General features: G+C 45.2%; 3 protein-coding genes across 4 annotated transcripts; 1 reads left to right on the plus strand and 2 right to left on the minus strand.

Annotated features, from left to right (window-relative positions):
• Positions 1-3,790: 3,790 nt before the first annotated feature.
• On the minus strand, positions 3,791-9,360 carry LOC129712116 (uncharacterized). The gene is made up of 2 exons (XM_055660330.1): positions 9,057-9,360; positions 3,791-6,642 (listed from the first exon to the last, which is right to left on the minus strand). The coding sequence occupies exons 1-2, from the start codon at positions 9,358-9,360 to the stop codon at positions 5,774-5,776; spliced, it is 1,173 nt and encodes a 390-aa protein (XP_055516305.1). The 3' UTR covers positions 3,791-5,773.
• Positions 9,361-9,379: 19 nt separating this feature from the next.
• mrps2 (mitochondrial ribosomal protein S2) lies at positions 9,380-16,180 on the plus strand. Of its 2 annotated transcripts, none has more exons than XM_055660332.1 (4): positions 9,380-9,515; positions 13,312-13,431; positions 15,003-15,129; positions 15,543-16,180. In XM_055660332.1, exons 1-4 carry the CDS (start codon positions 9,497-9,499, stop codon positions 16,090-16,092), a joined length of 816 nt encoding a protein of 271 aa, XP_055516307.1. In that variant the 5' UTR covers positions 9,380-9,496; the 3' UTR covers positions 16,093-16,180. The 2 variants fall into 2 exon arrangements, with proteins under 2 accessions (XP_055516307.1, XP_055516306.1); XM_055660331.1 differs by lacking the exon at positions 9,380-9,515 and adding an exon at positions 11,842-11,932.
• Positions 16,181-19,094: 2,914 nt separating this feature from the next.
• On the minus strand, positions 19,095-32,088 carry dipk1b (divergent protein kinase domain 1B). Its single transcript, XM_055660333.1, has 5 exons — positions 31,775-32,088; positions 25,304-25,438; positions 24,117-24,224; positions 22,196-22,372; positions 19,095-20,335 (listed from the first exon to the last, which is right to left on the minus strand). The coding sequence occupies exons 1-5, from the start codon at positions 31,835-31,837 to the stop codon at positions 19,523-19,525; spliced, it is 1,296 nt and encodes a 431-aa protein (XP_055516308.1). The 5' UTR covers positions 31,838-32,088; the 3' UTR covers positions 19,095-19,522.
• Between the last annotated feature and the right edge of the window lie 39,686 nt (positions 32,089-71,774).

Consider the following 71,774-nt stretch of genomic DNA (forward strand, 5'->3'; position numbering starts at 1 on the left):
CTAATATATTTCATTTCAATCACCCGATAAAGCACCCGTGGAATTTCATTTGTCACAAATCTGAGATCAGATTTCTCGGAATAAATCATCTGGCGCACACACGCTGGTGTGGGTGAGGCAAGTCTCAGGGAGATGATTACCTTGGGAGGAAGTAAAAAGATTTGCATTTATAAATCTCCTTTTCCATCCATCATGGAAATCCCCACACACTTTTGCAGCTCTTTTGAAGTGTTATCAATGTTATAATTACTATCAATAAATAATTATAAATGAATTTGCTATAATTATAAATTGTTATAAATTATATTTTATTTTACATTATATAAATGATTCTAGTGTTATCAATGTTGTAATTTATTTTAAATAAATAATTATAAATAATCACATTTATTAATAATCATAAATTGTTATAAATTATATATTTTTCCATTATATAAACAATTATAAATTATATTGTTATATTATAAATAATGTAATAATAATAATAATAATAATAATAATGATGAACAAATAAATAAATGATTATAAATATAAATAAATCTTGATCTTGAAAAAAAAAAAAAAAATTTCACATCATTTCGTTTGGACCTCAAGGGGTCCAAATGACAAATAAATTGAATCTTGATCTTGATCTTGATCTTAATACACCGTCTATTTTTGCCCAGTCAGTCTTTCAAAATCATTAATGAATGGATAAGTTGTAGAAGAATGTTGATCAAGACATGCATTTGGACAGCACAAAGGCTGATTCCCCTACGCTGCTTCAAAATGGAGCCATGGGACCTTTCATGTGACCTGACCAGCCAGACGCTGTCTCATCTGAACGATGGCACTTTCAACGACGTGGGCTCTTTCAATGGGCCACATGAAGGTGCAACAGTTAGCACAGCAACCTGGCCGTTCTAGGCTCACTCCTAACCTCAGGTGATGTGGGAGTGAACTGTGGGTTTCTACCAGATGCTCTGGTTTCCTTCTGCATCCCAAAGGTTAATGTTGTAAATTATGCTCCAGTGTAAGTCAGTGGGACAGAGAACAAAGAGGACCTTGGGAGCATAAGTTGTAGGACGAGAGGGGAAGGGGGAATGAGGCTTTAAGGGATTGATCTTCCAAAATATGGCATGATCTCAATAGGTTGAATTATTTCCTTAAGTAATTCTGGAGCCTCTTGCCTTGGTTTTGGTGTTCAAATTTCTGGTGTTTGATCCCCCCACCTTCTGACCCAGTTGTTAACTGGATCATGGAGTCACAATCATGGAGAGATACAGCATGGGAACATGCCTTTTGGTCCACGCAGGGTGTTCTGACCATCGACCACCTTAATTACAATCGCCTTGCCTTAATCTCACATTCTTATCAACTCCCCAAAGAGTTCCACCACTCACCTACACCGAGGGGCAATTTACATTGGCCAATTATCCTACTAATCCCTGTGTGTCTTTTGGATGTGGAGGAAGCCTGGAGCTCCCAGAGGGAAACCACGTGGTTACAGGGAGACTATTTAAACTCCACACAGATAATACCCAAGGTCAGTATTGAACCTGCGTCTCTGCCACAGCAGCTCTACTCGGTGGGAGAATGCTTAAGGCCATGACTGTGAGCAGGGATTGTATTTCTACTGAGGTGTGCAGCGTTCTTGAACAGAAGCTACAGGCATAGCAGACAACAGGGTTACCTTGAGCTAGGGGTTGTTGAAACCTGGTGGTTGGATCTCCTCACAGCTTCAGCAACCGGGTTCTGATTCCAAATTTGGAGTGGCTGTGTGGAGTTTCCACGTTCGTTATGTTAACCATGTGGGTTTCCTCTAGGTACTCTAGTTCCGCCCAAATCTCCTGAAATGATGCACTGGTAGGTTAATTGGTTACTGTAAAATTGGCCAGAGTGTCACAGGGCAGGGGAAGAATTGGAGAAGTTACAAGCGTACAACAAAATAAGAGGCTACAGGGAGACAAATGACGGAAGTGGACATGGAGAACCTGTTGTATTGTCATCTTTTGAAGCCACATTGCTGTGACATGCCGGTTGAGTACATAATCTATTTAGTCAGAGGGTGGTGAATCTGCGGAATTCATTGCCACAGTCACAATGGAGGCCATCAGTGGATATTTTTAAGGCGGAGGTTGACAGATTCTTGATCAGTGCGGGTGTTAAGGGTTATAGGGAGATGGTAAGAGAATGGGGCTAGTAGGAAGGAGAGATAGATCAGCCATGATTGAATGGCAGAGTAGACAATGGGCCGAATGGCCTAATTCTACTCCTAGAATTTATGAACATAAACGGATGTACAGGACGTACTGACGTCATCTGACCAAGTCTGCAGAGCAGGTGCAAGATTAGAGGTCATTAGGAGCAGATGCCATGAAGTTGGAAGCTATTAAATGTGAACCATGGCACAAATAGCTGCCTTCAATTTTTTTTTTTTGCACGTCACAACTGCAAAACATAACATGATGGCAGCGGTTATGATTCTTACGATTACACACGTACTAGACATGCTTTCACCAGTTACTGAGGACTCAGTCAAAAGACGGACTAAAGTGGCAGAGATGTGAATGTGACCTACCGTGGGTGTCCTGGTGAGGTTTGGAGGATATGGCAATGTACATTGGCAACAGATGGGACCTGGACCCCACAATTCTTCATCAAACACTGTACTGAAGCCGCACACTGTGCTGAGTCCCAAAGAGCAGGAAGACAGAAGGGTGTTTAAACCCTACAGATTAACAGAGGCATTGAAGGAGATTTAAGGTGAGTGTAAACACCTTGAAGGTCTTGGAGAACAGAATGTACTGAGCAGGCGATAGACAAAAAATGCTGGAGTAACTCAGCGGGACATGCAGCATCTCTGGAGAGAATCAATTATCGCATCATAGATTCAGGTTGAGAACCTTTTTCAGACTGAGAGTCAGGGGAGAGGGAAACAGGAGCTCTAGATCTAGACAGTGTCACCATTCATCAAAGATTCATAAAGAAGGCATGTGCGTGGAAAGCAGGTGGGAAACAATGGGAGCTGGAGAGGAACAAAGAGATACAGGGTTCTGAGAGACATAGATATCAGGTCAGAGAAAATGGAAGCGATTCCTGGCTAGATTTGATTCCTACCCTGGAGTGTGAGATTGGATTCAAGATGAAGGGGTGTGTGTAGGGTGTGGGTGTGTGTGTGTGTGTGTGTGTGTGTAGGGGTGTAGGGTGTGTGTGTGCTCGTGTGTGTGTAGGGTGTGTGTGTGTGTGTGTGTAGTGTGTGTGTGTGTGTGTGTGTGTGTTAGGGTGTGTGTGTGTACTAAACTATTTTTTCTCGTTTATTATATTGTATACAGTGTACTATGTTCACATATTCTGTTGTGCTGCTGCAAGTAAGAATGCCATTGTTCTCTCTGGGACTTACGGCAATAAAACACTCTTGATCAGCCCGTGAACATTCTTGGGTATACCTCAGGGCAACGTTTGGAGAGTTAAAAGCAGTTAGAATATAGAATAGAATAGTTTCTTTATTGTCATTGTAACATGAACCATGTACAACAAAATTTAAAAATGTCGTGGAAAGCAGGTGGGAATGACATCGTGGGAATGACAGTTACATGACATCGAGCAGCAGAAAGGAAATTGTCATTGTTGGGGCAGCTTCAGCAATGGCAAGGTGGTGCCCATGTCTGGTTAGAACAATCAATTGAGGCTGAGACGATGGAGGGATTGTCCCCAAATGATCTGATGACACAAGGTAACTATCTGAGGAGCTTGAAATGTTGAAGATGTTTTGTTGAAGTCAGAACAAAAGCTTTGATGAGAAATGCTTTGTACAATTTAATTTTAATATTAATTTCAAAAAATACATTTATATATGTCCTAATATAAAATTTATATAAAAAAATTCACTGTTTACAGAAAATATACATCCATTTCCCTGGGACTGACAGCTATTTTATTTGATGATGCAAAGTTTTCGATTTATAATTGTCACATGTACCAAGACGCAGTGAAAATCTTTATTTTGCATGCTAATCAATCAGATCAGATAACACTATACTTAATACAATCAAATCAAACTCAAGTACATTAGGTGGAGCAAAATGGAAGATACAGAGTGCAGAATATAGTTCTCAGCATTGTACCACTTCAGTTCCATAGATGAAGTCTAATGATGGCAATGGAGTAGTGGTGAATCAGACAGCACCCTTGCTTATGGAAGGACCATTCGGAAGCCTGACAACAGAATGGAATAAGCTGTTTCTGAGCCTGATGGTGCGTGCTTTCAAGCTTCTGCACCTTTTAGCTAGATGGGAGCAGGGAGAAGAAGTTGGGAGAACAACTTCTTCAAGAAGTTGGGATGGGACAAGTCTTTGATCATTTGTTGGCTGCTTTCCTGAGGTGGCATGAAATGTAGATGGAGTCAATGGTGGGGCATCTGGTCTGTGTGATGGACTGGGCTACCTCTACAATTCTGCAATTTATTTTGGCCTCGGGCAGAGCTGTTCCCAAACCAAGCTGTGATGCAACCTCACGGTAAAAAGGGGGAGGGGGAGCAATCGGATGTCCTTGTACATTTTGGTACCAGCAACATAAGTAGAAAAAAGGATGAATTCCTGCACAGGGAATGCAGGAAGCTCGGCAACAAGTTAAAATGAATGCTGATGGATGTGTGGGTGGGCAGCCGGTGAAGGGTGCAGGGATTCTGGCTTTTAGATCAATGGGGCTGAGGTAACAGGAGCAGGAAGAAGGAACAACTGGGGTGGAACAAGTCTTTGATTCTTTGATTATGTTGGCTGTCTTTCCGAGGCAACATGAAATGTAGATGGGAGTCAATGGCTAGGAGGTCTGGGCTGTGTGATAGACTGGGCTACATCTCCTATTTGCAATTTCTCACCAGGAACTGTTACATATTTTGGCCTGACTGAATGCGGCAGCGAAAAATGGCCAGGGAGTGGGGAGGGGTGGAGGAGGTTGGCAATGTGGGACCATTGGATATCATCAACTTAACAATTTGTGCTGGAATTGACATTTACTGATAATGTTCTTTAGATTGAAATGTGTTTTTTTTTTTAAACTATCATTTGTACATTGACTGAGATTCATTTCAAATTGGTAACATACTACAATACAAATCTTAAAATGATTTCCAGGCAGCACAGACATCCTTCAGTTCAAGGTCAGTATGAATCACACACTCAGTTAACTTATCAAACTGCAGCAAATGTCAACATTACATCCAACATTAATCTAAGTGCTGCTCCCTCAGTTACTATTTGATGCATAGATCGGGTAGACATGCAGAAAATATTTTTCCCCAGGGTGCAAAAATCAAAAATCGTCAGGGCATAGCTTTAAGGTGAGAGGGGCAAAGCTGAAAGGAGATGGTTGGGACCAGTTTGTTTTACACATAGAGTGGTGGGTGCCTGGAACACGCTGCCAAGGGTTTTGTCGGAGGAAAACACGATAGTGCCGTTCAAGGGGCTTTTGGATAGGCACATGGGAATGCAGGGAGTGGGGGGGGATATGGATCATGTGTGGGCAGATGAGGTTAGTTTAGCTTGACGTCATGTTTGGCACAGACATTGTGGGCCGAAGGGCTTGTTCTGGTGCTGTACTTTTCTACGTGCCATGAGACCCGAGATCCTCTGTTCACAGTGCTGATCCTCAAACGTTATCTACACATTTGCCTGTCAACCACTAACAACGCTCACCTTTTGTTCTAGTCACAAACTGCTTATACTATACTTTTCTTTCCTGAGTTCTTTACCGAATAAAGTCAAGGCGAAACTAGCCATCAAAATGACCAGACTCAGCAGAGAAAGCCCCTCTCCAAGTGGTCCTCCGGATTCACTACTAGAACAGTAGTGTTTGGGATGTCTGCATTAATGGAGACTGTTTGGTTAAGATGGCGCAAAACCTTGGCCAAGATTCTCAGCGTGAAATTAGAAGGAAATATCTCCTGCTTGGGCTGCGCTTGAATAGACCCCACTGAGATGAGGGTTGTTGGTGCATCTGTTGGCTCAGTGACTGGATGTAGGCTCAGGGTTACAGTACAGGTGTGGTTTATCACAATTTCTGCAATTACAACGTTGGTGGTGCCTGGTCTGGGAGAGGAACCGCCTTGTGACCAGAGAACCTGGCTGTCATCCCACATTTTACTCACCCCATCTGGACCCAGATCACCGGCACCAACTAGCAATAAACTCGCAATAGTCCTGGAGAGGCAAACCATGGTGTTCCATGAATCTCCGTATCCAACTCCAACTAACCGAGCTTGGAGTCTCTGCCCAGGGTCAGCGGGAAGCTGATTGAAAATCTTCTCCAGTACTGCCCAGAAACTGTCTGACTGTCTTGGGAAAAACAACCTCAGTTTATGAAGCTTTTGATTCAGTGCGTGTTGCTGAGTGAACTTCGGTGAGGCGGGGTGGATGGGAAGTGGTTCGTTCTGCTTGGAGCAAACCAATAAGATGGTGACGGCGACAAAGATGAAAGCTAAAACGGTGGCAAGTTTCATCGATACAAAGAAGTCCGATTCGAGGGGCACCGGGCCAGTCGTCTGTTGCCTTGGTTCCATTTCATGCCCACAGGAATTGTCTTCAGCTCTGGGAAAGCGATGCTGTTGAGCTGTGTCAGCAATAACCGTCAGTTCATTGGACACGCTCCTGATCGTCCTCTCATCTGTGACAAACATCGAAAAAAGTGTTTCATTTAGCGATGTAGAAACAAGGAACTGCAGATGCTCATTTACAACAAAAGGATACAAGTAACTCAATGGGTCAGGCAGCACCTCTGGAGAAAAAGTATGGATGACGTTTCGGGTTGGAACCCTTCTTAAGACTGATGTTCCGAGTTACTACAGAATTTTGTGTCCTTTTTAATTTACTCCGCACTTTATTTTGATAAGATTTTTAGTTTAGATTAGTTCAGATATACAGCGTGGAAACAGGGACTTTGGCCCACCGAGTCCGCACCGACCAGCGATTCCCACACACTAACACTATCCTACACACGCACACTAGGGGCAATTTACATTGATCACAAGCCAATTAACCTACAAACCTGCACGTCTTTGGAGTGTGGGAAGAAACCGAAGATCTCAGAGAAAACCCACACAGGTCACGGGGAGAAAGTACAAACTCCGTACAGACAAGCACCCGAAGTCAGGATCGAACCCGGGTCTCTGGCGCTGTAAGGCAGTAGCTTTACCGCTGTACCACTGTGCCAGCGTCAAGGCACTTCACGTAAAATAAGTAGCAAAATTCAAAATGAAGTAACAGATACATAGGGAGGGTTTAGTTAGAGAGACATTGTGCAGATACTTTTAGTTTAGTTTAGAGATACAGCATGGAAAACAGGCCCTTTGGCCCACTGAGTCCACGCCGACCACATTCAAATTATTCAAACAAAACCAGCTGGCTGAGCCCATAATTGGCCAAGATCTTGATTTGGATCAGCCACTTGGATTTATCACTCTAAGCAAGACATTAAATGAATGCCTGGGATTATTCTCATGCACCAGAGGGCATACAGAAGAGGTTGGTGATTATTATTGAGATTTATGAAGGAGATACTGCAGGTTCCAGAAATCTGAACCAAAGATCGGAGGAAATTCTGGAAGTACTCAGATCAGCCAACACTTGGAGGCAGAAACTGAGTAGGTATTTCAGCATGTGTAGGAAGGAACAGCAGATGCTGGTTTATACTGAAGATAAACACAAAATGCTGGAGTAACTCAGAGGGTCAGGCAGCATCTCTGGAAAAAAAGAGTAGATGATGTTTCAGGTCGGAACCCTTCTTCAGGCTCTTCAGCATTTTCCATGATTATGATCAAGGCCCGAGAGTGGGAACACGGGAGAATAAATGAAGTGCTGGCAGCATCCGTGGAAGAAAATAGGCAGTTTGCTGACTAGGAAGGACACAAAGCCTTGAGACCAACATGGTTTGGTTTAGGTACACAAAAAAGCTGGAGAAACTCAGCGGGTGCAGCAACATCTATGGAGCGAAGGAAATAGGCAACGTTTCGGGCCGTTTGGTTTAGATTAGTTTATTGTCACGTGTACTGAGGTACAGTGAAAAGCTTTTGTTCCGTACTGTTTAGTGCAAGAGTGACAGGTCTCTATCCATATCTCTCCACCGATGCTGCCCGACCAGCACTTTGTGACCTTTTGTGTATTAACCAGCAATTGTAGTTCCTGGCTTCTCCTTGCCAACTGTAACCTAGTTTAGTGTTCAGGAGCTCCGCCACTGGGATCAACTAACAGGTGCACAGTATATAATACAGGGAGACACAAGGAACTTGATGCTAGAATCTTGAGCAAAACACAAAGTGCTGGTGTAACTCAGCAGGTCAGGCAGCATCTGTGCAAGGGATTGAAGGAGCGAGGTTTCGTTTCGGGGACCCTTCTTCAGACCGAGTAAAGAATACACGGTCACCTTTGCCAACACACCTGCTGAGTTCTTCCAGCAGGTTTTAGTTTGCTGCAGATTTTCAGCTGCAGCAGTCTCCCCATGTCTGCACGGTATAGAAACTTTGCCAAAAGGTGAAAAGCAAAACTGTGGCTGCGGATAGGCGCAAAATGCTGGAGTAACTCAGCGGGCCAGGCAGCACCTCTGGAGAAAAGAAATGGGTGACGTTTCGGGTAGAGACCCTTCTTCAGACTGAGAGTCGGGAGAGAGGGAAACGAGAGATAAAGTCGATGATGTAGAGATATAGAAAATATATGAAAGATATGCACACAAAAAGTAGCAGTCCATTGTGTGAAACGAGTGATACAGATAATGAAACTCGCCAGGAAGCCAGTGAAACTGGTACAACGACTAGGGTGGGGGAGGGACGGAGAGAGAGAGAGAGAGAGCGAAGCAAGGGTTACTTGAGGTTAAATAAATCAATATTCATCCCGCTGGGTTGTAAACTGCCCAAGCGAAATATGAGTTGCTGTTCTTGTGGAACCGTGTGGTTCCGGGAATGCAGCGGGCGAAACAAGCCTTAATTCCCAGCCAGCAGATACTGGTCAAGTTGTGCACCCATCTCAGCTTTTCCTGATCCAGCCCAGCAGCGGCACGCTTCCCCCTGCCAGCGTTGCCCCGCTCACCTGGGTTAGCTGCAGCCGGAGCCCCCGAGCTGTGGCCGGGCGGCTGGGTCAAGGCTCCGGGCTCGGCCACTCCCCCGCGGCCCCTGGAGTCCGTCACCCCCCGGGCTTGTAAGTCTCCCTCTGCGACCAAGCTCTCCCACTCGCCTTCGCTCTCCTCCATGGCTGGGAACGAACCGGTCGGTCCGGTTCCCGGGAGGGAGGGACCAAGAGGCAGCCCGTAAGCCAGCCCGGGTGATCCAGGCTGCGGACCAAAGATCTTACAGCAGGCTCTGCTATAAGATTTTTGCTGCGGACTGCAGCCCATGCCCTTTGCAGAGAATGGGCCAGGCCAGGGGAGATGGAGGGGCCGGGGAGAGTGAGAGAGATATAGGCACCTGGAGGGCCAACACCTGCAGTTGTTGATTAAATAATTCGGACTGGTGTGTAAGAAGGGTCTGCAAATGGTGGCTTACACCAAAGGTAACACGGGTGTTGGGTGTAACTCAGTTACTGAAACAATGGCCTAGTAAACTTCAGTCTGATGAAGGGTCTCGACCTGAAACGTCACTCATTCCTTCTCTCCAGAGATGCTGCCTGTCCCGCTGAGCTACTCCAGCACTTTGTGTCAATAATTCGGCATGAGCAAGTTGGGCCGAATGGCCTGTTTCCACGCTGTATCTCTAAAAGTAAAGTCTAAAGTCCTTTTCTCTGCTTCGAAGCCAGGGCAACGCATTATCTTGTAGGTAAGATCAATCGCGTATGAAGCTTAATCAGTAGGCGCCTTGTTGAGAGCTTGAGAGAATTAGTCCAACACTATGTGTCCTTTTCTGTACACCAGCTTATGTAACTCCTTGTATCTACGGGTTGTGGGCTTGAATTACTCCAGCTTTTTGTGCCTATCTTCGGTTAAAACCAACATGTCCAGAACAAGGGGTCACAGTTTAAGGATAAGGGGGAAATCTTTTAGGACCGAGATGAGGAAAACTTTTTTCACACAGAGAGTGGTGAATCTCTGGAATTCTCTGCCACAGAGGGTAGTTGAGGCCAGTTCATTGGCTATATTTAAGAGGGTTAGATATGGCCCTTGTGGCTAAAGGGATCAGGGGGTATGGAGAGAAGGCAGGAACAGGATACTGAGTTGGATGATCAGCCATGATCATATTGAATGGCGGTGCAGGCTCGAAGGGCCGAATGGCCTACTCCTGCACCTATTTTCTATGTTTCTATATGCATTTCCTTCACCCACATTTCGTCTACTCCAACACTGCACTTCCAGAGGTGAATCGAGGACCAGAGGACTTAGGTTTAAGGTGAAGGGGGAAAGATTTACGAGGATTCTGAGGGGTAACTTTTTCACGCAAAGGGTGGTGGGTGCAGAAAATATCCCAACATTTCAGAAACAGACAGGTACATGGATAAGACAGGTTTGGAAGGATATGGACCAAAAGTGGGCAGATGGGACTAGTGTAGTTGGAATATGTTGGTTGGTGTGGGAAAGTTGGGCAGAAGGAGTGTTTCCACGCTGTATCACTGTGTGTCCTTTTCTGTACACCAGCTTCTGTGGCTCATTGGGTCTACATTGAGACCTTGCGAGAATTACTCCAAAACTATGTGTCCTATGCAGTCTGAAGAAGGGTCTCGACCTGAAATATGGCCCATTCCTTCTCTCCAGAGATGCTGCCTCACCTGCTGAGCTACTCCAGCATTTTATGCCTACTTATGTGTCCTTTTCTGTACACTAGGCTCTGTAGATCCTTGAGTCGACATGTTGAGGGCTTGAGAGTTACTACAGCACTATGTACATCAGCCTTTCTGTACTTCAGCTTTTGCTGCTTCTTATGGCTACATGTTGGGGGTTGGCATGTGAGCCGCCCTGTGTTGTGGGCTTGAGAGAGTTACTTCAACACTATGTGCCCCTTTCTGTCCACCAGCCTCTGTAGCTCCCTGGGTCTTCATGTTGAGGGGCTGCATGTGGTGAGGACCTGAGGTGAGCGGCGCCATGTTGGTGAGGTCTGGACGTGAGGCGCCATGTTGATGAGGACCTGAGGTGAGCGGCGCCATGTTGGTGAGGTCGCTGCCATGTTGATGAGGTCTGGACGTGCGATGCCATGTTGGTGAGGTCTGGCCGCGAGGCGCCATGTTGGTGAGGTCAGGATGTACGACGCCATGTTGATGAGGTTAATCAGTTTGACGCCATGTTGGTAAGTTCGGGACGCCCATGTTGGTGAGGTCTGGACTTGTGCGACGCCATGTTGGTGAGGTCTGGACGTGTGCGACGCCATGTTGGTGAGGTCTGGACGTGCGACACAACGTTGGTGAGGTCTGGACGTGTGCGACGCCATGTTGGTGAGGTCTGGACGTGTGCGACGCCATGTTGGTGAGGTCTGGACGTGTGCGACGCCATGTTGGTGAGGAGGTCTGGACGTGTGCGACGCCCATGTTGGTGAGGCCTGGACGTGTGCGACGCCATGTTGGTGAGGCCTGGACGTGTGCGACGCCATGTTGGTGAGGTCTGGACGTGTGCGACGCCATGTTGGTGAGGTCAATCAGTGCGACGCCATGTTGGTGAGGTCTGGACGTGTGCGACGCCATGTTGGTGAGGTCTGGACGTGTGCGACGCCATGTTGGTGAGGTCTGGACGTGTGCGACGCCATGTTGGTGAGGTGTGGACGTGTGCGCCGCCATGTTGGTGAGGTCTGGACGTGTGCGACGCCATGTTGGTGAGGTCTGGACGTGTGCGACGCCATGTTGGTGAGGTCTGGACGTGTGCGACGCCATGTTGGTGAGGTCTGGACGTGTGCGACGCCATGTTGGTGAGGTGCGAGTTTTCCGCTCGTGTCCACAACGTTGTTGAGAACCAAGCAGGAGCTGAATGGCGACGTGGTTTGTGCGGAGCGGTGAGTGGAGCCGCCGAGCGCGGCCGGCCGGGGAGCGGCACCCGTGGCCATCATGGTGGGGAAACACAATGTCCTCCGGTCCGGTCCTGGGTCACCAGGTCACAAGGGATAGGAGCAGATTGAGGCCATTGGGCCCATCGAGCCTACTCCACCATTCAATCATGGCTGATCTATCTCTCCCTCCTAACCCCATTCTCCTGCCGTCTCTCCATAATCTCTGACACCCGCACTAATCAAACATTTATCTATCTCTGCCTTAAAAATATCCACTGACTTGGTCTCCACAGCCTTGGTCTGTGGCAGTGAATTCCACAGATTCACCACCCTCTAACTAAGGACATTCCTCCTCATCTCCTTCCTAAAAGATCGTCCTTTAATTCTGAGGCTATGACCTCCAAGTTGCTGAGGGTGTTCTTCTGTTCCGACGTCGGAGTTCCACCATCCCGGCGGGAGGGCCTGGGTTTAGAGTAGCTTCAATCCAACAGCCATCAGTCTCTTAATCTCTACACACCACTAACCTCAACTGCGAACTATGGACTGCTTTTGGTTGCACTAAGGGCCATAGCATATTTATTTTGCTCTAGTATTGAGGGTTATTAATTTCATTTTGTTTGTGCATGTTACATGGATAAGAAAGGCTTAGAGGGATATGGGCAAATGCTGACAGGTGGGTCTATCTCGGAGGGCATGGACAAGTTGGGCGGAAGGGCCTGTTTATGTGCTGTATAACTGACTTTTTCTCAATATCTTGTGGTGTGGGTACATATGACACTTGACCTTTTATTACCTTTAGTTCCCTCCCCTCTACTTTCAATCTGAAGAAGGGTCCCAAACCGAACATTCTCTCTCCTCGGAGGTGCTGTTTGACCCGCTGAGTTACTCCAGCACTTTGTGTCTACTCTTGAATCTTGAATGGATAGATGACGTTTTGAGTCGAGTCCCTGCATTAAATGCCCCCCAGCAGATCGTTTCGTGGTCCCATTTACCTGCTCTATTGCCAGGACTGACCATTTCCGTCTCGGTGAAACTGATCTCTTCATCTGTCACCCGTGATCACAGTCCTGCCTATGTTCCAACAAACTCCCCTCTAAGGTAGACACAAATTTTTTTTTGTGTCACCATTTTGTGTCTACCTTCGATTTAAACCAACGTCTCCAGTTCTTTCCTACACAAGTTCCCCTCTAATGTAGATCACCCTTAAACATGAACTAATTCTCCCCACAGATGTTGCTCACTGGCTCAGCATCTCAGCACTTTCTTTCCTTTTAAATTTCAGATCTTTAGCACCTATGTTACATTTTGCTTTTTGTCCCACCCTTTAGACGATTCCGTTTTGTTTCACCTTGCGATCTACAATGTTTTCTCTCTGATTCTTTCAGTGCTGCCTCGATCGGGCTTCGTAACCCGGTCCGTCCTTGCTTCCAACCACCAGCTGAAAGGCCGACTGTATGGGCTTGCTGCGGGCATTCGGCCGGTTGTACAGGAACCGCCAACAACAGGTCAGTGATGAGTTTAACTCTGGACAACATTTGGGCACGTGGATAATTGGACCTGCTTTCAAATTGAGAAGAAGGTCTTGTGCGGAAGATGAGCTTGAATATTAGAGAGAGCAAAGACAAATTGCTGCAATTCGTCAGCCAGGACAGGAAAGAAATGGAGTTTGTGCATTCTCCCTGTGACTGTGTGGGTTTCCTCCAGGTCATAGAGTGTGGAAATAAGTCCTTCGGCTCAACTTACCCACAACCGGCCAACATGTCCCAGCTACATTAGTCCCACCTGCCCAGGTTTGGCCCATATCCCTCCTTGTACCTGTCTAGCTATTTCTTAAGTGTTAGGATAGGTGCTCCGGTGTCTTCTCGCATTGCAACAAAGTAGGTTGATTGGGCTCTGTAAATTGCCCCTGGTGTGTGGGGAGTGGATGTTGAACTGGGATAACATAGAAGCAGTGTGAACGGGTGATCGATGGCTGGCGTACACAAACACTGTTGGCGGAAGGGCTTTTTTCCAAGCTCTATCTTACAATCAAATTCACGCAATCATTCAAATTTCAGAGGCAGTTCAATTTAGCAATCTAGAGAAATGCAGCTGGGTGTGTATGATGTTTGTCACCAAATGCATGAACTCTTTAAACTTTGTGAAACCCAGCTGCCTGTATCCAAATTTGCATCTAGTATTTTTCACCCAAAACCCTTGTTCTCCACAATCTATATTGGTTTCTGGTTATTACCTGTTTTTTAAATAAGGAGTTTTGAATCCATCACTGGTTTCTCTTCTCTATCTCTGTGGTTTCTAACCTTGCTTAGGACATGGTATCATAATGTTCAGTTACTGAACTAGTATCTCGGACTTGAGTTTGAATTCCCTTAATGGCCCTGTCCCACGGTACGAGTTCATTCCAGGAGCTCTCCCGGGTTTGCCCTGATTCGAACTCGGAGATTTACGGTAATGGCCGCTCGTCGGAACTCGGGGCTCTCGTGGACATTTTTCAACATGTTGAAAAATCTTCACGAGTCTTCCCGTGCTTACCTGCCGTTAGCGAGTCTTCCCGAGTACCTGCCGTTAGCGTTACGAGCCGCTAAGAGACGTCCCCGAGCTCCGACGTACCCGCTACGTTCATTCTCCATGCTTACCACGAGTTTGATTTTTTTAAACTCGGGAGAGCTCTTGGAATGAACTTGTGCAGTGGGACAGGGCCATAAGGCAGCTCAGGATTTAAAGTTAATCAAATTTAATAAATCTAGATTCCTCAAAAGAAAGAAATGTACATGGCATCTATCATCAGGATCCCCACAGGTTCAGGAACAGTGGCCTTGTGCTGTCAGCTTACGGTAAAGTCTGTAGGAAGGGACTGCAGATGCTGGTTTAAACCAAAGATTGACACAATGAGCTGGAGTTACTCAGTGGGGCAGGCAGCATCTCTGGAGAGAAGCAATGGGTGACATTACCCATTCCTTCTCTCCAAAGATGCTACTTTTCCCGCTGAGTTACTCCAGCTTTTTGTGTCTATCTAAGGTAAAGTCTGAACTGTGAGCATGCTGAACACTAACCCTCTGCTGTGTAACTATTCCAGAGAAAGACAAAGTGTTGAGCGACCCCCTGAAACATCCTGATTTCTTCCACGTTAGTGAGCTCTTCACTCTGAAAGACCTGTTTGATGCCAGGGTGCACCATGGTCACAAGCGAGGCTGTCGGCACAGGTAAGTGTTGGCTGTGCATGGGCTTGGAGTGGGCAAACCAATGGGCTGGTCAAACTGAGCTTGCTGAGTTGGGGATTGGTGGCAGATCGGGAGAGTTGTAGAGGATAGTATGAGCGGGATGGGGGCCAATGTGAGGAAGGAATTGGGGGACTAAGATCAGTGACTGCGACCATATCACGTCACAGCGACAAAATGCTTGAGTCGTAGAATAATACAACATAAAAACTGGCCGTTCAGCCCAACTCGTCCATGATGACTAAGGTGCCCTATCTAAGCTGTGGCGCAGTGGTAGAGACCCAGGTTAATGTACGGGGTGATTGCTGCTTGACACAGACTCGGTATGCCGAAGGGCCTGTTTCCGCACTGTATCTGATGTCCACAGTAAAGTCTAATGGAGATACTTCTCTCTTTAGGCTGATGGAACCATATCTTTTTGGCTGCCGATTGGAACAGGACATTATTGACTTGGATCAGTCTATTCTTCACCTTCAGAAGGCACTGAACTTCACTGCCCATTGTGCGTATCGGAAAGGAATCATCCTGTTTATTGGTCGAGCCCGTCAGTTTTCTCACCTGATAGAGACGACAGCACAGGAGAGCGGGGAGTATGCGCATACCAGGTACTGGCAGGGTGGGCTCCTGACTAATGCACCCGTCCAGTACGGCACTGGCGTGCGTCTGCCTGACCTCATCGTCTTTATCAACACTTTAAACAACGTGTTTGAGCAGCATGTGGTTGTGCGGGATGCTGCCAAGATGAATATTCCAACAGTGGGGATAGTGGACAGTAACTGCAATCCAAGCCTCATCACTTATCCCATTCCAGGGAATGATGACACGCCATCTGCTGTGAAACTTTATTGTAAGCTTTTTAAAATGACCATTCTCCGGGCAAAGGACAAAAGACGCCAAATGGACCTTCTGTATGGACACCAGAAAGAGTTGCCAGAGCCGAGTACTTAATGTGCTGAGATATTCCTCTCGCTGCCTGATGGCAGCTCTATGTAAAACCTGGAGCAAGTAAGCAAAAAATAAAACGTTTAGCAGCCTATATCTTCCAGGTTTCTTCTCACTATGGGGCAGAGGCATAAGAGAAGAGGTTGATGGAAAAATGTAAGGAAACTCCACATGGGTAAGTGTAGGAAGGAACTGCAGATGCTGGTTTAAACCAAAGATGGACACAAAAAGCTGGCTACAATTTTTGCAAATCTTTCATTCATTCTTTCTATATCTCTCTACATCACCATCTATATCTCTCGTTTCCCTTTTCCCAGACTGTCAGTCTGAAGAAGGGTCTCGACCCGAAACGTCACATATTCCTTTTCTCCAGAGATGCTGCCTGTCCCGCTGAGTTACTCCGGCTTTCTGTGTCCATCTTCCACTTGGGAATAGTTATTTGAAGTAGATGTGAGAAAATTACCCTACTTTTGGGAAGTTCAAAAATATAAGGTAGGCACTATGCACTCTGATAGGAACATGCCTTCAGCAGCAGGGAGAACTTCCAAAACAAACCCCATTAGTTCTAGCGAAAGGAATCATCACCTTTCTGGTTATTTGATGATTGATTTCTACTGGATATTGCTATGGCTCCAATGAGTTCAAGTGTGATTATTTTTAAAGAGTTCTTTGAAGTTGATAGCATCTGTATGGGTAATACTGAGGTAACAAAAACTGTATGCTGAAAATATCCTGAGGGCAAGGTAGCAAGGTCATAGGTTCTAGGAGCAGAATTAGGCCATTCGGCCCATCAAGTTTACACTGCTATTCAACCATGGCTGATCTGTCTTACCCTCTCAACCCCATTCTCTTGCCTTGTCCCCATAACCCCTGACATCTGTACTTATCAAGAACCTGTCATTCTCTGCCTTAAAAATATCAATTGACTTGGCCTCCACATTTGTCTATGGCAATGAATTCCCCAGATTCACCACCCTCCGACTAAAGAAATTCCTTATTTGGAATGGAGGAATGTCATGCCAGAGTAAGGCTGGTACTCGTCAGAACTCAAGTGTGGGTCTTGAACCTAATTTTATGGATTCAACAGTAGTACCACCTGGAGGTTCGGGCAGATGCAGGATTAAGGCATTTTCCCCCATATGTGTGCTCCCAATTCATGGTTGATCTGCCTCAGTGCTACTTTGCTGCAATCCATGCCGTCACAAGAAGAAGGTACAAACTCTGCACAGGCAACGCCTGTAGTCAGGAATGAACCGTGGTCACACATTGTGAGGCAGCAATTCTACCGCTGCGCCACTGTCCTGGGGGAATGTGCAAACTCCACACAGACAGCTCACGTGGTCAGGATTGAGCTTGGGATCCTGGTACTGTGAGGTTGTGGCTCTACGAGCTGCATCAGAACTTAATCAAGAAGGAATCTCATTGATCTGGGATGTGCGTTCCGCTTGATGTCCATAGGCACCGTCTGATTTTCCACAGCAAATGCTTGACAACCACTTGCAACTAGGGAGAGTCTGGGATTTGCCGCAATTCACAATCTCAAATATGCTCAAAGCCTGCTCCCTTGCTCCAAGTGTCTTAACCCCCAATGTAGTGTTTGCTGTGAAATGGGGAATTCCTTTGAGTTCCACAGGAGATGATGGAGTAATGGATGTTGCCAGGACCAGAGGGTCTGAGCTATAGGGAGAGGTTGAGTATGCTGGAACTCTATTCCTTGGAGTACAGGATGATGTGGGGGTGATCTTATAGAGGTGTATAAAATCATGAGAGGAATAGATCAGGTAGATGCATAGAGTCTCTTGCCCAGAGTAGGTGAATCGAGGACATAGGTTTTAGGTGAAGGGGAAAAGATTTAATAAGAATCTGATATGCTGGGACATGTTGGCTGGTGTGGGCAAGTTGGGCTGAAGGGCCTGTTCCCATGCTGTATCACTCTGTGACTCGAATGCAACACTTTCAGCATCCCGCATGATCCATTTTCCTTGCTCTTAACCTTCATTCGACACATTTCTCTGCCTGTGGTGAGAAGCTGCATACGTACACTCCAGTTCTGCAAGAGAGGTTTTGGAAGCCCTGGTTCACTTTCCAGGTTATGAGATCAGTGAGTGATAGTGTTTTGGCAGACGTCCTCTATGAGAGGGAAATCCAGCTTTAATTCCTGTTCTGGACTGTCTGATGACACCTGGCTTAGCTATGATACAGATGTTTAACTGAGGCTGTGTCCTGTCTGGGTTTACTTGCAGGGTTGCTTTCTAAGATACAGTGATTAAGTTGGGGGGGGTGCATTAAAACATCAGCCGAGACAACAGTAACCAGAGAGCAGTACTGAACTGTCTACCTCATCGGGGACCCTCAAACTATCTTTGATTGGACTTTACTAGTTTTACCTTGCACTAAAGATTATTCCCTTTATCATGTATCCATACCCTGTGAATGGCCCGATTGTAATCACGTATTGTCTTTCCGTTGGCTGGTTAGCACGCACGCACTGTACCTCGGTACATGCGACAATAAACAAAACTGAACTGAACCGAACAGTAAAGTGTTGACGAATGTAATGGGAAGTTTGTATTCATTATCTGTGTGTTCTTGCAGTGCAGTTATTTGCTGCCCATCTCCGAGTGCCTTTAAGAAGGTGCGAGTGAGTCAAGAACAGCTGCAGACCCTCTGGGGAAGGTGCTCTCACTGTCTGTTAGTTAGGGAGTTCCAGAATGTGGATTGAGTGATGTTGAAGAAGCTGTGAAATATTTCTGGCAGGGCGCCAGGTCACGGAGAAGAATTTACAGGCAGTGGCTATCCCTATGCTCAGCTGTACGTTGTAGATTGTGAGATGACTCGGTGAGTTACCACAACGCATTTTGTAACGATGGCTCAGAGGCAGATTTGCTGCCTTATTACAGTGAATGCAGCGCCAGAGTACTGGGTTCGATCCTGACTGTGATGAGGCCGGATGGTGTTCGGTTTTGTAAAAGTCAACGTGTAGAAGACGAACGTTGGAAATCTCGTCATTTTTCAGTCAACTGATGATTTTATTAATAACTTACAGTCCGACATACCCAAAGTTGGCGATATTCGCCACAGCATAAAGGAAATGAGAGGCTGAAGGAAGGGCATCTCATTCTGTTGATAAAGTTCTACACAATGATTGAGACTAAAACTCAGTACGAAACCAGAGGGATAATTCCCGAACACTCAGCAAAAACTTACATCCAAATAAATTTTTTTGTTATGCATCTACAACATTTTACCTTTAATAACATCTTATCCCTCACAGGCTTGAGATTCGACAAATGTAAAGGTTATTTTAAATTTCCTTACTCGGACCTACAGCTACTTGCCTAGAACTTTACGAAGTTGTTGACACAATTGATACTAATTTATAAGTTATGTAAGTTAAAGACCCCCCAAGCACAATGTTTAAAGAGTCTCTGGCCCTTTAAGAGTATTTGGTGTGAGAGATCTTTTTCCAGAGTAATGTTTTGATGTTGTTCAACAGCAGTGAGTGGTGAACTTCCATCTGGCTTGCCAAGCCGTTCAGTTTCATGCAAGTTTGTAAGTGTTTCTGCAGTTCATCTCTGAAATCAGTGGGAGCCCCATACAGCAGATATTCCTGCAGCAAGCCGCAGATTTTGGCCAGATTTGGCTGTATAAGTTCAGTGTTGCATTGCTTGGCGAGCTTGTCACAAGTTGCCATGCAGTCCTTCCCGTGCGTGCAGTCTGCGTTGTGTTCACAGTGGCGCCCCTTATAGAAATCTTTCAGAGTCATTTCTGTCACCACCTTCCTGAGGTTGACCATTTTGAAATCGTATTTCTCATTGTGGCCGATGTTGCCCAGGTCGGCGTCGCAGATGTAGAAACTACCGTAAGTGCCGTGAAAAATCTCCTCCACGAATTCGAGGAGCCCGATGGTGATTTCTGCGCGCTTGGGCCAGGCCGGGGCGAACCAGCGGTTCAGGCTCCTGGCCACCATCGAGGGCAAAACCGCCTTGAGGAATGGTGGCATCTTGACGCTGTGGAGGGAGTGGTATGGGACCTTCTCCGTGATGTACAGGTCTCCACAGAAGCCCAGCAACTGTGCTGTGTGTTCTTTCTCGTGCAGAGAAACTATCAACAAAAACTCATTGAGCTGAAGCAAAGCCCAGATGGACTTAGCCTCTGCTAAGGATACCTTCTTATCCTGGTTAATATCGGCCATGCTGATTATTCTGGTGACAAGGTTTCCCAGTGATTGTTGATCGCCAAGACTAGCCTGAAATAAAGTGCAAGCGTTGTTATTGAAAGCATTGAAGGAGCACTAAACGCAGTCTCAAAGGAAGAACATGAAAACGGAATGGAGTCATAGTGACACAGCATGGAACAATGCCCTTCGGCACAACTTCCCCACGCTGACCAACAAGTCCATCTACACTAGTGTTTGGTCCATATCCCTCCAAACCTGTCCTATCCATGTCCCTGTTTAACTATTTCTTAAACATTGCAATAGTCTCTACCTCAACTACCTCCTCTGGCAGGTAGACAAAAGTGCTGGAGAAATTCGGCGGGTGAGGCAGCATCTATGGGGCGAAGGAAATGGGCAACGTTTCGGGCCGAAACCCTCCTCTGGCAGCTTGGTCCATACTCCCACCACCCTTTGTGTGAAAAAGGTACCCCTCAGAGTTCTATTAAATCTTTCTGCCTTCACCTTAAACCTATGTCTCCTGGTCCTCAATTCCCCTACTCTGGGGCAAGAGACTCTGTGCCTCTGTGATGCTGGGATGTGAATCTTCTAAATTATATTTCAGTGGGAGTTCAGTGTGGGTGGGAATATGATGCAGGAGAGGAGAAAGCTGCAAACTAATTTAAGCCTCTTGTCAATAGGATGCGGATAGATAATCACATTAAGGTTCACGGGAGACAAGGAATTTTGTCTAATGGAATTGATGTGCTACAATGCTGAGAACTATATCCTGCACTCTGCATATTCCCATTTGTTCCATCTATTGTATTTGAGTTAGACGATTGTATTTATATATTTGATCGGTCTGAATAACATGTATAAACAAAACATAGAAACAGAGAAACATAGAAAATAGGTGCAGGAGTAGGCCATTCGGCCCTTCGAGCCTGCACCGCCATTCAATATGATCGTGGCTGATCATCCAACTCAGTATCCTGTACCTGCCTTCTCTCCATACCCCCTGATCCCTTTAGTCACAAGGGCCACATCTATCTCCCTCTTAAATATAGCCAATGAACTGGCCTCAACTACCTTCTGTGGCAGAGAATTCCACAGATTCGCCACTCTCTGTGTGAAAAATGTTTTTCTCATCTCGGTCCTAAAAGATTTCCCCCTTATCCTTAAAACATCTTGGTACACGTGACAATAAACCAAAACCTTGGGGGGGAGAAGTTCAGAGGCTATTTGTGGTTTAGAGCTGGTTGGTTAATGATGGATCGATGAATTGTCGTATGAATAGTGTTACCTGGAGGTCAGGTTTGAATATACGGTATCGTAACCTTTGGAAGTCCTGGATTAAACTGTTTTAATATCATGTTGTAGTGAGACCAGGCGAGGTTGAGCAGAATATTCTTTATTAGCAAAATAAATACTCAAACCACTGCGTGCCAAGTCTAGAACTAACGACTACAGCTCCTGTCGATGTGAGGAGCGCTAACAACTGTTTACTCTTTAAAAGCCCGCGAATGAACCCCCCCCAGGTCACATGACAGACCCGACCAATGACGAGGGTTCTGAGTTCCCTGTCCCACCACTTGGTGCCGCTGCAATGTTTCTAGTATTTGTGGTTAGGTACGAAGTCAATGTGGGTTTCAGAAGGGCAAGTGGTTGTTCATGAAGCTCCCATTTATCAGGCTGCTGCCTATCCATTGATGGGCACAGTGTCTAAAGAATCCTTCCATTTATTAAGGGTGAAATTCACTTTTGAGGAATTTAGTGCAACTGGCAAGGACTTTTTATCAGGTGTGTGTTCCTAATTTGTTGTCATCAAGTTGAGGGCATTTTTGGGTTAAAAATCTGATTTTCTGAGACCAAGTCAACTATCGTGATTCAATCTGGCAGATTAGAGTTTCCGAATCTGAGACACATGACGGGAAGTTGTATTAAACCAACCTTCAGGAATGTGAGCAGCATCTCCTTGAACTCCTCCATCGAGGTGCCTCTGGTCGGTTTGTCAAACAACGCAAGGTCCCTCCGAGGTAGAGACTCCAGGTTTAGATCTGTTTTGAAGGCATCTTCTATCCCACACTTAATAATGACTTCCTTACCTCTCCAAACACCACCATAAACCTGAGGGAGGTAAAAACATGATATTATTACAGTATGGCTTTAGCATTACCACCTAGGGTCTCATTCCACCTCCACCTCCATCTTCCTTCTCACTGCACTACTTGTATTTCTCAATAACCATAAATAGTCATTTGCTGAACATATTGATGCCGTGCATGGTGGATTATTTAGTTTCTCAACACCGGCTTGGGTGGTCAGGGAAGATCTTGCAAGGAAAGAAAGTGAGGATTCATTACATTGATCTTCCACCATCACGAAGTGGTGAGAATGGAGTTGACCAAGCACTTTAAAAATCATAGGCCCAACATCACCTGTTTGCAAAATACATTACAGTTATCACACATCCACTTATAAAATAATCATATGCTCTATCTTAAAAATACATTTTCTAAAACTTAAATTCAAACAACTGTCTAAAGATATGTACGTTCATAAAGTCATAATAGGCCATTCGGCCCTTCAAGTCTACTCCGCTATTGAATCATGGCTCATTTATCTTTCCCACTCAACCCCATTGCCTTCTCCCCAAAACCCGTACTAATCAAGAATCTGCCAATTTCCACCTTAAAAATATCCATTGACTTGTCCTCCACAGCCATCTGTGGCAATGAATTCCCCATTTTCACAACCCTCTGGCTAAAGAAATTCCTCATCTCCTTTCTAGAGGTACGTCCTTTTGTAGTGAGGCTATATGGCCATTGGTCCTGGACTCCCCCACTGGTCTTAGACTCCCCCACTAGTGGAAACATCCTCTCCGCATCCAATCTATCCAGGCCTTTCACTATTGGAGGCTTTTCACTTTCAATGACTCTGCTTCCACCACTTTCCAAGGCAGGGTCTTCCAGTTATTCCCCACTCTGTGTGATAAAAAATCCCCTCATCGACCCTCAATACCTCTTCCCCCTTACCTTATTAAATCCATGTCCTCGACTTCTATCAACTTCTGATATGGGGAAAGGTTTTCTGCAGTTCACTGCTTGTAACTTTATCTTCCTCGGGCCTGCCCTCTCTCACCCTCTTCACGCAAGGGAAATGATGTCTGCACTCTTAACTGAAACCATTCATCCCAGGCAACATCCTGGTGAAACTTCCATGAATGAAGAAACTAACATCCTAAGTGTTTATCTCTTCTTAACTCATCTCGATTCTCAGACAAGCCTAGCCGTTCACCACAATGTGTTGACCATTGTATAAGCACTGGTACTGATCTCACAAATAAGTCGAGTACCTGATTGACACAAAATGCTTGGGGTAACTCAACGGGACAGGCAGCATCTCTGGAGAGAAGGAATGGGTGACGTTTCAGGTCGAGACCCTTCTTCAGACTGACGGCATAGATAAGGAAGTGTAAGGTGGGAAAAAAGGGCAAAGGGAATGGAGATCAAGGAAAATGTAGAACAGATCATTGTTAGCTGGGAGAAGAGATCAACAAAGCGAACAGGGATAAAATGTAGTCAGAGACAGTAGGACTGGTCCGAGAACTGGGAAGGGGGAGGGATGGAGAGAGAGGGAAAGCAAGGGTTACTTGAAGTTAGAGAAGTCAATGTTCATACCGCTGGGGTGCAAGCTGCCCAAGTGAAATATGAAATGCTGTTCCTCCAATTTGCGCTGGTGGACCTCACTCTGACAATGGAGGGGGCCCAGGAAAAGAAAGGTCAGTGTGAGAAGGGAAGTGGAGTTAAAGTGTTGAGCAACCGGGAGATCAGGTCGGTTTAGGCGGACTGAGCGGAGGTGTTCAGCATACCTGATTGACTGGGCTTGAGGACAGGCATTGTTGAAACTGCAGTTTGTTTTCTTCACACAGGTCCTTGCATGCAGATCCGGAAATAATTCCTTTCTTATAACGATCGCACTGAAAAAGATCACATCCTAGATCAGAGTGCTTATGTAATTAGGAACTCTGGTAAACCGAGAGAACAAATGATGAAAGGCAAGTGGGAACCTTTAATAGAAAATCACCATGTTTTAGGCCCCAGTATAAATGCTGCAGAAAGATGAGCACAAATCCGTGATATATGAAACTTTACATTCATAGTTTTGTGAACAATTATGTGGGTCTGGGACTAAAGCATAGTGATTTAGACTTCTGATGTTGTTAAAGACTACTACTTGCCTGTTATTATTCATTCTTAAGGGGTTGGACAGGCTAGATGCAGGAAGATTGCTCCCGATATTGGGGAAGTCCAGGACAAGGGGACACAGTTTAAGGAGAAAGGGGAAATCTTTTACGCATGAGAAAAACGTTTTTCACACAGAGAGTAGTGAATCTCTGGAATTCTCTGCCACAAGGTAGTTGAGGCCAGTTCATTGGCTATATTTAAGGGGGAGTTAGATGTGGCGCTTGTGGCTAAAGGGATCAGGGGGTATGGAGAGAGAGCAGGTACAGGATACTGAGCTGGATGATCAGCCATGATCATATTGAATGTCGGTGCAGGCTCGAACGGCCGAATGGCCTACTCCTGCACCTATTTTCTATGTTTCTATGATTCTCTTAGTTTAGCTGAGGTCCTGCTTTTGCATTGAGAGGTCTGGGAAGGAAACTCACGTCTAGAATAAGTTACATAAAATTAAAAGATCCGAGAAATACCCCTCTCGTTCGACTCGTGATGTTGCTAAATTACTGTTATCTGGCATTCTATAACGTTGAGAGAACATACTGTATGAGATGGATACGGATAACATTATGAGCAGCAAATCCTAGATATCTTTACGTGCAGGAAAGAACTGCAGATGCTGGTTTAAATCAAAGGTAGACACAAAATGCTGGAGCAACTCAGCGGGACAGGCAGCGTCTCTGGAGAGATTCCTTCCTTCTCTCCAGAGATGCTGCCTGTTCCGCTGAGTTACTCCAGCATTTTGTGTCTAGCTTAGTTTTAATTTCAATACGTATTGATTGCAAAAGGCGAAGTTGTCCAAACCGGTGGTACTTACAATGATCATTTGGCAGATGTGACCTCGACACAGTTCAGAGTAGGAAGAGTAATGCATGTAAAGCACCCAGCTGCCCAGTAGGATTCCTAACCACATTAAGAACAGATACTTCACTTTCACTCCAGGCAGACGCTTCTGCAAACAAAAACAACAAATAGTTTACGTCCAGATAATGATGCATTACAATCCTTGGCACAGCTCCTCTGCCACAAGTTGCGTTAATATCAAAGGGAAGAGAATAAGAAAGTGGAATTACCGATCAGTAGCATGCTGGAAAATGGCAATGGGGTCAAGTTCAAGATGGTATTGGATTAAAGAAAATAAGCATCCCAGGCAGCTTTAGTTTTTAGTTTAGAGATACATAGCAGAACAGGCTCTTCGTCCCACCGACTCCATGCCGGCCAGCGATCACCGCACAGCGGCACTACCCTACACATAGAAAATAGGTGCAGGAGTAGGCCATTCGGCCCTTCGAGCCTGCACCGCCATTCAATATGATCATGGCTGATCATCCAACTCAGTATCCTGTACCTGCCTTCTCTCCATACCCCCTGATCCCTTTAGCCACAAGGGACACATCTAACTCCCTCTTAAATATAGCCAATGAACTGGCCTCAACTACCTTCGCAGAGAATTCCACAGATTTGCCACTCTCTGTGTGAAAAATGTTTTTCTCATCTCGGTCCTAAAGGATTTCCTCTTTATCCTTAAACTGTGACCCCTTATCCTGGACTTCCCCAACATCGGGAACAATCTTCCTGCATCTAGCCTGTCCAACCCCTTAAGAATTTTGCAAGTTTCTATAAGATTTTGTAAGTTTCTACACACACTAGGGGCATTTTACAATCTTTACCAGAGCCAATTAACCTACAAACCTGTATGACTTTGGAATCCAGAGCACCTGGAGAAAACCCACGCAGGTCACGGGGGGAACGTACAAATTCCCTACAGGCAGCCCCCGTGGTCAGGATCGAACCCGGGTCTCTGGAGCTGTGAGGGAACAACTCTACCGCTGCGTCACCGTGCTCTGTCTCTAAACTAAACTGAAACAGGAATCAATATGCAGTGAGAGAATCAAACACAGAGTGGGATTGCTGGTAGGGTCTTTAACCCCGCTGTTGATCTGGTATTTGGTCACGGCACTTTGGGCTGCACTGCAATTTATCTCAGTGGACGGGCGAAACCTCAGCGTCGATGCAGTTTAATTACCCAATTTTGTTTCGGAGAGGGGAAAAGAAAGTGAAAATATTCCATCCCACAACCCACCAAGCTCAAGCCTGAAGTGTACACAAAACCTGCCTCTCACCACAGAACTGAACTCCGAACTCACCCTAACAACAATCTAGGCATCTTGTGGTTTAACTGAGCATGAGGAGGATTACATCTCAAATGGAGACTTGCTTCAAACTGGCTTCAAACTCTGCTTCAGAAAATGGAGCGAATGATCCAGGCTGTGAAGTTTAGAGGAGGGATGGCTGCATTACACTGAGGCACGCCAGCTGTCTCCATGGGGCACCATTTCAAGACCAGGGGAATTCAGAATAGAGCTATTCAATTAATTCCATTATCTTAATGAAATCTGCAAATGGTTCCCATTAAAGTATTTATCAACTCCCCTTGTGCAAATTACCATTGAATTAATTTCCAAAAGTCTCAAATAGACCATTCAATTTCTGGCAATATTCTGGATAATTTGCATATTTAAACAAACATTAAAGCATAATCCATTGTTCTGATTTAGTCTGTTCACAAGTTCATGTTGTAGGAGCAGAATTAGGCTATTCGGCCCATCAGGTCTACTCTGCCGTTCAATCACAGCTGATCTACCTCTCCCTCCTAACCCCATTCTCCTGCCTTCACCCCCATAAACCCCTGGCACCCATAACAATCTGTCAATCTCCACCTTAAAAATATCCATTGGCTTGGCCTCCAGCCATCTGTGCTAATGAAGTCCACAGATTCACCGCCCTGTGACTAAAGTCATTCTTCCTCATTTCCTTCCTGATCGAACGCCCTTTTATTCTGAATGCATTTCGTTGTCGCTGTACTGTACACTGACAATGACAATTAAAAATTGAATCTGAGGCTGTGGCCTCTGGTCCTAGACACTCCCACTAGTGGAAACATCCTCTCCATATGGAGCAAGAGCAGGACGCTGTGTATGACTATATTACAATGGCTTCTACAGTGTTGACTGCACATCATTTTGGGGCTTGAAATTGTTGCATCAATTGATTTAAACTTAGAATCACAGAATGAAACTGCACAGGAGGACGCCAGCGATTTGTGATAAAGACAAACGAGACTGCAGGTGCTGTGGTCTGGAACAAAGAACTCAGTGGGCGAAGCATCATCTGTGGAGGCAGAAGGGGCTTCAGGTGAAAGCCCTGCAACAGGACTGTGAGGAAGGAGAGAGGCCAGTAAACAGCAATGTGAAGCAATGATGGAACCAGATGGGGAGGGGGTAATGGGCAGATGGAACTAGGTGGGAGGAAATGGGAAAGCGTCATAGAGTTTGAAATTAGAGGACGTCACCCTTGGTGAGAGGGAAAGATTTAAGCGGGGATGTGTAGGAAGGAACTGCAGATGCTGGTTTAAACTGAAGATAGACACAAAATGCTGGAGTAACTCAGCGGGACAGGCAGCATCTCTGTAGAGAAGGCATGGTTGCGTTTCGGGTCGAGACCCTTCTTCAGACTGATGTCACGGGAGAGGGAGACACATAGATAAGGATGTCTATAGATAAGGAAGTGTAAGGAGTGAAAACAGGACAAAGGGAACGTCCTTGTGAGGGGAAATGCCTCTGCTCAGTCATGCTAAGCCTATCTGATCTCCCGGTTGCTAAACACACTTAACTCCCCCTCCCATCCCCACACTGACCATTCTGTACTGGGCCTCCTCCATTGTCAGAGTGAGGTCCAGCGCAAATTGAAGGGACAGCACCTGATATTTTGCTTGGGCAGCTTACACCCCAGGGGTGTGAACATTGACTTCTCTAACTTCAAGTAACCCTTGTTTTCCCTCTCTATCCCCTCCCCCTTCCCAGTTCTCCGACTAGTCCTACTGTCTCTGACTACATTTTATCCCTGTTTGCTTTGTTGTTATCTTTTCCCAACTAACAATGAATCCTGTTTTCACAAAATTGCTGGAGAAACTCAGCGGGTGCAGCAGCATCTATGGAGCGAAGGAAATAGGCAACGTTTCGGCCCGAAACGTTGCCTATTTCCTTCGCTCCATAGATGCTGCTGCACCCGCTGAGTTTCTCCAGCAATTTTGTGTACCTTCGATTTTCCAGCATCTGCAGTTCCTTCTTGAACAATCCTGTTGTCACACCTTACAACGCCCTTATCTATGTACATCCCCCTCCCCTGACATCAGTTTGAAGAAGGGCCTCGACCCGAAACGCCACCCATTCCTTCTCTCCAGAGATGCTGCCTGTCCCGCTGAGTTACTCCTGCATTTTGTGTCTTCCTTTGATATTTGGGCTAGCCAAGTAAGTGACAAGATCATCATTTTTAGATGTTTCTTTAAAAATAAATAAAGGTTAGGACTTTCACTCACGTTTAGTTTGGTTTAGAGATACAGCGCGGAAACAGGCCCTTTGACCCACTGAGTCGGCGCCAATCAGCGATCCCCGCACATTAACACTACACACACTAGAGACAATTTACAATTATACCAAGTCAATTAACCTAGTTCTGAAACATCACCCATTCCTTCTCTCCAGAGACGCTGCGTGTCACGCCGAGTTACTCCAGCATTTTGTGTCAACCTACAAGCCTGTACGTCTTTGGAGTGTGGGAGGAAACCGGAGCACCCGTAGAAAACCCACGCAGGTCACAGGGAGAAGGTACAGACAGCACCCGTAGTCGGGATAGAACCCGGGTCTCTGACGATGTAAGGGCAGCAATTCAATTGCTACTCTACCATAGAAACATAGAAAATAGGTGCAGGAGTAGGCCATTCGGCCCTTCGAGCCTGCACCGCCATTCAATATGATCATGGCTGATCATCCAACTCAGTATCCCATCCCTGCCTTCCCTCCATACCCCCTGATCCCTTTAGCCACAAGGGCCACATCTAACTCCCTCTTAAATATAGCCAATGAACTGTGGCCTCAACTACCTTCTGTGGCAGAGAGTTCCACAGATTGGCAGAGAATTCCTCAGTACCACACCTGTACTGCGAGGTGCTCCCTGTCACAGTACAGCTACCCTCAGGTCCAGAACTCCCTTAGACCTATCCTCCTGAAAATCTAGTACTGCCTCAGTAAAGAAGCATGGTCATGTTGCACTTTCACAGGACTTTATCTTTTTGTATTCACAGTGTTGTATATCAGGTTATCCCTCCAGACATAACAGCAATATGGGCTGAATCATTTTCTGGTGCCAGGTTTTACATAAGCGACTAGTGGAATGGATACTTCCTGCAGCAGTAGAGTTGTTGCCTTCCAACGCCAGAGACCCAGGTTCGATCCTGGCTGTGGGTGCTGTCTGTACAGAGTTTGTACCTTCTCCTCGTGACCTGCGTTGGTTTTTTCCGGGATCTCCGGTATTCCCCCACGCTCCAAGGATGTGCAGGTTTGTTGGTTAATTAGCTTGGTATAATTGTAAATTGTCCCCAATGTGTGTAGGATAGAGTCAGTGTGCGGGGATCGCTGGTCGGTGCGGACTCGGTGGTTTCCGCGCTGTATCTCTAAACTAAATTAAACTAATCTACTGGGGTCAGATGATGTTAAATCCTTTGAAACTGATGAATACATCACGGCCCTGAGATGGCACTGGCTACTAAGCCTGGAATCCTTTCTTACTCAAGACTGAGGTTCTAATCACAGAGTCAGTACAAAGACCCTCGGACTATCTTTGATCGGACTTCACTGCACTTCATCTTGCACTCAAAGCTATTCATGTTATTCCCTTGATAATGTGTCAGTCCCTTGATAATGTATCTGAACACCGTGGAAGGCTCCACGCGTGTAGCCTTTCCGCTGACTGGTTAGCACGCAACAGAAGCTTTTCACTGTACCTTGGTACATGTGACGATAAACTGAAGTGAACTCAATGGAAACAAAATACAGAACTCCAGAGGAAACAGGTCAGGTGAAGCAGAGAATTAACAGGTGCAGGCACGAGGTCCTGGGACCAGTGATAAGCCGTAAGACAAATAAACATTGACATTTAAAACCACTGGCCCAACTTTCACACTAATCTGTGTGGATATCAGATGGTTTAGTTTAGAGATACAGTGCGGAAACAGGCCCTTCGGCCCACCGGGTCCGCTCTGACTAGTAATCCCGCATAGTAACACTATCCTACACACACTGGAGACAATTTTTACATTTACCAAGCCAATTGACCTACATACCTATACGTCTTTGGAGTGTGGGAGGAAACAGAAGATCTCAAAGAAATCCCACAGGGTCACGGGGAGAACGTACAAACTCCGTACAGACAGCAGCCGTAGTCGGGATCGAACCTGGGTCTCCAGGCGTTGTAAGTGCTGTAAAGCAGCAACTCTACTGCTGCGCCACCGTGCAGCCCCTTCAGTGATTCACTGATATTTCTAGAACTTCATCTGATATGTATACTGAATGTTTACCGAACAGTGAAAGATCTGGATAGAGTCGACGTGGAGAGGATGTTTCCACTGGTGGGACTGTCTAGGACCAGAGGCCACGGCCTCAGAATAAAAGGACGCACCTTTAGAAAGGAGAGAAGGAATGGGCGACATTACGGGTGGAGACTCTTCTTCTGAAGAAGGGTCTCGACCCGAAACATCACCCATTCCTTCTCTCCAGAGATGCTGCCTGTCCCGCTGAGTTACTCCAGCATTTTGTGCCTATCTTCTTTAAAAATACCGATCTGCCCCTTACAAATCTGCCCCTTATCTCAAGGGCTCCCAGCCTCTGAAATCTCTGGCCGTCCAAACCTTAGGGTGGTGAATCTGTGGATTTTTTTTTCTACAGAAGGCTGTGGAGGCCAAGTCAGTGTATATATTTAAGGCAGAGATAGATAGATTTGTGATTAGTACGGGTGTCCGAGTGTGTGGGGAGAGAAGGCAGGAGAATGGGGTTAGGAGGGAGAGAGAGATCAGCCAAGATTGAATGGCGGAGTAGACTTGATGGGCCGAATGGCCTAATTCTGCTGCTATCACTTATGATCTTAGAGATCTCTGAGCATCACTGAGATGATCCATTGACAAGGATGTCTTCATCTACCCCTTCCATAAGCTCTGAGATTCCCTTTCTAAACCCCTTTTATCCTTTAAGACCATAAAGGGGAAAAAAACCAAGTCGTTTTGCAAAGCTCTCGGTCACTTATCCTGTTTGAACTGGTGATCATGATAAGGCGGTGGTTTAGTTGAATGGGGGGGTGGCACCAAGACAACTAGTGTTGCAGTCGCAGAATGAGTGATCCACCCCCTTGATCGATGCCGGCATCTCCCCGCCCCAGAGCCCACTCACAGACCTACCTGCACAGCCCTGGAGATGCGGCACAAGACGAGCAGATGAACCATCCTGCAGGCGCGTCTCATCCTGGGGCCGGCCCGGGTGCCCACATGGACGGGGCACGGGTTCTGCTTTCCCACGGTAGCGGGAGGCGGGCGATGCCCCGTTCCTCCCTCCCTCCCTGCACGGAGCAACGCCGCCTCTACGCTGCCATCCTACGGCGCGGACAGTTCCATCGGCCGAGCCCCGGGGCCGCGGTGCGGGGCTGATCCCGGTCCCGGTCCCGATCCCAATCCCGATCCCGGTCCGCTGCGGGGAAGAGGAGCGGTGGGCATGCGCCTGGCACCAGGAGGGGGGGAGGGAGCGTCCCGCCTCCTGAACATCCGTAGGAGGAGGAGGAGTAGCGGGAGGTTCGAGTCCCGTCCTGTCCCATCATGTCCCACCCTGTCCTGCCCTATCTCGCCCGAAGGAACCCAACCAGACCCGACCTGGAGCATCCCAGCCTGTCCCAACCCATCCCGTCCAGACCTCACCTGCACCATCCCGGGTATCCAGTTAACGGGATGGGAGCATCAATAGACAATAGGTGCAGGAGTAGGCCATTCGGCCCTTCGGGCCAGCACCGCCATTCAATGTGATCATGGCTGATCATCCACAATCAGTTTCCATGGGAGGGTCGAGGACTAGAGGGCATAGTCTCTGTGTAAAAGTATGCATCTTAAGAAAGGACAATAGACAATAGGTGCAGGAGTAGGCCATTCGGCCCTTAGGCCATTCAATGTGATCATGGCTGATCATCCCCAATCAGTACCCCGTTCCTGCCTTCTCCCCATATCCCCTGACTCCGCTATTTTTAAGAGCCCTATCTAGCTCTCTCTTGAAAGCATCCCGAGAACCTGCCTCTACCGCCCTCTGAGGCAGAGAATTCCACAGACTCACCACCTCAACAGCGAACAATAATTCTCACTCCAGGAGCGGGCACGTTGCAGGCAATAGGACCAGAGGAATCTCCCGAAGAGCAGCGATTCTCCCCAACAGGAATCCTAGTTTTTAGGATTTTTTTCCGACAGGAATCCCATCAATATCAATGTCATCCGTGGGAATCCTGTCAACAGGATTCTTATTCACAGGAATTCCATCAATACCAATTCCATCGATACTAATCTCAGGGATACCAATTCCACCAGCAGGAATTTCCTCAATAGAAATCCCAGCATCAGGAATCCCATTACCAGAAGCCCATTCACCAAGAATCTCCACAACATGAGGTTAAGAGGGAGAGATAGATCAGCCATGATTGAATGACAGAGTCAACTTGATGGATCGAATGATCTAATTCTGTTCCTATCACATTATTTTATGAATAGGAACCGTATCAAGATATTTCTCCAACCAGGAACCTCATTGACAGGAACCTTCCCTGCAGTACTCCCATGGACAAGATTTCCATGGACAGGTGTAACCCCAATCCAACAGGAATCTTACTAACAGGAATCTTGCAGCAGTGGCCTTATCAATGGGAATCACAACAGGAATGTCACCTTCAGGAATCCCATCCACGCGAATATATCTCAGTAGGAACACCATCAGCAGGATTCCCACAAGCTGGAATGGCATTAACAAGAATCCCATTGGGATTTATTCTCCCACAGAATTCTTGGAAAAAGACAGCTAGCCGCCAAGAATCCCATCCTCGTGAATTCCATCCGCACAACTCTTCCGAAGAGGAATCTCGTCACCATCATTCACTCCAGCCTGTCCCGCTGAGTTACTCCAGCATTCTGTGTCTACCTTTGATTTAAACCAGCATCTGCAGTTCTTTCCCACACTCTAGCTGGGATGTCATTTTCAGAAGAAAGGTCTAAAGAAGAGCTCCGACCCAAAACATCAGCTATTCCTTTTCTCCAGAGGTGTTGCCTGTCCCGCTGAGTTGCTCCAGCATTTTTTTTATCTATCTTTGGTACAAACCAGCATCTGCAGTTCCTTCTTGCACAAGAGGTAGGCTGTCAGGTTCTTTAAGCCTCCCATGCCATTTAATATAATCATAGCTGATCCATATTGATATTAACTCCTCTGTGCTATAACAGAGCAGTTGTTATGGTGTATTTCATTGTTAAATTAACTGTATTTTAATTGCCATTGATAATTAACAGTATAGTTACTCAATCAAAAAAGCCCATCATTGCCTTTACTTCCTTAGTAGAATGATTAGGGAGTAAAATTCTCCCAACCATAAGCTGTACTGCAAAGTTCATGGACTTACAATCCTAGCAGTGAAAAGTTATTGTTGCATGTCAACTAGTCAGCGGAAAGACAATAAGCGATTACAATCGAGCCATTTATAGTGTACAGATACACGATAAATAACATGAATATATAGTTCAATAGTCCCTTATTGTCACGTGTACCCTGAGGTACAATGAAATTTGATTTACTATACAGTCCTACAAAAAAACGCAACAAGACACAATATTACATAACGATCAAACATAAACAGCCACAACAGCGGCGTGTGAGAATCCCCAGGGCACACAGCATAAGCGGAGACCCACAGCCATCATTCCAATGTCCGGGCCACACACACACTCCCTCACCGTGATGTGACCAGTTGTACCGACCACTTGTCGCTCTCTCTGCAGTCCCTGTCCGCCCGAACAGTCAGAAAGCCGTCCGTACTCGCACCAGACTCCAGGAAGCTCTCGTGTCGCGACGTCCCCGCAAACACCGAGACCACCGCACTCACGGCAATCCCTCCGAGTCCCCACCAGCGCAGGTCGGGGCGATTGAAGCTCCCGCGATCAGGGCGGTCGAGGCTCCTGCAGCTGGAGTTCCCAAAGCCGATCCCCAACAAAGGGACTGCCAGCTCCACCATGTTAGGCCGCAGTGCGGACGGAGATACGAGGAGAAAAAGTCCCATCTCCGTCAGGGGAAGACGTAAAAAAAGTTCCCCCACCCCCCCCCCCCCCCCACATAATACAGAAACTAAAGATCAACTAAAACATAGAAATAAAACAGAATAAAAACACCAAAGAATAAATGGACAAGACGAGGCCGCCTCTCACGGCGCCATCCGGTGGTCATAATGTTTAGTGTAAGATAAAGTCAGATCAAGGATAGTCTGAGGGTCTCCAATGAAATAGATAGTAAGTAGCTCAGGACTGCCCTCTAGTTGTTGGTAGGATGGTTCAATTGCCTGATGACAGCTGGGAAGAAACTGGCTCTGAATTTGGAGGTGTGAGTTTTCATACTTCCTGATGGGAGATGGGAAAAGAGGGAGTGACCGGGGGTGAGACTCGTCCTTGATTATGCTGGTGGCCTTGCCGAGGTAGCGTGAAGTATAAATGGAGTAAAATGGAAGGGAGACCCAAGAAGGAGTAACTCAGCGGGTCAGACAGCATCTCTGCAGAAAAGGAATAGGTGACGTGTCGGTTTGAGACCTTTTTTCAGACTGAGAGCTTGCGGGAAGGGAAAGGCAAGGTCTAGATGGCGATATAGCGAGATCTAAAACATATGAATGAAAGATATGCAAAAAAGTAACAATGATAAAGGAAACATTCTATTGAGAACTGTGGGCTGAGTGAAAATGAGTTATACGGTGAAACTAGTACAAGCACTAGGGTGAGGGAGAGATGGAGGGAGAGGGGATGTAAGGAATACTTGAAGTTAGAGAAATCAATATTCATGCCACTGGGTTGTAAGCTGCCCAAGTGAAATTGGAGGTGTTGTTCCAACAATTTGCATTTGGCCTCACTCTGACAACAGAGGAACCCAGAATGGAAGAAGGAACTGCAGATGCTGGAAAATCGAAGGTAGACAAAAATGTGGAGAAACTCAACGGGTGAGGCAGCATCTATGGAGCGAAGGAAATATTTCCTTTGCTCCATAGATGCTGCCTCACCTGCTGAGTTTCTCCAGCATTTTTATCTACCTTCAGAATGGAAGGGAGGTTTGTTTGTATGAGGGACTGAAAAATTGGAGGTTAGATTAGCCTAGGTAGTGCCCACTTTGATCAGAATAGGTACAATCCTCTTCGGATTTCAAGGGTGCAATGAAGCAATAAATCTATTCCTGTTTGCTCCCGTCTTTCTCACAGCATGAGTGGTGCACATTATTTTGCCATTGCAATTCAACAGCTCCCCACAGTGGTTGAAGTGCACATTGCAGAAGATTGTCACATCTCGAACTTATAACTTACTGAATCTGGAGTTTAGTTTAGTTCAGAGATACAGCACGGAAACGGGCTCTTCAGCCCACCGAGTCCGCACCGACCAGACCAGCGATTCCCGCACATTGACACTATTCTACACACACTAGGGACATTTTTTTTACACTTATACCAAGGAAATTGACCTACATACCTGTACGTCTTTGGAGTGTAGGAGGAAACCAAAGATCTCGGAGACAACCCACTCAGGTCACGGGGAGAACGTACAAACTCCGTACAGACGGCACCCGTAGTCAGGATCGAACCTGGGTCTCCCTTGTTGACATCGCTGTCATCGTCCATCCTGAAAAGGACGCAAGCTTCCGGCGACAATCACTTGTCGCAGTGGATGGTGGTGGTGGCAGAACTAGCTTGGGATACTTCCAGTTATAGGCCACGCGATGTGGCCGCTTCTGCTATGGGGCCGGCAGCAACACTACCACTGTGCCGCCCAACAGCGCCCCACGGTTAAGAGTGTTTAATTGTCACACGTACTGACAATGGAACAATGAAATTCTTTGCAGCAGCATAGCAGGTTGGTAAACACAATATTGAAACAAGTTTGAAACAAGTTTATTCATGGATAACCCCTTGAGATGGACAGTCATCTCGTTTTCGAGGGGGTCCAACATAAAACATACAGCACAAGACATAACATACATAAAGGCTCTCATTGACCCACCTACCCACACACCAATCCCATAACCCCGCCATCCCCACTTGTTATAGTTTATAACAATTGTTAATTGACTTTACATATCCAATAATAACAACAGTTATATGTTACAGCGCAAATGATCACACACAGAGCAAGCTAGATAAAGGAGCTTGAAGACTCTAATACTAGAAACAGGTACATGGTTTTATAAGGAAGGGTAAAAATGTATTTTTAAATAGACGAAATGAGCTAATAGTTCTTATGGTACTAGGCAAAGTGTTCCAGTCAGAAGGAGCTTTGAATTTAAATGCACGTCTCCCAATTTCTTTGTTAGTTCTTGGAATGAAAAAGAAGGGTTGCTGAATATGTCTTAGTGAGTATGAGGGTGTGTATGGTAATAGGTCTTGTTTTAGATAAGAAGGGTAATTGACATGGATGCATTTAAAGATGAACTGGAACCAGTGGTAGCATCTTCGAGCGTGGGGGGATAACCAGTTTAGAGTTTCGTACATAGAACAGTGGTGAGTTATATATGGACACCTTAAAATAAATCTGCAAAGACTATTATAAACTACATTGAGAGGTTGAAGATGTGTATCAAATGTATTCTGATAGACAATATCAGCATAATCCAGTGTTGGTAGTAGTAGTTGAGAGACAATTCTTTTTCTCATCTGAAAGGTGAAACAATTTATATGGCGGTAAAGAATAGCTAGATTACAGCTGATATTCAACAATATTGATAGAGAACATAAAATATATATTTTTTAATCCATTAATTTGCTGGATTACAAGGCAGATTAAAATATTTTGTTTTGATCTACCTATAGTACTTCAATACCTTTCTCACAATGATGGATAAATAGAACGGCACAAATTATTTCTAAAAGTTGTTTTTCCAAAATATTTTACAGCGTATCTTCTAAAACTTTAGTCGGCCGTGAGATGTTATTAATGTTCTATTAATCATTTCTCCCGTTACTTATGAATTGCTTTATAACATATGGAATAAAACGGCTACGTTGCGCAAAGATCAGGGTGAATGTTGGCAACGATAGTGATGTCATGTTCTTGTTCAGGACAAAATGTTCATTTCATGTCAAGTTGAGTTTGTTGTTAAGAGGAGACACAGGGACTGCAGATGCTGGACTTTTGCGTAGAACACAGCGTGCCTGAGTAACTCAGCGGGCCAGGCGGTGTCTGGGGAACATGGACAGGCGACGTCTTTGGCCGGGACCCCTCTTCAGACCAACCTTCTTAAGTCGGGTGTGCAGTAAAGCAACTGGAGCATTGAAGAGAGATAGAAACATAGAAACATAGAAAATAGGTGCAGGAGGAGGCCATTCGGCCCTTCGAGCCAGCACCGCCATTCATTGTGATCATGGCTGATCGTCCTGTATCAATAACCCGTGCCTGCCTTCTCCCCATATCCCTTGACTCCACCAGCCCCTAGAGCTCTATCTAACTCTCTCTTAAATCCATCCAGTGATTTGGCCTCCATTGCCCTCTGTGGCAGGGAATTTCATAAATTCCATAAATAGATAATAACAATTCAACTTTAATGAAGGTGCAGGTAACGAGAATGACTCTCTACCTGTATCTTCATTAAAGTAATGTTTTTATTATTTCCCTCCATTGGATTTCCATACACAGATACTTGAAGGTGGCAGGAAAAAATAAGAATACTGTCCACACAAGTACCCTTGGGCTTTCATCAAAGATTTTGGGTGCAAAAGGCAAGGATGTTATGTTAAAATTGTATACATCACCGACTGTGAGAAATTCTGGTCAGCACATTTTGGGAATTATGTTGAGAACTTAGAGAGGGTCCGGGGGGTGTTGACATGCTTTGTGCCAGGGCACATTAAAAGCATTGGAAACAACTGAACAGATCAGGCAGCATCTCTGGAGAAAAGGAATAGGTGACATTTCAACATTGAGACCTTTCTTTAGACTGAGGGAACCTTCCTCAGACTGATACTCTCAAATCTGAAGAAGGGTCTCGACACGAAACGTTACCTATGCTTTTTCTCCAGAGATGCTGCCTGATCTGTTGAGTTGCTCCAGCATTTTGTGTCTATCTTTGGTGTAAACCAGCATCTACAGGGGGTGGGAGATTACACCCACCTGATCACCTGGTCCGCCCTGTTTCGACGAATGCAATCAACTTGGCATGCACAATCAAATAAGATCAAATAGAAGTAGTTGTCGTACAACTTTAAGCTGTGCACGCCATACGCAAGAAGAAGCATCTACAGTTCCTTCCTACTCATTTGGCCTTGGCATCTTGTTGGGCATGGACATTGTGGTCTGTAAGGCCTGTTCTTGTGCTGTAATGTCCTGTGCTCTATGTTCAACAACTAGTTTGTGGTGTTGCTGTAAGTAAGAATTTCATTCTATCTGGGACCTATCACCAAAAACACTCTCCTCTTCCTCTCAAAGCAAACTCAATGCTCGCATTTATTTAAAGAGGGCTTGTATACAAAAACAGGGACGTAATGCTGAGGCTCTACAAGCTGCTGGTCAGGCTGCATTTGGAACATTGTGAGCAATTGTAGGCACCATGTCTGAGGAAGGATGTGCTGGCTCTGGAGAGAGTCCAGAGGAGGTTTACAAGAATGATCCCTGGAATCAGTAGGTTGATGAGCGTTTGTCGACACTGGACCTGTACTCGCTGGCATTTAGAAGAATGAGGGGGACATACAGAATAGTGAAAGGCTTTGATAGACTGGATGTGGAGAGGATGTTTCCACTAGTGGGAGAGTCTAGGACTAGAGGTCATAGCCTCAGAATTAAAGGATGTTCTTTTAGGAAGGAGATAAGGAGATATTTCTTTGGTCAGGGGGTGGTGAATCTGTGGAATTCTTTGCCACAGAATGCTGTGGAGGCCAAGTCAGTGGAGATTTTTATGGCAGAGATAGGTAGATTCTTGATTAGTATCTATCTAATGTGTCAGAGGTTATGGGGAGAAGGCAGGAGAATGGGGTTAGGAGGGAGAGATATATCAGCCACGATTGAATGGTGAATTAGGCTGATGGGCCGAATGGTTACATTCTACTCCTATCACATGGCCTTATGACCTTCTTCTCTTTTTCTCTATTAATGCTGTGAAAAGTAAGTATCCATTGTATCGTCCCTTGGAATATGTGGAGGGATTTTATTTTCATCTGGGCAGCATGCAATGAACACACCACTGCACCACTGTGTGGCTTGGGACTATGGCTTGCCAGTTGTTCCATGGTGAACCTGCACACCAAGACATGTGAGCTCTCGTTTCAATTTTGCTTAGCGAGTATCATGGCAACACAGATACAGGTTCTTTCAGAGGGGAGGTGGCGGACAAGACCACAGAAACCTATCCATTGCTACTATGAAGAAACTCACCATATTATCTCTTGCTGAGAAGCTAAAATAGGGCTTCACTAATGGGGTAAAAGTATTGGGATAGTCAATTGAATCAGGAGCTAACCAATGACTCCAGGAATGGCTCAAGTAGGACTCGAGCCATAATGTTTGGTTGCAACATGAATACCACAGTGTGCACTGATCTCAAGCATTTAATGGAGTTTATGACAGATTTTTGGAGCAACGGGATGGTTCCGGTGGTTTTTGTCAGTCTTCCTACCTGCTTCCACTACCTGCAACCTCCAGCAACCACCTGCAACCTCCGGGAACCGCACGGAAACCTTGGGTGGGGCCCAAAGTCTCCGTTCAAGTTTCCTAAGTGGGACAGGGGCATAAAGACACATCACCATCAGGCCATCATCAGTATGTTACATGTGTAAGCAAAGGAGGCATATTTCATGCTTAACCTACAGTAAGCCTTTCAACTATTGGAGGACAACATGAATCTGCCCGATGTACACATGGGAATTTCTGATGTGCAGGAAGGAACTGCAGATGCTGGTTTACACCGAACATAGACACAAAATGCTGGAGTAATGCAGCAGGGGGCCAGGCAGCAGCATCCCTGGAGAGAAGGAATGGGTGACGTTTCGGGTCGAGACCCTTCTTCAGCCTTTTCTTGAGTTGTCTGCAGCTGGTTCGTGCCAGGAACTTTCATCCTTTGCAGATTCAGCATTCAGAAGCCTAATACAAGGTCTAGTCACTTCTCCAAAAGAGGTTCTGTGCAATCTGATGATCGGACCTGAGGCAATTTTTACTTGAATAACTCCACTGTCGTAGGGGGAAGTGGGGGCAATAGAATTACTGATGGGAGGCCCCCCCCATCCATTCTTTAATTCCTACTGTTTCAAAATAATGGAAAAATACACAATTTTGTCATCAAAACAATGTCATAGTCATAGAATGATACAGAGTGGAAACAGGCCCTTCGGCCCAACATGTCCCATCTACACTAGTCCCACCTGCTTGCGTTTGGCCCATAACCCTCTAAACCTGTCCTATCCATGTACCTGTCTAACTGTTTCTTAAACGTTGCAATAGTCCCTCCTCCGGCAGCTCGTTCCATACACCCACTACCCTTGGTGTGAAAAAGTTACCCCTCAGGTTCCTATTAAATTCTCACCTTAAATCTATGACCTCCAGTTTTCGATTCCCCTACTCTGGGCAAGAGACTCTGTGCGTCTACCCGATCTATCCAGCTCATGATTTTAGTGCACCTCCATGAGATCGCCCCTCATCCTCCTGTGCTCCAAGGAATAGAGTCCCAGCCTTGCTCAACCTCTCCCTGTAGCTCAGGCCCGGAGTCCTGGCAACATCCTCGTGATGTGGTTGTGACATTTCACATGGACGTTTCCTGAGATACAAAAAGTAATTACACATGTTGACAGCTGCTTTAAGTAAAAGATTAAAATGGTGTGGGGACATGACAGGCTAACCACCGTTCTTCCCAACAGATTAATTTGTCGCATGCAAAGAGTCAGCTGTGAGTCAGCAGGTTTGGGGATAGGAAACTGCAAAGTCAACTGAGAATTGGAAATATTGACAGGAAGTTGGAGCTTCCAGGAGTGCAGCATTCTGCTTGACCTCGTCCTAAAACAGCCGAGGCCCCGATCTCAAGCTAAGCAAATATCCAGCTGCCTCTTTCTTGTGAGTAATGAAATACTTGTGGCACGCAGTAGCACATTAATATGTTAACACATCATCCCCTGCAATCTTCCGTCAGATCAACCAGGGAGTCCTACAACACAATTAATGTAATCTGGTGGCTGCAGCACACGTTATACTGCATTAGGCTAGTGGTAGGCAGTAAATGCGGCCAAGATGAATTCAACCTTAGTTGTTGCAACTGCAATGGAATTCGGTTTACAAATCAGGAGTCAAAAGTCAAGAGTGCTGAATTGTCAAGTGTCCCGACAACGGAACAGTGAGGTTCTTACTTGTCTAATCACAAAGCAATGGTACTGCTGGACACCTACTAACATCAGGGAGAAGCATTGCTAAGCATATTGCTCACAGCCAGATGTACTCCACTCTGTACATTCAGTTCTGTTAAAGACAATATCTTTCAATGTGTGGGATGCAATCGCTAAAACCGGTGGCTAATATTCCTGCACTGCTCTGGGGAAAAGAAACCAAGGATATGTGTAGGAAGGAACTGCAGATGCTGGTTTAATCCGAAGATAGATACAAAAAGCTGGGGTAACTCAGCGGGACAGGCAGCACCTTGGGGAAATATGGAATAGATGACGTTTTGGTTCTGAAGAAGGGTCTCGACCTGAAACATCACCTATTCTTTTTCCCCCTTGATGCTGTCTAACCTGCTGAGTTACTCCAGCTTTTTGTGTCTATCTTCGGTAAATACCTGTGTATATGCCCTTTAAACATTGTAATAGTATTTGCTTCCACCATCTTCTCTGGCAGCCCATTCCAGATAGTCACTACGCTCTGTAAAATACTTTACTTTGTTAAACTTCATCCTCTCACCTTAAACCTGTGCCCTCTAGTTTTAGACTCTGCTGCCCTGGGGAAAAGATCGAAACCACCTCATTATTTTGTAAACCTTTAAATGGTCACACCTCAGCCCCCATATTATGGGAATAAACTCAAGGCTAGCCAATCCCTCCTTATAACTGCGGCCCCTCCATCTTGACGAATCTCTTCTACACAGTCTCCATTTCTATCACAATCTTCCTGAAGTGCGGCAACCAGAACTGTACACGATATTCCAAGCGCGGTCTAACCAATGTTTAAAGCAACTGCAGGTGAAAGCTAAGTAAATGTTTTGTTTTGGTCGGCACGAGTGTCAGAGGTTTATGGGGAGAAGGCAGGAGAATGGGGTTAGGAGGGAGAGATAGATCACACTCTAAAGACGTACAGGTTTGTCGGCTTCGGTAAGAATTGGAAATTGTCACCGTACGATGGCAGCCTCGCCAGCAGTCTGTCTGGTCCTTTGTATATGTATGTTTGTATGTATCTTTTATTATGTGGGGGGTGGGGGAAACTTTTTTTATCACTTTCCTTGATGGATATGCCTAATAGCTCTGTCCCACTGTACGAGTTCATTCCAAGAGTTTGCCCTGATTCGAACTCGGAGATTTACGGTAATGGCCGCTCGTCGGTACTCGGGGCCCTCGTGGACATTTTTTAACATGTTGAAAAATCTTCACGAGTCTTCCCGAGCTTACCTGCCATTAGCGAGTCTTCCCGAGTACCTGCCGTTAGTGTTGCGAGTCGCTAAGAGACGTCCCCGAGCTCCGACGTACACGCCACGTTCATTCTACGTGCTTACCACGAGTTTGATTTTTTAAATTAACTCGGGAGAGCTCTTGAATGGACTCGTACAGTGGGACAGGGCTTTAACAACGTGGAGCTGATGATCCCTTTGTCAGGGTTCGACTTTGGGAGCTCTAACCGTGGGAACCTGCGGACTTAACACCGCGGTGCTCGCTGTCCCTTGGTTAGGGATCGACTTCGGGATCTCCAGCCACAGGAACTTCCACCGGCCCGATCGCGGGGGCTTCGACCGCCGTTTGCGGGAGCTTCGATCGCTCCGACTGCAGATGTTTCGACTGCCCCGACCGTAGGAGAAATGGGGCAAAATGTTATTGCCTTCCATCACAGTGCGCTGTGGTGGATGTTTATGTTAATTTTTATGTAGTTATGTGACTTGTTGCTTTCTTGGTATGACTGTATGGCAAATCATATTCCTTGTGTGTTTTTACATACATGGCTAATAAATTAATTACAAGTACAATTAGTTTGCAGGATAGTGCTTGTGTATGGGGTGATCGCTGGTCAGCATGGACTTGGTGGGCCGAAGGGCCTGTTTTCACACTGTGTCTCCAAAGTAAATACTGAATGATTTTCGCTTTTATCTCGTGATCCTGAACTTATTCAGCTGGTTTAGTGCATTTTCATTGTGTTTAAGCCTACTTACTGCCTACAGAATTAAAAAAAATATTAATTGGAGTTTGCCATGGGCATTTGGTGAATATAGAGATGGCTGCCAGTATTAAATCTGCACCAGTTTTAAACTAAGCTGGCTGAAGAATATTGCAAATAAATGTAGGTACGAAGGTTAAGAAGGAACTGCAGATGCTGGAAAATCGAAGGTACACAAAAATGCTGGAGAAACGCAGCGGGTGCAGCAGCATCTATGGAGCGAAGGAAATAGGCAACGTTTCAGGACGAAACGTTGCCTATTTCCTTCGCTCCATAGATGCTGCTGCACCCGCTGAGTTTCTCCAGCATTTTTGTGTACCTTAGGTACTAAGGTTCGTGAGAGGTTAAAGAATAACCAATACGTGTGGCCAATTAGACCCACTTTAATCCAGCTTTAAATCTTCTGCACCTGTGTCTTGTTAAACACGATCTGTTTTGTAAAATGGACGATTAATCCCAAAAAACCTCAATTAGGGGAATTTATCCGAATGAGTAATATGATAAAAGCGACACGTTTAATGAATGGAATCAAATCTGAGTTTATGGGGAGATCCGAGTTTATTTTGTATTCCACAATGGCAGTCATTCTGTTACTGGGATCTTGTCTATAATATTAAAAACGCAATGTAAGGAAAGTCGCAAGAAGGGTCTCGAAGACCCGAAATGTCTATTCCCTTTCTCCAGAGATGCTTTCTGACCCGCTGAGTTACTCCAGCTTTTTGAGTCCATCGACAATGTAAAATCAGTTTGCTTCGGTTTATAAATTGCAAAGCATTCGTTGTACTGGATATCTGCAGAAAACCATCAGTTTAGAGTATTGGACATTTGCGGGTGTGTGAATGCAGACAGGGTGGAAGATTGGCAGCTGATGTGCTTGATTCGCAGTCTGAGCCGTGATTTACACTTGACTCTGTGCACTGCACTGCCAGTAAAACCATGACTGGAATAATTAAGGGCAGCTTAAATGATCAAGTTAAGTAAGCACTTTGTTATATAGCAATTAAATCATATTATTGCATTAACCATTTTCCTCTTAAACTTTTCTGCATTCTGTTTGTGAAAGTGCGCAGTGGTTCGGCCAATAGAGTTGCTGTGGCAGAACTCCACAGATCCAGGCTTAATCCTGACCTCGGATGCTCTCTCTCTGTGAAGTTTGCATGCTCTCTCTGTACCCTTGGACGCTTCCCCTGAGTGCTCTCTTTCTTCCCTCATCTGACGGATTTGGAGTGGGTTTGTTAATTGCCTCTGTTGTACAGTAGGTGGTAGAATGGGGCATTGGTGGGAATGTGGGGAGTACCATGTGGGTTTAGTCTAAATGGGTGCTTGATGGTCTGTGCAAGATGCATGAGCCACCAAGGCTGTTTCTGTGCTGGAAGTCTCAATGACTGTAAGATGCCTCTGCTAGTGAACCATTGCCTCTTGAAATAGGAATGTCACTCTGATAATGTAGCCCACTCTATATGTATCTAGTTCAGTTTTACACAATAGTCCATGGTATGAAATTTTATTAAATGTGACAATATTAACTCAAAGACTGCAGCTCCTGTGGTCTTGATATCATTTACACATGGCCCTGTAGGGAAGGATGATTGGATTTCATATTGAACCAACGAGAATGTGACAGATTTAGCTTCTATTATTGCAATGTGTCTTAAATTGCCAGACAAGCTCAAACTTGGGCAGCACAATGGCGCAGCGGTAGAGTTGCTGCCTTACAGGGCTTGCAGCGGCGGAGACCCGGGTTCGATCCCGACTATGGGTGCTGTCTGTACGCAGTCTGTACGTTCACCCTGTGACCTGTGTGGGTTTTCTCCAAGCTCTTCGGTTTCCTCCCGCTCTCCAAAGGCGTACAGGTTTGTAGGTAAATTGGCTTGGTAAATGTAAAATAAAATTGTCCCTAGTGTGAGTGGGATAGTGTTAATGTGCGAGGATCGCTGGTGGGCAAACCTCCGCATCCCAATTCCTTAACATAGAAACACAAAAACTGCAGACAATGGTTTACACAAATGGACACAAAGGTGTAATATACGCAAAATGAATTTCACTGTCCAGTGACAAATAAAACACTAGTGAACCATTGCCTCTTGAAAAGGCTGATATCATTTACACATGGCCCTGTAGGGAAGGATGATTGGATTTCATATTGAACCAACGAGAATGTGACAGATTTAGCTTCTATTATTGCAATGTGTCTTAAATTGCCAGACAACCTCAAACTTGGGCAGCACAATGGCGCAGTGGTAGAGTGCTTTCGATCCCGACTCCCGCACTGTATGGGTGGTGTCTGCGCTGTATTGCTAACCTAAACTAAACTAAACTAAATATGCTAATAGACGGCAGCAGAAATTCCCTAAGTAAACAATCTTCAAGCAAAATCAGAAAGCTTCGTATATTCTTGCTCTGTTCAATTATTTTCACGCTTGTATAATGTGAATGAATGATTGATACTTTATTGTCACATGTAACAAGTCACAATGATATTCTTTGTTTTGCAGCACAAGGTATGTAAATAGTTGACACATAAAGGGCACTGACAAAGATACAAAGTATCCCACGGCAGGTCCTTTTTGTTCCCCTCCCCCTCCCTTTACACCGGTCCCCCCATGCCAGACCCTTCTTTGTTTCACCCCCCCCTCCCCCCGCTCCCTGCACCCCCGGTTCCCCACACTTTTGCCAATCACAAACAAAACCTTTGCTAGGTACCGCAGTGTAAGGTAACCTCATATCCCATCACCTAGACAAGACAGCAGAACTACACTGCTGATGTGGAACCCTCAGTTCAGCTGAGTCAAAGAACCAGAATCGAATGCACTTTGTGCTAATTGCTGCTTTTGCAGATTTTAAATTAAATGTATTTGGCGAGCGCATTAAGCTTGCAATAATATCGCACGATAGGAAAGAATTAGCATCTGACTCACCTAGAGTGGCTCTGAATTAAAGTTGCAGAATTTGCAGTTTGGAGTTTACTTGAACTTAAGATGTGATTCCTACGATACTCATTAATGCTGCTGCTCAGAGAATACTGGACATGTAGCTGAATGATGCCACGATTAATTACTGCCTGGTTGTCTGCAGTACCTTCAACTGTTTCAGATACTGAGAATTAATTGACTGTATTTCATCAACCAGTGAGTTGGAAATGGTGAATATGATTCAAAGTCAACAGTCAATGGAGAGGATTTAAAGTTATGTCAAGAAAACAGGATCTGTTTAATGACCAGATGAATCCAACATTATGGACTGTTCTCCCAATAAAAGCTGGATCATTTCTCCATAAAGATACAGTGACTTACAGCAGTGAAACCAAGGCACGCAGTATAATCAAGGACGAGTCGCACCTTAGCCACTCCCTCTTCTCCCCTCTTCTCCCCTCTCCCATCAGGCAAAAGGAACAGAGCACACCTCCAGATTAAGGGACAGTTTCTTCCCAGCTGTTATCAGACAACTGAATCATCCAGCACAAGCAAAGAGCAGTCCCGAACTACTATCTACCTCATTGGTGACCCTCAGACTATCCTTGATTGGACTTTGCTGGCTTTACCTTGCACTAAACGTTATTCTTTTATCATGTATCTGTACACTGTAAATGGCTCGATTGTAATCATGTATTGTCATTCCACTTGCTGGTTAGCACGCAACAAAAGCTTTTCACTGTACCTCAGTACACGTGACAATAAACTAAACAGAACAGAAGGCGGCACAGTAGCACAGCTGGTTGTGCTGTTGCCTCACGGCATCAGAGACCCGGGTTCTATCCTGACCTCGGGTGGTGTCTATGTGGAGATTTTCACGCTTTCTCTGTGACTGCATGGGATACCTCTGGGTGTTTCGGGTTCTTGGTTTCTTGGTTTCTTGGTTTCTTGGTCCTCCAAAATATTCCAAATGGAATTTAAACTGGAGGTGGTGGAGGGAGGACTTAAGGCAGAAAGTGTTATTGGGATTATTGAGATGAGGGTTATTCCACCAGTGTCCCAAAGACGTTCGGGTTGGGAGGTTAACTGGCCTCTGTAAAAAAACGGCTGCAAATGTGTAGGGCGTGGATGAAAAAGTGGAATGACATAGAACTGTTACAAATGGGTTGGTGTTCACTCGGTTAGAACTTTCATTAGGACTGAGAAACGTTAAACACAAATGCAAACAATGATTAACATTTCACATTATGGTTAGAAACATTTCACATTATAATTAAAGCCAGCAAGTTAAAAACAAACATTACTATGATTTTATAATTACATGCTTGTTATGAATAAGACTGAAAGTTGGGGGGTGGAAGGCAGTAGAGATGAGATTTAAAAAAAGGAGTGATATTTGGTGGCAAAAGTGGGCGATAATGAAAACATGAGAAATAGTATCAGGAACAGGCCAGTATTCCTCAATGCCTTCCATAGTCAAGTACCTGCCCACGCTCATACTCATATCTGCTCCGCCGTTCAAAAGGATTATGGCTGACTAGTTTCCTGCAATACACTGAATTCCTTTATTTCCTTAACATGAAAAAAAACCTGTCTTGTATGTAATCCTTGACTTTACATTGGGCAATAGATTCCAAAAATTGACTATGCTCTGCCTGAAGAGGTTTCTTGCCAAGACTGTCCTGAAAGGTCATTCCTTATCTTGACCCCTGGTTAATAGAACAGTATCGTCACCTTAACTAAAATTAATGTACATCAATACAATTGGAGGAATATTGATTCCAGCAATTGCATTTAGAAGGACTTAAATCCAACTCTACTCTCAAGATATCTTGGGAGAATTTCAATTTGTAAGTGTGAATTCCTTATCCTTTGGCAGGGAAAGTGAACCTGGTCTGTCAAGGAGTGAGAACTATAAGATTTCTCCGAGAACATAAATCCCGGTACAGTCAAGAACTTCCATATTGAATTTCTGTCAGCACGGCTTATTAGAAAATGGATAATAATTCTTCTACTTTCCTTGAAAAGCTCTGAACTTGGACCTTGATCAAAGAAACCTATTAGAAAGAATGGAGCGTGCAGAACAGCACAAACCCTCAGGTCCAAGACTTTCGTGCTGAATGCAAGTCTAAACTAGTTCTGTTTAGTTCATTGTCGCGTGTACCGAGGTACAGTGAAAAGCTTTTGTTGCGTGCTAACCAGTCAGCAGATTGACAATGCATGATTACAATCGATCCATTTACAGTGTATAGATACATGTTAAGGGAATGACGTTTAGTGCAAGGTAAAGCCTGTAAAGTCTGCTCAAGGATAGTCCGAGGGTCACCAATGAGGTAGGTAGTAGCTCAGGACTGCTCTCTGGTTGTGGTATGATGATTCCTGATTACTAATCCCATCAGGCTACAAATATTTTGTATCTCATTATTCTCTGTCCGCTCCTGTGCCTATTTAAATGCCTCTTAAATGTTGCTATCTTATCTGCCTCCACCCCCTCACCTGGTAGAGTGTTCTAGTCACCATGTAAACCTTGTATATCCCCTGCAAACAATACTCCTCTCACCTTAAAGCTACATCTTAAAGCTATTTCGCACCATGTGTAGGAAGGAACTGCAGATGCTGGTTTAAACCGATGATAGACACAACATTCTGGAGTAACTCAGCGGGACAGGCAGCATCACTGCAGAGAAGGAATGGGTGACGTTTCGGGTCGAGACTCTTCATCAGATTCAGCACCAAAACCCATTGTTCAACAAGTTCATGGCTCATCTCATCTCTGGTGTTGTGTCTATTCATCTGTCCAATTCCTCTGGTGACTTATTCTCCAAATTCCCCAGCTCATTCAAATGGCAGTCAGCATTTCTGTGCGTGTCTAGCCCTTACTGCCAAAGGCACACTTCACCCTCCAAGTTTCTTAACTTCATTTCTTATGAACATGTCTGACGTGTCCTGGACTATTGGAGGCATAAGCTGCTTTTGGACAGAACCCCAGTTTAGCGAGCAGCTGGAAAAACAAGGCAGCGGGCCACAGCATTTACTGGTGAGTTTACGATATTTCTCAGAGTCCTGTTAAGGTCACATCACCCTATATATGGGAATTACTAGTAATGTCAGGCACCTTATAAACTTAAACAGAGATCATTGAATATTTTCTTGAATTTGAGTGTTCACAGTTTCAAATTGTTGCAAATTTACTGCCTGGGGCAGGTTTGCACATGTACGGAATCATTCCTGCACCATCATCATGCCTGGAGCAAAGCCAGTGACCATAGATCCAGAGATAGGCACCAAATGTGGGAGTCACTCAGCGGGACGGACAGGCAGCATCTGTGGAGAGAGGGAATGGGTGACGTTTCGGGTCGAGACCCTTTTTCAGACTGAGAGTCAGGGGAGATCGCAGTGTCACAGCCTACGCTCACTCGCTCCACAAAGCTGCCACTCGCCCTTTCCACAGCCACGTTAAATACTCAGGCTGGCTCTTGCTCAATTTTTAAACTGGCCGCGCTGAATTTCACCTACCACCCCGATGTCACAGCCAATCTGTGCGATGACTGGGCTACATCCACAACTCTCTGCATTTTCTTGTGGTCTTGTGCATCAGTAGAAGTTGGTAAGAGTTGATGGAGCCATGCCGAACGTCCTTAGTCTTCTGAGGAACTAGAGGCATGGATGTGCTTTTTTGGACCCAGGTTCAATATGTTCGGCCCAGCAGAGTTGTTCGTGATACTTACGCCTAGGAGCTTGAAGCTCTCAACCATTTGCACTTTGACATTCACCGATTTTGATTGGGGGCAAGTACTCTTCTCGAAATAAATATTAAAAAAAACGTCCATTGTCAGGGGGAACTTTAAACAGAGGATGCAGTAAGCCAGCAACAAAACACTCGTTATTGAGAGAAACAGCATGGAAACAGTTACTCCCCCCCCTAACTCCATGGTGACCATCCACCTTGTATCTCCATAACACACTGGTCAACTTGAGGAGCATCTTCAGCAACAGACTGGCTCCACCAAGATGCAGCACTGAACGCCACAGGAGATCCTCCTTCCCTGTGGCTATCAAACTGTACAACTCCTCCCCCTTCTGTCGTGGGGTAGACTGACTCCCTCCCCCCCTCCCCAATCTTTGCACATCCCCAATCCTTTCCACTCGTCACTTTAATTTCATGTTTCATGTATATTGCGTTTTTATGTCGTTGGCTAATAATTTCCCTCCTGGGATAAATATAGTTCTATCGCATTGTAGCGGGTGGTATCGTCGTATTGTATCCCATCGCCATCATATCGTATCGCACTGTGTGGTATCGTTTCGTATTGTATTGTATCATATTTACACCAATCCTACATGAATCCAATTTTTCAATTCTCCCCACATTCTGATCATCTTTGCTCAGATCTATTGATCACCTGGACTCTGGGGACAATACCCCGTGGCCAATTAAAGGGCCTGTCCCACTGTACGAGGTAATTCACAAGTTCTCCCGAGTTTTCCCCTGATTCAAATTTGGAGGATGTCTCGTAGCGGCTCGTACGAGTAAAAAGTAACAGTTTTTTTTCATCACGAGTATTTTTTTACTCGTGGACATTTTTCACGGTGTTGAAAAAACGTCACGAGTTTACCGGATTTCCCGAGTACCCACCGTTAGCATTGCGAACCGCTACGGGACATCCACAAACTCCTACCGACCCTCTACGGACATTCTCCGAGTTCGAATCGGGGGAACACACGGGAGAACTTGTGAATGACCTCGTACAGTTGGACAGGCCCTTTACCAATAACCCACGCTGATTTGGGGCATGTGAGGAAACTCACATGAAGAACATGCCGACCTCACACAGGTGACACCCGAGGTCAGGATGGAGTCCGGCTCCCTGGCGCTGGAGAGGTGGCTGCTATACCAGCTGCGCCACTCAGCTGACTAATGCATTGTTGCACGCTGGACTGCGCCCCTTGGACGGAAGGGGAAGGAACTTCAGTCAGCAGTTGTGGGAATGTTCGGAAATTAATTTTTAAGTTGGACTGCACATGGAGTTCAACAGTGGGGCATGATGTTGCAGCAATTACTTGGCACATGGCTATGTTATCCACTTGGACAATCTGGGTAGCCTGCAGGTTAGACCCTGACACAGGAACACAGCTTAGAAACCCAGCGGTATGAATATTAAAGCACCTGTCCCACGATGCAAGTTCATCCACGAGCTCTCCCGAGTGTGAAAAAATCAAACTAGTGGTCCCTCATCACGAGTATTTTTTACTCTTGGTAATTTTTCACACTATTGAAAAACTTCACGAGTTTCTGCGTTTCCCGAGTACCTGCCGTTAGCATTACGAGCCGCTACAAGACATCCAGGAGCTCCGACGTACCCGCTATGTACATTCTACGTACTTACCACGAGTTTGATTTTTTTTTTTTTAAACTCGGGAGAACTCTTGGGTAAACTCCCTTTACTTCTCTAACTTCAAGTAGCCCTTGCTTTCCCTCTCTTTCCATCCCTTCCCCATCCTAGTTCTCCGACTAGTTTGACTGTCGTCCTGATTAAATTTTACTGATGGTACGCCTCGTTGTCCAACCATGATCTATTCTACGTTTTCCGTGACTTTTGTCCCCTTTGATCTCTTGTTTTCACACCTTACCCTTCCATACCTCTGTGTCTCCCTCTCCCCTGAATCTCACTCTGAAGAAGGGTCTCGAGCTGAAACGTCTCCCATTCCTTCTATCCTGAGATGCTGCCTGTCCCGCTGAGTTACTCCAGCAGTTTGTGTCTGTCTTGTGTAAACCAACATCTGCAGTTCCTTCCGACGCAGAAACACCATTTTGACCATGAGAATGGAATGAAATAACTAAAATATATGAAATTATCTAGTTTAATATTGCTTTTAAATAGTTTTAGTTTATTTAATTGATTTTAAACAATCTGATCTTTTTGCAAGTTACATTCCTGAATAATTTATATATTTTTTCCTATAGTTTTCATTTTTATTATAAAAACTAAATATTTCTGAATGTTAGACAATCAGAAACTTTCAAAGGTTTTGACTGGTGTGAAAACTGAAGGGTGACTTCGCTTCCTGCCAGAGATTCGGCAGCTGCTTCTTGAGATTCAGTTTAGTTTATTGTCACGTGTACCGAGGTACAGTGAAAAGATTTAGTCAACAGAAAGACAATACATGATTACATTCGAGCCCTTTACAATGTATAAGGGAATAGTATTTAGTGCAAGGTAAAGCCAGTAAGGTCTGATCAAGGATAGTCCGAGAGTCATCAATGAGGTAGATAGTAGTTCAGCACTGCTCTCTGGTTGAGGTAGGATGGTTCCGTTACCTGATAACAACTGGGAAGAAACTGTCCCTGAAGCAGAAGGTGGTGCGTTTTCACAATTCTATACCATTTGACATAGTTTCTCTTAGTTCGGCCTAGTTTGGCTTATTATTGGCATATGTACCGAGGTACAGTGAAAAGCTTTTTGTTGTGTGCTGACCAGTCAGAGGAAAGACTATACATGATCAGCTATACAAGACTACACAATCTAGCTGTCCACAGTGTACAGATACAGGATAAAGGCTATAAAGTTTAGTGCAAGATAAAGTCCAGTTTCTTGTGGGATCTCAGTGCAGGCATCCATGTGAGCTGTCTTTAGTTTAGTTTAGTTTAGAGAAACAATACGGAAACAGGCCCTTCGGCCCACTGGGGTCACACAGACTAGCGATCCCCGCACATTAACACTATCCTACACACACTCAGGACAATTTACATTCACACAAAGTCAATTAACCTACAAACCTGTACGCCTTTGGAGTGTGGGAGAAAACCGATGATCCTGGAGAAAACCCACGCAGGTCACGGGGAGAACGTACAAACTCCGTACAGACAGCACCCGTAGTCTGGATCGAACCCGGGTCTCTGACGCTGAAAGGCAGCAACTCTACCGCTGCGCCACGGTGCCAGGCACCCTGCTGTTGAGGTTGGGACAAACTGGGAGGGCCAGTTGCTGTTGGAGCATCTGATGAAGGGAAGTGTGCAGCAAGTTCAGTTCAGCTTAGTTCATTGTCACGTTTACCGAGATGCAGTGAAAAGCTTTTGTTGCGTGCTAAAAAGCCAGTGGAAAGACAATACATGATTACAATCGAGCCATTCACAGTGTACAGATATGGGAGTAATGTTTAGTGCAAGGTAAAGCGAATAAAGTCCGATCAGTCTGAAGAAGGGTTTCGACCCGAAACGTCGCCTATTTCCTTCGCTCCATAGATGCTGCCTCACCCGCTGAGTTTCTCCAGCATTTTTGTCTACCTTCAAAGTCCGATCAAAGATAGTCTGGGGGTCCCCAATGAGGTAGATAGTAGTTCAGGGCCGTCCTCCAGTTGAGATAGGTTGACCTGGAAGATGGAAGTCTGTTGCTACATTAATCCGATTTATGTTTTATGCTCATCACATTCTCCTGAACATTCCCGATTCTGCCGATCACCCGCTGTACCTCAGTCCGTTCACCAACAGATGGCAGTCACGTACACAGAATCGTACTCCTGCAACATTCGACCCCTGCTGAAAATATCCCATCGGAAGACGATGTGCCCATTTCTCCAGAAACATCATACCTAGTGCAGCCTAACACATAACAAGTATCTAACATGCCGTTTATAGTTCAGTAGGAACGGCCAAATGGAAACTGTTAACCAGGCCAGACATGAACACTCAGTGCAAGTATTTCCAGCAGATTTATTACGGTCTGGATACAGAGATGATATCACTAAGTATTGGGACAAATACCAATGTGTTTTAATGTTAAATGTTGCAAAACTTTTTCTCACAGAGAGTGGTGAGTCTGCGGAATTCTCTGCCTCAGAGGGCGGTGGAGGCCAGTTCTCTGAATGCTTTCAAGAGAGAGCTAGATAGGGCTCTTAAAAATAGCGGAGTCAGGGGATATGGGGAGAAGGCAAGAACGGGGTACTGATTGGGGATGATCAGCCATGATCACATTGAATGGCGATGCTGGCTCAAAGGGCCGAATGGCCTACTCCTGCACCTATTGTCTATTGTCCTTTCTTAAGGTGTATCCTTTTATACAAAGGCTTTGCCCTCTGGTCATCGACCCTCCAATGGAAACACACTCTCTGTCTAGGTCTCTGATCAGCATTACATCAAATGGAGTGATCACAGCAAATCACAGGTACATCCAAACCCTGTGCCCACTAAACAACAGGGGATTCTGTGGCAAAGCTAATATACCATGACTGCAGCGGATGCAACTAGACATCTGCATCTTTGTATTGCTAGCCTCTCCTAGCGTCCATGTAATGATGCCCCAGATATCAGTTTCTGACTCACTGGTCACTCATTTTGAACTCACCAGGGTCCTGTTTCCAGGGCTCTCTTTAAACTTACCAGATTTTAAACCAGGAGCCACAGTTTAAGAATAAGGGGCAGGCCATTTAGAACGGAGATGAGGAAAAACCTTTTCACCCAGAGAGTTGTGAATCTGTGGAATTCTCTGCCTCAGAAGGCAATGGAGGCCAATTCTCTTGATACTTTCAAGAGAGAGTTAGATAGAGCTCTTAAAGATAGTGGAGTCAAGTGATATGGGGAGAAGGCAGGAACGGGGTGTTCAAGAAGGAACTGCAGATGCTGGAAGATCGAAGGTACACAAAAATGCTGGAGAAACTCAGCGGGTGCAGCAGCATCTATGGAGCGAAGGAAATAGGCGACGTTTCGGGCCGAAACCCTTCTTCTACGGGGTACTGATTGTGGATGATCAGCCATGATCACAGTGAATGGCGGTGCTGGCTTGAAGGGCCGAATTGCCTACTCCTGTACCTATTGTCTATTGTCTATTGCAACCGGAGATCCTGGAGAAAACCCATGCAGGTCATGGGGAGAATGTACAAACTCTGTACAGATAAACAACCGTAGCCAGGATTGAACCTGGGTCTCTACAGTTGTAAGGCAGCAATTCTACCTCTGCGCCAGCACCGTGCCACCCCAAATTCCTGAAATAAAAAAAATACAACACAAATTTTAATGATATACACAACTTCAAAATAATCCCAATTAGTAGCCTTCCAAATTTGTGTAAGGAGTGATATATGCACACAACACTGACGAGGCAGTCTGATTTGCATATCCAATGGAATAGAGTGACTGGATGATATACCGCTCTTTCAGGTCATAAATCCCTTTGCACTAAACGCCCAGAGATTGCTTAGCTCATAGTAGCAATCTGTCCCTTCATATGCTCAGTCATGTTTTGATTAGTTGGGAAGAAAGCCTTCCCTTTCTTACTAGGGCTCATAATGCTGATGACTGTCAGAAAGATACAGCTTGAAAACAGGCCCATTGGCCATCCAAGTCAACTCCAACCATTGATCATATGTTCACACTAGTTCTACTGTATGTTATCTCACTTTTGCATGCACTCCCTAAACACTAGGGGCAATACGGTGGCGCAGTGGTAGAGCTGCTGCCTTACAGCACCAGAGACCCGGGTTCGATCCCGACTACGTGTGGATCTGTATGGAGTTTGTACGTTTTCCCCGTGACCTGCGTGGGTTTTCTCCGGGATCACCGGTTTCCTCCCACACTCCAAAGACGTACAGGTTTGTAGGTTAATTGGCATTGTACAATTGTAAACGGTTCCCAATGTGTGTAGGACAGTGTAGGTGTGCGGGGATCGCTGGTTGGCATGGACTCGGTGGGCCGAAGGGCCTGCTTCCACACTGTATCTCGAAACTAGGGGCAATTTACAGAGGCCAATCAACCTATAAATGTGTATGTTTTGGGGATGTGGGAGGAAACCGGAGCACCCGGAGGAGACACAGGTGGTCAAATGGAGAACGTGCAAACTCCATGCAGCCAGAACCCGAGGTCAGGATCGAACCTGGTTCGTTATCTTGCTCTGTGAGGCAGTAACTCTACCAGCTGCAGTTTAGTTTAGAGATACAGCTCGGAAACAAGCCCTTTGGCCCAACCAGTCCGCGCTGCCCAGCGATCCCCTGCATATCGTACACCCACTAGGGACATTTTTTACATTTACTAAGCCAATTAACCGACAAACCTGCACGTCTTTGGAGCGTGGGAGGAAACCGAAGATCTTGGAGAAAAATCAGAAGGAGAACGCACAAACTCCGTACAGACAGCACCCGTAGTCAGGATCGAACCCGGGTCTCCAGCTCGGCAAGGCGACCTGCAACTTTATGAGTTCGGAGCTCAAGTGTGGTCTTTTCAAATCACCGCATCTTGATTTATCCCCCATCTCTCCTATTCACTTCAATCTACATAAAGGGATTTCAGTCCAGGTTAGGTTTCATCTTGTGGTTGTGAATATTGTTGAATTATTCACACCCTGTCTCAGGATTTTATACAGATCAGTCTGATGGTCCATCTCACACTGACATATCAACGCTTAAAATGTATCAATATTTAATAATATTGCTGAGACCAAGTGTTTATGTGGAGAGGGACGGCAATATCAGATTACATTCGGAGAGAATAAATTAAGTTTATTGCTTCGGAAAAACTCTCCTCTTTGCAGAGCTTACTGAAAGTTCACAGGACACACCAGGCCAGAGATTCCAACAGCTATTAGTCATTGGTCCCCTTCTCTATCTATCTGAGCTCCCTACCAATGTATTATGCTACTGTTTTCAACAATTACCCCATAGAGAGAGGGAGGGAAATTTTGGAAAAGCTTGTCAGAAGTTCCAACTGACAGAACTTTGGGATTTGCTGCTCGAGTTTACAAAGTCTCAACTGTCATGGAGTTAAGCTGGAGCTGCCTGAGTGATTTCTAGGAACTATTTGGAGAGGTAACTCTTGACGTCCAAGAAAAACATGGAACAAAGAACGGCATAAACGGCCAAGCTTCGATTACAATCGCAGGTAAATACATAAGTAGGAAGTTCCTACCAGACATAGACACCATTGAGTCATAGAGTCAGGGAATCGATGCTCATTTGTTCATAAGTGATAGGAGCAGAATTAGGCCATTCGGCCCATCAGGTCTACTCTGCCATTTAACCCCATTCCCCTGCCTTCTCCTCATAACCCCTGACACCAAGAATCTATCTATCTCCACCTTAAAAATATCTATTGACTTGATGTTGTTAGAACATGGATGTTGTTAGAAATCCAGGAATAGGAATAGGCCATTCGGCCCATCAGAGCTTCTTTTCGATTTAGCAATATCAAGGCTGATTTCCTCCATCAAACTTTTTCCTACACTATCCCTGTATTCTTCGAACACCTCGAACAACATCTCATCTTCCATCAGGGCCTGTTACAGCCTTCCAGAGACGCAATACCGAATTCCCCAAATTTAGGTAATGAGTTTTGCTCAGTTTTCCCTCCTTTAGTGGGATCCTCATCTGCTGGGCATGTCCACCAGCCTTGTTGAAAGGTAACATGATGGAGGTACATAGAATGATTACAGGATTAGTTTTGTTTAAGAGCTAGTTAACATGTAGGTGGATTTTTTGTTGTTTATTGCAAGCTGGTATATTTAGTTAGATAGTTAGACAATACTAGCGTTGGGCTTGGTTTTGTTAGTTGACCACTTATCCTGGAGTTATAGCACAAGTACTTTGCGTTTTAATTGTAATTGAGAGACACAGATAGGGTAGATAGCAAAGATTATCCTCTAGAATCTTTGGTAGATAGCTAGAGTCTGTTTCTCATGGGAGAGGAGTGTAAATCTAGAGAGTATGGGCTTCAGATGAGCAGAAGGAAGTTCAGAGGGGATCTGAGGGAACGTGTTTCACATAAAGAGTAGTTGGTATCTAGAATGAGTTGCCGGAGGAATTGGCGGAGATAGCAACAGTGACAATATTTAAGAAGTATCAGGACTTGTATATGGGATTAGTATTGGTAGCCATGTTGGTTGGCATTGACTTGGTGGGCCGAATGTCCTGTTTCAATGCCGTTCAACACCATGACTGCAGCAATACACTGAATCCATTCTCTGATTAATGTGAGTCATTCCACTTTACTTAAAAATCTGCAAGACTCTTTGTTTTAATGCCAATCCACGATTCAGATTGTGGGACATCATGATCGAAGTTCTAATTAAATTTCTGGATGAACTTCAAAACCAAAATAATGGCCGAGCTGTGGAGAAAAGAGATGAAGTGGTGAAAAAATATGAGTTGTAAAAGCATAATAATTCAGCACAGATACTGTTGACCATCAAGCATCACTAACACTAATAGTTTTAGTTTAGTTTAGAGATACAGCGTGGAAATAGGCCCTTCGGCCCGAAACGTTGCCTATTTCCTTTGCTCCTTAGATGCTGCTGCACCCGCTGAGTTTCTCCAGCACCTTTGTCTACCGTAGATTTGGAGAGGATATTTCCACTAGTGGGACAGTCTAGGACTATTGGTCATAGCCTCAGAATTAAAGGACGTTCCTTTAGGGGTTATGGGGAGAAGGCAGGAGAATGGGGTTAGGAGCGAGAGATAGATTAGCAGAATGGCGGAGTAGACATGATGGGACAAATGGCCTAATTCAGCTCCTATCACTTATGACTCCACCATATCGGGCCTTGAGAACAGTGGATGGGATTATCTCAACATCCATGATCACTGGAATGTCTCTTTGGTTTATTGTCACGTGTATCGAGGTACAGTGAAAAGCTTTTGTTGCCAGCTATGCAGTCAGCAGAAAGACAATACATTATTACAATCGAGCCATTTACAGTGTGCAGATACATGATAAGGGAATAACATTTAGTGAAAGGTAAAGATGAGAAGAACTTTTTTCACACAGAGAGTGGTGAATCTCTGGAACTCTCTGCCACAGAGGGTAGTTGAGGCCAGTTCATTGGCTATATTTAAGAGGGAGTTAGATGTGGCCCTTGTGGCTAAGGGGATCAGGGGGTATGGAGAGAAGGCAGGTACGGGATACTGAGTTAGATGATCAGCCATGATCATATTGAATGGCGGTGCAGGCTCGAAGGGCCGAATGGCCTACTCCTGCACCTAATTTCTATGTTTCTATGTTTCTATGTAAAGTCCGATCAAGGATAGTCCGAGGGTCACCAAAAAGGTAGATAGTAGTTCAGGACAGCTCTCTGGTTGTGGTAGGATGATTCAGTTGCCTGATAACAGTTGGGAAGAAACGGTCCCTGAATCTGGAGGTGTGCGTTTTCACACTTCTGTATCTATTGCCCGATGGGAGAGGGGAGAAGAGGGAGTGGCCGGGGAAGTGGAAGTGTTTTTGACAACTGACCGGTCCGCTGGAGAGCAAGTGGTCAGTGGGACTCAGACCACCCTCTGCTCGAAGTTCAAGCTGGAGATCCAAGGACATTGTTAGTTCAACTAACAGAAGCTGGTGTGTCTGGGCCTGAGATTGGGAGGACAGGTGGCACCTGGTACCTGGGTGCAACCGACATGGAGACCAAAAGTCACAGACGTTGGATTAGCCCCGTCCACTGTTCTCTGACCTATGAAGAAAAAGTAGAAACAATGAAACATAGAAAATAGGTGCAGGAGTAGGCCATTCGGCCCTTCGAGCCTGCACCGCCATTTAATATGATCATGGCTGATCATCCAACTCAGTATCCTGTACCTGCTTTCTCTCCATACCCTCCTGATCCCTTTAGCCACAAGGGCCACATCTAACGCCATCATATTGAATGGCTGTGCTGGCTCAAAGGGCCAAATGGCCTACTATTTTCTATGTTTCTAGGTTTCTAGCCCAGATACTGTGCAATCCAGCAGTTTCTATCACATTTTAGGTAGGGCTTTCACTACCATTTATGACCTTGGCCTCAGTGATTACACCTGTCAAACCAGATTCCTTATCCTTGCTGGAGGACGTATTGGGCCAAGGAGGTCCACGTTGGTTAGTTACGTAGCACCATCAGTGGGCATTCAACATTGTGAGCCAAATGGTTGCTGCTGGCTGCACATAATACCCCTGCAACCTCTCCGATCTCCCTCCACAATCCCGCCACCTTCCTCTGCCCAGTGCATCGACTGTCTACGGCCCGCTGTTCCGCGGTGGGGCCCATCGCTGGAGATGCGCCACATTTTGGAGAGTTCTCCGCGTGACTTAATCAGCATGGGTGCCAGGGAGTTCAGGATTACTGTGCACACATGCTTGGTTCCCAAACTTGCTGACATTTGAGGTGATGCTTTGCCAGACAGACTGTTCTCTGAAACTGGCCTCCAATATGAGAGTGCACATTTGCGGCGATTCTTAAACTGTAACAATTTACTGTTGGAATACCAATTCCCATGGAGCGAGCTGCTGTGTCACATTCAATTAAATGTGATTACTTTGATTTTTTTTTAAAGTTTCTTTGAACGCTTGTCGACCTTTAGGCCCCTTTACTTGGTCTGGTAATTTTTCTTCTCAAGTGTTTACAGATTATAGAATCATAGAAAATAGGTGCAGGAGTAGGCCATTCGGCCCATCGAGCCTGCACTGCCATTCAATATGATCATGGCTGATCATCCAACTCCGTGTCCTGTACCTGCCTTCTCTCCATACCCCCTGATCCCTTTAGCCACAAGGTCCACATCTAACTCCCTCTTAAATATTATCTTTAATTTCCCACTCCATTTATCCCGTTGACTAATATTGGAATGTTTTTAGCAGCATAGAACATAGCACAAGAACAGGCCCTTCGGCCCACATTGTCTGTGTTGAAGATGACGGCAGGTTAAACTAATCCCTTCCACTTGCACATGGTGTACATGCCTCCATCCCGCACATATCCATGCACCCATGTAAATGCCTCTAAACTACAATAGTACCTGCCATCCCTGGCAGTGTGTTGCAGGCACCTATTATGAATTGTCTTAGTGTTCCCTATTTGACCGATACAAAGTAATTGTTTACAATCTCTCTTATTTTTCCCTTTCCTGCTATTAATTCCTTGTGACATCCTCTAAAGTATTTGTATCTTGGTCGGATTGGATGTGTGGAGCTGAAAGGCTTGTTTCCAAGCTATGTCTATCGATGAATCTAAACAAACATATACTTTTACAGTGGTGCAACGGTAGAGCTATTGCCTTACAGCACCAGAGACCCGGGTTTGATCCAGACTACGGGTGCTATCTGTACGGAGTTTGTACGTTCTCCCCGTGACTTGCGTGGGTTTCCTCCCACACTCTAAAGACGCGCAGGTTTGTAGATTAATTGGCTTGGTATAAATGTAAGATTGTCCCTAGTGTGGCTAAGGGGATAGGGGGTATGGCGGGGATCGCTGGTCGATGGGATACTCGGTGGGATGAAGAGCCTATGAAACATAGAAACATAGCGGTGCAGGCAGGAGTAGGCCATTCGACCTACTTCGAGCCTGCTAATTTCCATTCAATATGTTCATGGCTCGATGACATCCAACTCATATATCTTTTACAGTGGTTCAGCTCCATAGAGCTATTGATTACAGCACAAGGGACCCACATCTAACTCCCTCTTAAATATAGCCAATCTGTACTGGCCTCGTACTACCCTCTGCGACCAGAGAGTTCCAGAGATTCACACACTCTCTGTGTGAAAAAAAGTTTAATTCATCTCGGTTTTAAAATTTGTCCCCCTAGTGTGTGTTGGTATTAGTGTGGACCCCTTGTCCTGGGTCGATGTCCCCAACATCGGGAGCAATCTTCCTATGTCCACACTGCATCTCTAAACCAAACTAATCTAAACTCAACCATGAACATACCACTCATTCTGCTTGGGTAGCTTGCAACAAGTACAACAGGGAGAGGATCCCTGTTGTACTTGTCAGGATCGTACAATCTCTCCCTGTTGTACGATCCTGACTATTGGTGCTGTCTGTGCGGAGTTTGCACGTTCTCCCTGTGACCACGTGGGTTTTCTCCGGTTGCCCTAGTTACCTCCCCCACTCCAAAGATGGACAGGTTCGTAGGTTAATTGACTTCAGTCAAAATTGTAAAGTGTCCCTCGTGTGTGTGTGTGTGTGTGTGTTTGTAGGATTGTGCTAGTGGGCAAGGATCCCTGGTCGGCGCAGACTCGGTGGACAAAGGGCCTGTTTCCACGCTTTGTCACTAAACTAAACTAAACTACATAAATAATTGAAAAGTATATAAAATCATGAAAGATGTGGATAGACGTGGTAGGGTAACTTTTTTGCCAGGATGGAAAAACCAAACACATGTTTAGTGTGAAAGTGACACATTTAAAGGAGACTAGATCAAGTGCAGACCCGTTGGGTCTGCTCCCCCAATGGTGTGATTCCCCCAACCCAATATTCCACCATGCACCCGTCTCCTCCAATGGAACTGAAGCCGTTCTCAAAAGTAAGATTCCAGCACTGCCCTGCCTCTTTAAAAAAAATCCCTGCCTGCTGCAGCAGTGAAAAGTTCAGTGTTCCTGTCTTGCAACATTGTTTCGAAGTGTGTTGGAAGCTGAGGAAGGAGCAGCCGTCAACGAATCGAAAGGCAGGAAGGGATCCGTACTGCAGGCGGACTGATTTGAGTTTTATATATATATAGATAGATAGATGTATGGGGCACGTTTTTTACAAAGAGGGTGGCGAGTGCTTGACGCTGCTGGGTGTTGGTGGTTGAGGCGGATATAATAGTGGCTTTGAGGAGACCTTTGGATAGGCACCTGGATATGCAGAGAGTGGAGGGATATGGATTATATGCTTCATGTTGCGGCATAGGCATTGTGGCCACAGGGCCCATTCTTGTGCTGTACTGCTCTATGTTCTATGTAAACACCTTTAATTAATGAAAGCATTGAACTAAGGGAAGAATAAACGAGGCAGGTACCCGTAGTAACTTATACGCACAAGATCAGTGGCCAGGTCCACACCCTGTGCTCATCCCCGTCAGTGTTCAACAGTAGGGAGGGTTTGCAAAGCAATACCTGACCTCCAGCCAACCATTTTGCACAGATCTCCAGCATCACAGTCAAAGCCTTCAGAATATCAGAGGAAGGAGGCATTTTGTTAGAAAATGCCTTTCACAGTCCGTCAAAACAAGTCTCGTATTATTGGTAGGACGTGACACCATTGGAAGTTCTTGGGAAGACAAAGACTCGGATTTACACACATCAGTCTCTGGAAACCCCGAAACTTGTCAAACTTGTTAACTCACATAATTCCAACACTGCAATATGTATCCCACTGTGTGCTTTGAATGGAGTCTTGGCCCAAGTAAAAATCTTTGATGTTTCAGTCAAAACCACACCATTCATTGGCTGTGTTTTTATAATTTCATAACTCATGGGACTGACATTTCACACATGTGGATGTTAAAATACTAACAATTTACACATGTGAAAATGCACTATAGAATATATCGGTCCTATGCATCGAATCATAAATTATATTCTCAAATCCAGTAATTCAGTGCAAAGAGTTCTTGGTGTTTATCTCCCACAGTGGTACATGTCCCAACTCTATGTACAGTACCTGCCCTGCTGTATTACCCTCTCCCTATCTGACCGTAAAGCTGTTCCACAGTGTCCTTGTGGAACACGTCCTCTGATAGTGTAGAAAAGATCGGCAGATGCTGGTTTAAATCGAAGATAGACACAAAATGTTGGAGTAACTCAGTGGGACAGGCAACATCTCTGGAGGGAAGGAATGGGTGATGTTTTGGGTCAAGAATCTTCATCAGACGCCCCCTGATGGATCAGTGAACTTATCTGGTTTTAATTGGACTGCGTGAAGCAGGAAAATTTATCAGCTTAGAGACATAGACACATAGACAATAGGTGCAGGAGTAGGCCATTCGGCCCTCCGAACCAGCACCGCCATTCAATATGATCATGGCTGATCATCCAAAATCAGTACGCCATTCCTGCTTTTTCCCCATATCCCTTGATTCCGTTAGCCCTAAGAGCTAAATCTCTTAACTCTCTCTTGAAAACATCCAGTGAATTGGCCTCCACTGCCTTCAGTGACAGAGAATTCCACAGATTTACAACTCGGGGTGAAAACGTTTTTCCTCATCTCAGTTCTAAATGGCCTACCCCTTATTCTTAAGCTGTGAGCCCTGGTTCCGGATCACAGTTTGGTTTGTGAAAGACACGAAGTGCTAAAACAATATTATATCTTGTAAGGGGCTTTTAGATAGGTATATAGATATGGAGGGATATGGATTATGTGCAGGCAGAGATTAATAGTTCAGTTTAGTTGAGAGATGCAGTGGGGAACCAGGCCCTTCGGCCCACCGAGTCCACACCGACCAGCGATCCCTGCACATTTACACTATCCTAAACACACTAGGGACAATTTTACATTTATACCAAGCAAATCAACCTACAAACCTGCACGTCTTTGGAGTGTGGGAGGAAACCGAAGATCTCGGAGAAAACCCACGCAAGTCATGGGCTTCTTCTCCTTCTCCTTCTTTTCGTGTCCATCTTGTTACAACTGTTGACCTCGATGTCATCGTCCGTCCTGAAAAGGACGCAAGCTTCCGGCGACAATCAGCGGGAGCCATCACTTGTCGCAATAGATGATGGTGGTAGCAGAATAAACTCGGGATACTTCCAGTTTCCAGCCCCGCGATGTGGGAGCTTCTGCTATGGAGCCAGTCACGGGCAGAACGTACAAACTCCATACCGACAAGCACCCGTTGTCAGGATCGAACCCGTGACTCTGGCAGTGTTATGCAGTGGCTCTACCGCTGTCCCAGTTTATTTTGGTATTATGTTTCGGCAAGGACATTGTGGGCTGAAGGGCCTGTGTACCTATGCCGTGCTGTCCTCTGTTTAATATTCTATTACATTGCTTGTTTGGGCTGAGAATAGTTTGCCCTTCTCTCTCCATCATGTTTTCAAGTACAAAATGACTCAACCCTCATTTAAATCATCAAATGTGTTTCTATATTCAGAGTTGTTGACAACCTACTAAATTGGAGCTAAATATTTGGCAATGAGAACAATTCCAGATGGGGGCACTGATGAAGTTTAATATGTAAAGGAGTTGGGAAGACTGCAACAAACAGTTGGATAATGAAAAGAATGTTTACGATGACTGTTACTGTAGACTGACCCTATTTGCTTTGCATTTCGATGTCATGCATCCTTTTGTCTTGTGTTCTGTGACTCACTGCTGAATTTGCATCAGTTGTCCTGCTGTGTTCAAACTGCAGCAAATGTTGTGTTGCCCTATACCAACCTCATGCTTCTGCCCAAGGTTCTCAGACTACCAGTCTTGTGAGCAGATTCCAGTTGTACTGGAAGCCTGGAATGAACACTGTGTTAATATCACCAGTGCATTGTCTGTCAGGTGAATCAGAAAAAATAAGCACCACATTACAACGGCTGAAATTTCATCGCTTAGGTTAGTTTAGTTTAGAGATACAACGCGGAAACAGGCCCTACGGCCCACCTGGGTCCACGCCGACCAGCGATCCCCGCACTTTAACACTATCCTACACACACATAGAAACATAGAAAATAGGTGCAGGAGTAGGCCATTCGGCCCTTCGAGCCTGCACCGCCATTCAATATGATCATGGCTGATCATCCAACTCAGTATCCTGTACCTGCCTTCTCTCCATACCCCCTGATCCCTTTATCCACAAGGGCCACATCTAACTCCCTCTTAAATATAGCCAATGAACTGTGGCAACTACCTTCTGTGGCAGAGAATTCCAGAGACACAAGGGGCAATTTACAATTTTACCAAGCCAATTAACCTACAAACTTGGACAGCTTTGCAGCTCTCTCAGTCTGAAGAAGGGTCTCGACCTGAAACGTCACCTATTCTTTCTCTCCAGAGATGCTGCCTGTCCCACTGAGTTACTCCAGCGCTTTGTGTCTTCCTTTGGCGTAAACCAGCATCTGCAGTTCCTTCCTACACATGGTGATCTACAGGTAGAGAGAACACAGAGTTGAAAGGAGTGTAAGTAGAGGAGAAACCAAATAATTTATTGGAAGTGAATCATTTCCAAGAGCAGAGACTGGTCATTATTCTCTTTATATGTGAGTAATAATCTGGCTTTGCTTTTAGAAATGATTCACGTACGATAAATTATTTTGCATTGTATTGGCTGTTTTGCAGGCAAAGTCAAATGAACTTGGGTTGGAAGGAAAAAAGTTGCAAGTGTGGAAACCACACATTGCGTTGGATCATGGAAGCTCTCAACCACAAGCTATCTACACCCACCATTTATTTTGAGAGGGCTTATATACAAAAACAAGGAGGTAATGCTGAGGCCACATTTGGAATATTGTGAGCAATTGTTGGGCACCCTATCTGAGGAAGGATGCGCTGGCTCTGGAGTGGGTCCTGGGAAGGTTTACATGAATGATCCCAGGAATGAGTAGGTTAACATATGATGAGCGTCTGACGGCACTGGGCCTGTACTCACTGCAGTTTAGAAGGTTGAGGGGGAACCACATTGAGAATGAGTTACGGAACAGTGGAAGGCTTGGTTAGAGTGGAGGTGGAGAGGATGTTTCTGCTAGTGGGAGAGTCTCAGACTAGAGGTCATAGCCTCAGAATTAAAGGATGTTCTTTTCGGAAGGAGATGAGGAGGAATTGTATCAGTCAGAGGGTGGTGAATCTGTGGAATTCTGTGCCACAGAAGGCTGTGGAGGCCAAGTCAGTAGATCTTCTTGCGTGTAGCGTGCACAGCCTAAAGTTGTTGGTCAACTCGTTCTATTTAATCTATTTGTTTGTGAATGTCGGGTTGATTGTGTAAATAATTTGTTCTAAGCTCCGCTAAGCCAGTGGTTCCCAACGTGGGGCGTACGCCCCACAGGGGGGCAATTTGATTTTTAAGGGGGGGGGACAATTGAGTGCGACTGAGGAGGTCTGGATCCAAATTTTCGATTTTTGTTTTTTTAGATTTTCCATCAGGTAAACATATGTAGTTTATGTTTCAGATGTTATTTTGAGTAAATAATTTTTTGGGGGTAAAAAAGGGTCTTTATTGTGTAGTTATTACATAATCACCACGATGTTCTTTTGAAGCTTGTTTAAACCAAGGTATTGGCGTTTTAAGCTTCTTCAGCTGAAACGGAGTTCTCTTTTTAAATGATAAGAATTATATATCACCACATGGGGGGGGGGGGGGGGGGGGGGGGGGGGGGGGGCATCAGGATTTTAGAGGTGATTAGGTGGGGCATGGCCAAAAAAAAAGGTTGGGAACCACTGCTAGTCTAAACTAAGCTAAACTAAACTAAAGTCCCAAGGTCTCATTAATAACTAACACCTTGGACAGTATATCCTTGCTATTTCTTTATGCTCTCTCCTTGTGATGTGAGACGGAATGCAACTTTTACGCCAGTCCCACCGACCCTTATATGTTGCCATGGAAACGGATGCTTTCCTCTCTACCCCGTGAGTTTTTTGGCAATAGGCTGATTGTTTTTGCCTGCTTTTGAAAGTGCCAATTTTGGAACAGAGTATTAATCTCATATGGAAATTCAGAGAGCTGTTGCACCGTGTGCTGCTTATCCGACATCGCAATGTAACCTGCAGGGAATTCAGATTCTTATTTCAATCAGGCCACTTCCAGACAAAACAAACTGCGGGTGAGAGAGGAAAATAAAAGACCAAGAGAATGCTGCTGAAAAACAAATCCCGTAAATTGCAAAATGTTATTCTTGCTTCATGCACGTCTGAATATCTTCAGACCCAGTAACCGTTGAAAAACGACTGCAGAAATTCTGAAGATAGATAGATATAATATGTTGCTCCAAAGGCCCCCCCCCCCCCCCTGTCCCACTGTACAAGTTCATTCCAAGAGCTCTCCCGAGTTTAAAAAAAAATCGAACTCGTGGTAAGCACGGAGAATTAATGTAGCGGGTACGTCGGAGCTCGAGGACGTCTCTTAGCGGCTCGTAACGCTAACAGCAGGTACTCGGGAAGACTCGCTAACGGCAGGTAAGCACGGGAAAGAATCGTGAAGAATTTTCACCATGTTGAAAAATGTCCACGAGAGCCCCGAGTACCGACGAGCGGCCATTACCGTAAATCTCCGAGTTCGAATCAGGGCAAACTCGGGGAGAACTCTTTGAATGAACTCGTACTGTGGGACAGGGGTTTAACTCATCGAGTCATGCTGCCTGCCCGTTGAGTTACTCCAGCATTTGGTGTCTTATCTTTGGTATAAACCTACATCTGCAGTGTCTTTTTACTATAGCTTTAAATTCTTATCAGATTGATGAGGAAATGATCTGTTTCCAGTAAGTAAGTACAGTTTCCAGCTAGCCTGGCAGTAAACTATTTTTGAAAAGCTCTTAGTTTAGTTCGGAGAAAGAGACACTTCGGCCCACCAAATAAGTCTACACCAACCAGTGATACTCTGCACACTAATTCTATTCCACTCACTCAGGACAGTTTACAGAAACCAATTCACCTACAAACTTGCACGGCTCTGGAGTTTGGGAGAAAGCCAGAGCACCCCGGAGAAAACCCACGCGTTCACAGGGCGAACTTGCAAACTCCACACAGACAGCACCCGTGGTCAGGATCGAACCCGTGTCTCTGGTGCAGTGAGGCAGCAACTATAGCGCTGCGCCACCGTGACGCCCCGCAGCTCTTCTGCCGGGAACTAGAACAGTCCATGTGCAGATCACTGTGGAACGTGGTAAAGGATGTTTGTAAAGAGGTTTCACAGTTGCAGTTGCAGTAGCCTGTGACAGGCATGGGCATAGGCCACTCCAACTGTTCCCCTGCTCCACCACACTATGACTTTACATCACCGAGTTTAACCAATATTTAGTTTTGCCCAAAAGTTATTGTTCAGTTTAGTTCAGAGATGCAGCGCGGAAACAGAAACTTTGACCCACCGAGTCCGTGCCAACCAGCGATCACCCTACACTAGTTCCATCCTACACACACACTAGGGACAATTTACAGAAGCCAATTAACCTACAAACCTGCACGTCTTTGGAATGTGGGAGGAAACTGGAGAAAACCCATGCAGGTAATGTACAAACTCCGTATAAACATCACTTGTAGTCAGGATCGAACCCGGGTCTCTGGCGCTGTGAGGCAGCAACTCTACCGCTGCGCCACCGTGCCACCGTATGTTGCACTACCCTAAATGCTGCTTCTAGACCATCAGCTTCCCATCGAGCAGTCACTATTTCCTGTATTTTATCCTTACAAAAGAGTCATCAGCTCAGCATCTAATACTTGCGTTTCAGACGGTTCTGTCTGCATGCAAAAAGCTGCTCCAGCAAATGCCTTTATTCCTTCTTTTCACAGAGCACATCGAGCAACTGAGTAATGACCTCCCCTTCTGACTTAACGTCTCCTTGAGATTCCTAGACGAGTCCTTGAGATTAATTAATGATTCCTGACACAATCTTGCAAGCACGCCTCGCTTCTAACACTGCATGCCAGCCAGGATCCAGGCTTCTGTTAGTCCCTGTTACAAGGCAATCCTTGCAAATCTGTTTATCAAATCAAAGGACTCCACTTCACAAGAGCAGGTATCAATTAAGCAACCAGGCGAGTTTACAAGTTGGAATTTGCAAGTGTAGAAACTTACAGAATAACAAGTTGGGGTCAGAAGAAGGGTCCCAACCCGAAATGTCACCGATCTGATCCATGTCGTCCTGAGATGCTGCCTGACTTGCTCAGTTACTCCAGCACTTTGTGGGGGGTTTTCCTCGCACAAACCAGCATCTGCAATTCTCTGTGTCTCCAATGAGTGGATTGAGTTTTGCGAGTTCCCCTAGCTGATATAGGCATCACTAATTTAAACAAGCATCTCTTCAGAATGAAATGGCACAATATCAAGAGCCAAGAGTGTTTAATTGTCATGTGTCCCAGATAGAATGATGACATTCTTACTTGCAGCAGCACAACGGAATATGCAAACAGAGTGCACTGTAAACAATATAATAAACAAGAAAAAAATGTTCAGTGTGTATATATATATATATATATATGTGTGTGTGTGTGTATATATGCTTGTATATGTACTGTATACACTGTATATATACATACACACTCACTCACACTCACATACATATGATTTGAGAATTAAGGGACAAAAGTTTAGGGGTAACATGAGGGGGGACTTCTTTACTCAGAGAGTGGTAGCTGTGTGGAATGAGCTTCCAATGGAAGTGGTGGAGACAGGATCGATTTTATCATTTAAAAATAAATTGGATAGGTATATGGACGGGAAAGGAATGGAGGGTTATGATCATATTGAATGGCGGTGCAGGCTCGAAGGGCCGAATGGCCTACTCCTGCACCTAATTTCTATGTTTCTATGTTTCTATGTTATGGTCTGAGTGCAGGTAGATGGGACTAGGGGAGAATAAGTGTTAGGCACGTACTAGAAGGGCCGAGATGGCCTGTTTCCGTGCTGTAATTGTTATATGGTTATATGTATATATATATATATGTACATATATACATATACATACATAATGCACGCACAGACACACACATCCATATAGAAACAAAAAAACTAAATAGTACAAAAGCCCACAAGGCTACGTAGTTTAGAGCTTATTTGGAGGTTGTAGTGTTTAATAGCCCGGTGACTGTAGTTATTCATAGAGGAGTGAGTTCAGATTCTAAGATTCAGATCTGGTTAATTGATCCAAGTCGAGCTCATCCATTACTCACTTCTTGTAACAACTGGTTGGTTAAAGATCCAGAAATTAAAAAGAAGGGCTATTCTTTTATTATTTGATAATATTCTATTATTCCAAATAATGGAAAATAATGTCTCTAACTTCAACTAACCCTTGCATCCCCTCTCTCTCCATCCCTCCCCTACCCATGGTAATTGGCTTGTCATCTTGTTGAGTCTCACTGTCTGTAACTCATTTTCATCTAGTCCCTAGCTAACAATGGCCTATTTTCTTTATCATAGTTACTTTTTTAGCATACAATACCTTTAATTCATTTGTTCTATATCTCTCAATATCACTATGTCTATGTCTCACATTTCCTTCCCCTCAGTCTGAAGAAGGGTCTCGACCCGAAACGCCACCTATTCCTTTTCTTCAG

The sequence above is a fragment of the Leucoraja erinacea genome, chromosome 31, assembly GCF_028641065.1.
Source record: "Leucoraja erinacea ecotype New England chromosome 31, Leri_hhj_1, whole genome shotgun sequence".
NCBI lineage: Eukaryota > Metazoa > Chordata > Chondrichthyes > Rajiformes > Rajidae > Leucoraja > Leucoraja erinaceus.

Bases quoted from the DNA above. Each gene is read 5' to 3' on its own strand.
- LOC129712116 (XM_055660330.1), bottom strand. From the start codon at position 9,360: ATGGGCTGCAGTCCGCAGCAAAAATCTTATAGCAGAGCCTGCTGTAAG. The intron at 6,643-9,056 runs GTGAGCGGGGCA...TGTTTGTCACAG, and splicing joins TCCGGCTGCAGCTAACCCAG to ATGAGAGGACGATCAGGAGC.
- mrps2 (XM_055660331.1), top strand. From the start codon at position 11,908: ATGGCGACGTGGTTTGTGCGGAGCG. The intron at 11,933-13,311 runs GTGAGTGGAGCC...TGATTCTTTCAG, and splicing joins GACGTGGTTTGTGCGGAGCG to TGCTGCCTCGATCGGGCTTC. The intron at 15,130-15,542 runs GTAAGTGTTGGC...TTCTCTCTTTAG, and splicing joins AAGCGAGGCTGTCGGCACAG to GCTGATGGAACCATATCTTT.
- dipk1b (XM_055660333.1), bottom strand. From the start codon at position 31,837: ATGAGACGCGCCTGCAGGATGGTTCATCTGCTCGTCTTGTGCCGCATC. The intron at 22,373-24,116 runs GTATGCTGAACA...TACCTCCCTCAG, and splicing joins CCTCAAGCCCAGTCAATCAG to GTTTATGGTGGTGTTTGGAG. The intron at 20,336-22,195 runs GTTGGTTTAATA...ACTTTATTTCAG, and splicing joins TGCTGCTCACATTCCTGAAG to GCTAGTCTTGGCGATCAACA.